At 46.8% G+C, this 70,977-nt stretch overlaps 5 protein-coding genes across 5 annotated transcripts; 4 read left to right on the top strand and 1 right to left on the bottom strand.

Moving 5' to 3' along the window:
• Positions 1-5,474: 5,474 nt before the first annotated feature.
• LOC109776742 (ribosome production factor 2 homolog) lies at positions 5,475-8,261 on the top strand. Its single transcript, XM_020335409.4, has 7 exons — positions 5,475-5,597; positions 5,819-5,976; positions 6,379-6,582; positions 6,973-7,218; positions 7,299-7,535; positions 7,702-7,767; positions 7,857-8,261. The coding sequence occupies exons 2-7, from the start codon at positions 5,902-5,904 to the stop codon at positions 7,968-7,970; spliced, it is 942 nt and encodes a 313-aa protein (XP_020190998.1). The 5' UTR covers positions 5,475-5,597; positions 5,819-5,901; the 3' UTR covers positions 7,971-8,261.
• A 1,967-nt stretch (positions 8,262-10,228) lies between these two features.
• LOC109776739 (GDSL esterase/lipase At5g45910-like) lies at positions 10,229-15,157 on the top strand. The gene is made up of 5 exons (XM_020335407.4): positions 10,229-10,719; positions 10,827-11,048; positions 11,152-11,300; positions 13,549-13,822; positions 13,918-15,157. Exons 1-5 carry the CDS (start codon positions 10,470-10,472, stop codon positions 14,145-14,147), a joined length of 1,125 nt encoding a protein of 374 aa, XP_020190996.1. The 5' UTR covers positions 10,229-10,469; the 3' UTR covers positions 14,148-15,157.
• A 5,010-nt stretch (positions 15,158-20,167) lies between these two features.
• On the top strand, positions 20,168-22,086 carry LOC109776738 (GDSL esterase/lipase At5g45910). Its single transcript, XM_020335406.3, has 5 exons — positions 20,168-20,438; positions 20,578-20,796; positions 20,869-21,011; positions 21,164-21,440; positions 21,544-22,086. The coding sequence occupies exons 1-5, from the start codon at positions 20,198-20,200 to the stop codon at positions 21,771-21,773; spliced, it is 1,110 nt and encodes a 369-aa protein (XP_020190995.1). The 5' UTR covers positions 20,168-20,197; the 3' UTR covers positions 21,774-22,086.
• A 253-nt stretch (positions 22,087-22,339) lies between these two features.
• LOC109776740 (trimethyltridecatetraene synthase) lies at positions 22,340-25,076 on the bottom strand. Its single transcript, XM_020335408.4, has 2 exons — positions 23,884-25,076; positions 22,340-23,161 (listed from the first exon to the last, which is right to left on the bottom strand). Exons 1-2 carry the CDS (start codon positions 24,805-24,807, stop codon positions 22,538-22,540), a joined length of 1,548 nt encoding a protein of 515 aa, XP_020190997.1. The 5' UTR covers positions 24,808-25,076; the 3' UTR covers positions 22,340-22,537.
• Positions 25,077-43,095: 18,019 nt separating this feature from the next.
• Positions 43,096-45,494, top strand: LOC109739623 (trimethyltridecatetraene synthase). The gene is made up of 2 exons (XM_020298695.3): positions 43,096-44,123; positions 44,643-45,494. Exons 1-2 carry the CDS (start codon positions 43,200-43,202, stop codon positions 45,264-45,266), a joined length of 1,548 nt encoding a protein of 515 aa, XP_020154284.1. The 5' UTR covers positions 43,096-43,199; the 3' UTR covers positions 45,267-45,494.
• The last annotated feature ends 25,483 nt before the right edge of the window (positions 45,495-70,977 follow it).

The following is a 70,977-nucleotide window of genomic DNA, read 5'->3' on the forward strand; positions in this document are numbered from 1 at the left end:
ATGAAGAAACTCCATAAGGATGGACTTTTGGAATCACTTGATTATCAATCATTGGATACTTGCTAACCATGCCTCATGGGCAAGTTGACTAAAACTCAGTTCTCCGGAACAATGGAGCGAGCTAATAACTTATTGGAAATAATACATACCGGTGTATGCGATCCGATGAGTGTTGAAGCACGCGGGTATCATTATTTTCTGACCTTCATAGATGATTTGAGTAGATATGGGTATATCTACTTGATGAAACACAAGTCTGAAACATTTGAAAAGTTCAAAGAATTTTAGAGTGAAGTGGAGAATCATCGTAACAAGAAAATAAAGTTTCTTCGATCTGATCGCAGAGGCGAATATTTGAGTTACGAGTCTGGCCTTCATTTAAAACAATGTGGAATTGTTTCACAACTCACGCCACCTGGAACACCATAGCATAATGGTGTGTCCGAACGTCGTAACCGTACTTTATTAGATATGGTACGATCTATGATATCTCTTACCGATTTACCACTATCGTTTTGGGGATATGCATTAGAGACAGCCGCATTCACGTTAAATAGGGCACCATCTAAATCCGTTGAGATGACACCATATGAACTATGGTTTGGCAAGAAACCTAAGCTGTCGTTTCTTAAAGTTTGGGGTTGCGACACTTATGTCAAAAGGCTTCAGCCTAATAAACTCGAACCCAAATCGGAGAAGTGCGTCTTCATAGGATACCCTAAGGAAACAATTGGGTACACCTTCTACCACAGATCCGAAGGCAAGATCTATGTTGCTAAGAATGGATCCTTTCTAGAGAAGGAGTTTGTCTCGAAAGAAGTGAGTCGGAGGAAAGTAGAACTTGATGAGGTAGTTGTACCTTCTCTCTAATTGGAAAGTAGCTCATCACAGAAAACCGTTCCCGTGATGCCTACACCAACTAGAGAGGAAGCTAATGATGATGATCATGAAACTTCAGATCAAGTTACTACTGAACTTTGTACGTCAACCAGAGCATGATCCGCACCAGAGTGGTACAGTAATCCTGTTCTGGAAGTCATGTTACTAGACCAAGGCGAACCTATGAACTATGAAGAAGCTATGATGAGCCCAGATTCCGACAGATGGCTTGAGGCCATGAAATCTGCGATAGGATCCATGTATGAGGACAAAGTGTGGACTTTGGTGGACTTGCCCGATGATCGGCAAGACATAAAGAATAAATGGATCTTCAAGAAGAAGACTAACGCTGATGGTAATGTTACTGTCTACAAAGCTCGACTTGTCGCAAAAGGTTTTCGACAAGTTCAAGGAGTTGACTACGATGAGACTTTCTCACCCGTAGCGATACTTAAGTCCGTCCGAATCATGTTATCAATTGCCACATTTTATGATTATGAAATCTGGCAAATGGATGTCAAAACTGCATTCCTTAATTGATATCTCAAAGAAGAGTTGTATATGATGCAACCAGAAGGTTTTGTCGATCCTAAAGGTGCTAACAAAGTATGCAAGCTCCAGCAATCCATCTATGGACTGGTGCAAGCATCTCGGAGTTGGAATATACTCTTTGATGAGGTGATCAAAGCATATGATTTTATACAGACTTATGGTGAAGCCTGTATTTACAAGAAAGTGAGTGGGAGCTCTGTAGCATTTTTGATGTTATATGTGGATGACATATTGTTGATTGGAAATGATATAGAATTTCTGGATAGCATAAAAGGATACTTGAAAACAAGTTTTTTCAATGAAAGATCTCGGTGAAGCTACTTATATATTGAGCATCAAGGTCTATAAGGATAGATCAAAACGCTTAATAAGACTTTCACAAAGCACATACCTTGACAAAGTTTTGAAAAAGTTCAAAAATGGGTCAGTCAAAGAAAGGGTTCTTATCTGTGTTGCAAGGTATGAAGTTGAGTAAGACTCAAAACCCGACCATGCCAGAAGATAGAGAGAGAATGAAAGACATTCCCTATGCCTCAGCCATATGTTCTATAAAGTATGCCATGCTGTGTACCAGACCTATTGTGTACCTTGCCATGAGTTTGGCAAAGGGGTACAATAGTGATCCAGGAGTAGATCACTGGACATCGGTCAAAATTTATCCTTAGTTGCCTAAGAGGGCTAAGGAAATATTTCTCGGTTATGGAGGTGATAAAGAGTTTGTCGTAAAGGGTTACGCCGATGCAAGCTTTGACCCCAATTCGGATGACACCAATTCGGATGCTGGATACATATTGATAGTGGGAGCAATTAGCTAGAGTGGCACCATGCAGAGCATTGTAGACATAGAAATTTGCAAATATACATACGGATCTGAATGTGACATACACGTTGACTAAACTTCTCTCACAAGCAAAACATGATCACACCTTAGTACTCTTTGGGTGTTAATCACATGGCGATGTGAACTGATTATTGACTCTAGTAAACCCTTTGGGTGTTGGTCACATGGCGATGTGAACTATGGGTGTTAATCACATGACGATGTTAACTATTGGTGTTAAATCACATGGCGATGTGAACTAGATTATTGACTCTAGTGCAAGTGGGAGACCGAAGGAAATATGCCCTAGAGGCAATAATAAAGTTGTTATTTTATATTTCCTTATTCATGACAAAGGTTTATTATTCATGCTAGAATTGTATTAATCGGAAACTTAAATACATGTGTGAATACATAAACAAACATCATGTCCCTAGTAAGCCTCTACTAGACTAGCTCGTTGATAAAAATGGTTAAGGTTTCCTAACCATGGACATGAGTTGTCATCTGATAACGGGATCACATCATTAGGAGAATGATGTGATGGACAAGACCCATCCGTTATCTTAGCATAATGATTGTTCCGTTTTAGTGCTATTGCTTTCTTCATGTCAAATACATATTCCTTCGACTATGAGATTATGCAACTCCCGGATACCGGAGGAATACCTTGTGTGCTATCAAACCTCACAACGTAACTGGGTGATCATAAAGATGCTCTACAGGTATCTCCGAAGGTGTTTGTTGAGTTGGCATAGATCAAGATTAGGATTTGTCACTCCGAGTATTAGAGAGGTATCTCTGGGCCCTCTCGGTAATACACATCATAAGCTTGCAAGCAAATGACTGAGGAGTTGGTCGCGAGGTGATGTATTACGGAACGAGTAAAGAGACTTGCCGGTAACGAGATTGAACTAGGTATGAAGATACTGACGATCGAATCTCGGGCAAGTAACATACCGACGGACAAAGGGAATTAGGTATGTTGTCATAACGGTTCGATCGATAAAGATCTTCGTAGAATATGTAGGAGCCAATATGGACATCTAGGTTCCGCTATTGTTTATTGACCGGAGAGGTGTCTCGGTCATGTCTACATAGTTCTCGAACCCGTAGGGTCTGCACGCTTAACGTTCGTTGACGATATAGTATTATATGAGTTATGTGATTTGGTGACCGAATGTTGTTCAGAGTCCCGGATGAGATCACAGACATGATGAGGAGTCTCGAAATGGTCGAGAGGTAAATATTGATATATAGGATGATGGTATTCGGACACCGGAAGTGTTTCGGGGGGTGCCGGGTACTTATCGGGTCACCAGAAGGGGTTCCTGGCTCCCCCGGCAAAAGATATGGATCTTATGGGCCAAGAGAGGGAACGCACCAGCCACAAGGGGTTGGTGCGCCCCCCATAGCAGGCCGGCCTAGGAGGAGAAGGAGAGAGGGGAAGGGAAAGGAAAGTGTGGAGTAGGACTCCCCCTTCCTTCCTTCTCCCCCCCTCTTTCCTTCCCCCTCGGTTATATATGGCAGGGGCGGGGGGCGGCTTGGGAGGGATTCCTCCTACTTGGGCGCCTCCTATGGCTGCTCCTCCCTCCCTCCCACACACACACACACACACACACACACACACATATATATATATATGTGGGAGGGGGGCGCCTAGCACACCCTAGACAATTGCCTAGCCGTGTGCGGCGCTCCCCTCCACCGTTTACACCCCCGGTCATATTTTCGTAGTGCTTAGGCGAAGCCCTGCGGAGATAACTTCACCATCACTGTCACCATGCCGTCGTGCCGCCAGAACTCATCTACTACCCCGCGTTCCTGCTGGATGAAGAAGGCCGAGGACGTCACCGAGCTGAATGTGTGCAGAACGCGGAGGTGCCGCGTGTTCGATACTAGATCGGTTGGAGCGCGAAGAAAGTTCGACTACATCAACCGTGTTGTAAAATGCTTCCACTTACGGTCTACGAGGGTACGTAGACACACTCTCCCCCTCTCGTTGCTATGCATCTCCTTGATAGATCTTGCATGTGTGTAGAAGTATTTTTGTTTTCCATGCAACGTTTCCTAACATGAATATCATCTGGTGTGTTTAATTATGCATCCAATTTGTTCAGTCTCGTTAAAATTCTTTCAAAATGTGACCGAACAGATGCGGACAACTTTGGATGACCGGCTCCCGTATCCGTATGCGTGGACTAGTCACCCTGGACAAATACGGTGTCCAGGTTGTGGGTCAGCGTTTTAGATGACCTAACCATCCAACCACAGGTTGATTTTTTTAGGGTCACCACCACACTTTATTTAAACGTCAATAACTTCTCGTACAAAGAGAATATCCGGAGTGATGGATAACCAAATATAACGGCCCCAACTAAAGAAATTGTGGCCCTAGCAAGACCATTTCCTTCAGAGTTAGATTCTCTTGCTTCATGGATTACTTCAGAAACTTGAAACCGTAACATTCTCCGCTTGATGTCTCCAATTGGTCACTGATTTTCCCAATAATACATTCTTCAGATGGTTGACAGTAGCCACACAATCCATGGCTATCAAGACACTCCTAAGATGGAGATCATCCGCTAAAGAGAGAGCCTCGCAACAAGCGTGTGCTTTCAGCCACTCAAGATCAACTAGTCCATCAAAAACAATGACTAAGGCGCCAAGATATCTACCCTGATCATCGTGGCATATTGCCGCACTTGCGCCCCGATTACTGTTCTTTTTTTCCCGCGAATACGCAAACTGTGTATCTTTTCATTGATAGAAGGAGAGTATAAGCATGTGGTTACAACGCTTACAAGGCCATCTGCACAAGAGACATGGTAAAAAAGCGTAGGAGCAGACTAGATCGAAGGGGTTGCTCAGCGTTGAAACTGCTCTTTTTTTGAGGGGTTGTTCTTTGAAACTGTTGCATCCAGTTTTTATTTTTTTTATTTTTTATTTAGATGCGCTGCATCCAGGTTAACCTTTGCAACTCCTGTCGGGCCCTTTAGCCATTTCCTGCTCGCGCTATGCCTTTTTAATGTGTGCAGATCTGTTGGGTCGGCCCAATTACGCTGCTAGTGAGAATGGAAGCGCTGTCGCGAGCAAGCCATTGACGGCCCAATCTTTGTTTTTTCTTTTGAGTGGTGGGTATCTTTGCTGAGGCCCAGACCCTAGAGAGGCCGTGAAGCGGCCCGCTGGCCTGCTGCACAAGACATCAGCTGCATCGGTCGCTCGCGTCGCTCCCCCTAAACCACCCCTGAAAACCCTCAGACGAACGAAAGACCTAGCGCTCCTCTCCCTTCGTCTCTCGCGACTGGCGGCGGCGGTCGAACGAGGCCACCCGACGGCGGCAGAGGTCAGCCTCCCACCTTCCTCTCTCCCCCCAGCCTCTCCTCCCTCTTCTCTCCCATCTCGTGTGCCGCGCGGCGCCAGCGCTCGGACGCGCGTCCGGCTGCGGCGTACGGATTCGCCAGGGATGCTGCTGGCCGCTGGGCGCAGCGATTTTTGTGCTGGTCGATTTTTCAGCCCTTCTCCTGTCATCTTCTTCGCACTGATCTGTAATTTTTGTTTGAGCAGCGAGTAGGTGCTTTCCAAGCTTCGCCAGAGGTGTAAACCCTTCGCTAGAGGCCTCAGTCCCTTTCCCGCGCGGCTTGAGCAAGATGAGCAAGATGGCGATCAGGGTTCCCAAGTCCATGCGCGCCAAGCGTGAGCTCCTCAAGCACGCGCCCAAGCTCGTAAGCTTCTGCTCCCTTCCATCCTTTATGCAGCTGTTGCGAATGTGCCTTCAGTCCACAGTACCAGAAGAACACCATCCCCGTTTATAATTATTACAAATATGCAACCATACAGTAAGCGCAAATCATTGTTGTGATATGTATAGGTACAACGAAGTGTAGATAGTTTCTTATGCAGTATTTGAGCGTTAGTCTTCGTGACTCTGGCCAAGCGTAGGCTGGCATCTTCCAGCAATTTCCCAAATTAGTTTCAGAGTAGTGTGCTGTATTTTTCTTATAGGAATCGAGTTACACACAAAAGGAATGGCCACATTTTCTGTCACATGTTCTATGCTCTGTACAGATAACAACATGTAAATCTTAATTTAGTTGCTTAACCACATGTTCTACTGCTTGATCTAGGTTGAGAATGGCAAGAAGATGCTTATTCTTCATGGTACAAAGACCAGCGCAGTTTTGAACTCTGTGCTGGCAGATCTTTTCCACCTGAAGCGTGATCATGCTGTCAAGTACACCAAGAAGAACGACAGCATCAGGCCATTTGAGAGCGGGGGTGAAACTTCCCTGGAGTTCTTCTCCCTTAAATCTGACTGCAGCCTCTTAGTGGTAAGTCGTATTATGCTGCCTTGATTTGTTATGTACTCCCTCCGTCCCAAAATTCTTGTCTTACATTAGTCTAGATACGGATGTATCTAATACTAAAAGGTGACTTGATACATCCGTATTTAGACAAATCTAAGACAAGAATTTTGGGACGGAGGGAGTAGTTCTTGGGAATGGGCAATTGTTATTCATTTGAGAAAATAAATTTCAATAGATGATTTTCCCAGAAGTAAAATTGCTTTATAATGAGCTAGATGGTGACTTTCTAAGCACCAGTATGAAACCTATCTGAAACTCTTTCCATGTCTGATATAATGATTTTTTTTCATTTTCCTTTGCATACTAAACTTTATTCTCCATTATTTTTAACTGTAACTACTTATGTGTTTGCAGTATGGTTCTCATTCAAAGAAGAGGCCCAACAATCTTGTTCTGGGAAGGACTTACGATCACCACATATATGACCTCGTTGAAGTGGGAGTTGAGAACTACAAATCCATAGAATCCTATGCATATGATAAAAAGTTGGCACCTAAACTTGGGACAAAGCCTTTCTTTGCTTTCATTGGGGAGCACTTTGAGAGTGTTGAAGGACTGAAGCATTTGAAGGAAATGCTGCTTGATCATTTCAAAGGAGAGGTGTGCATCTTTATAGATAAGTTGGCGTGTAGGATATATATGGGTAATTCTTGAGCTTAATTAGTTTATTTTTGATACAGGTGGTAGAGAATCTGAACCTTGCTGGTGTAGATCGGATATTCGTGTGCACAGCAATTTCTCCTACTACCGTCTACATGATGCACTGCGCTCTCCGTCTAAAAAGGTCAGGCACATCTATTCCTAGAATGGAGCTGGTTGAAGTTGGGCCTTCAGTGGACCTGGTACTTAGGCGGCACCGACAAGCAGCTGAAAGTTTACAGAAAGAAGCTATGAAGGCTCCTGGTCATGCTAAGAAGGTAATTCCAATGGAACAGCTGTCTTTTCCTCATCAGACTTTGTTATCTTGATGGTTAGGTTGCTAACTGGTGCCATTAGCCCTAAACAACCATATTTTCTGTCCTAATTTCTCACTGAGAACTTGTATGTCAGTATGTATTCACAACTACATTAACATGTTTGCAGGTGAAAAATGTCACCAATAATCCAGTTGAAGGCAAGCAGGGCAGGATCTACATTCCAGACCAGGAGGTTTGTGTCTAATTTCTTTCATCAGCAGTTGAAGTTCGAATTTAACCAATCTTCATACTAATCTGATTCATGTTTTTTTTGTCGGAAAGGTCTCAAAATTGACCGTAACAAGCAACATAAAGGGTCTGAAGCGGGAGCGCCGTGACGCCAAGAAAAACAAGGAGCACTCGAAGAAGCAAAAGGTGGCCGAAAACCCTGAGTGACCACTGGAGAAGGCTAGTATCTGTAACCGGTCAGTTTAAGGACTTTCGGTCGATAGGTTCAGTGGTAAATAGTCCAGTACCATCTTTTAAGGCTATCAAACCTGTGTACGGACTTAGGCATCAGTATCGAGGCAGCCTCTCTATCAGACATAAGCATGAAATTTTGGAGCAACATATGCTACAAGTATTTTTTTTACTGTTGTTATTCGCCCCTGATATTAGCCAATCAGAGACGACTGTTGTGATGACATGGTTAAGTTTGGTTATCATGGACATTATGCCTTTTCTGAATCCGCAGATCCTGCATTTTCGTAACCTTTTCTTCAAGGCCCTGTAAATCTGCAGCTTCTGCTGTACTGGAAATGTGGTAGGCAAGAGTGCTGAGTGCAGCTTCTTCCTACAACTTGTAGCTTTTGCTTAGGGCTGGCTCAGCTGATCATCCGTCAAGACCTGTAGCTGTGAAAATGTTGCTTGCCTCAATGGCCCGTGCTGAGAAAATACCCCATGAAACAATTTATCCCCGACGGCTATGAACTCCTTACGAATTATGAAAGCTTTGTAAGGATTGCAGTACTCTTTTCACAGCCGAACCTTATGTTGCCGAACCTTGAAATTGGCCTTCCCTTGATCTGGCGCCTCCCTGCCGTGTTGGCGTCCGGCGGGCGTCGGTGGTGTCGGAGATGGCCGCTGGACTCGGTCGGCGGGGTCCGGCGGAGGTTGCTTTGTTAGGCACAGGGTGGTGGTGCTCGCCCTTCCCCCGCGGTGCTGCCGTCCGCTTTGGCTGTGTGGTGCTGCCTTCTGGCAGCGCTGCGCGTGGGCGGCGTGCCTGCCGGCCTCGGATTGGCTCGGTTCTGGTGGGGAGCGGCGGGGGCATGTTGGATCTTGCCGGATCTGGCTTGCGGTGGCCTGGATCTGGTCATGTGTGGCGGCGGGGCTGCAGTGGCCCTTCTCTGTGGTGGTGCAGAGAGTAGTGCCCCACGATCAAAATCGATGCTGTATTGGAGGTGGTCTGCTCACTTGGGCGAAAGTCCTGCTCCTGTCGGGCGCTGCGAACTTCCTTGGAGGCGGCGCTGTCATGGTGGCTGCCCCTTGGAAAAAAACTCCGGGGAAACCCATGTTCCAGGTTCGTCTGGGGCGGACGATGGCGGCGCATTTTTGCGTCGCGTCCCTTCTTGAAGGCATCATCTGGGTTCAGCTCGATTGGTCTCTGTGGTGGCTGCTCGTTGCGGTTTGATGGTGGCGGTGGTGCGGCCGGCTTGGGGTCGACGGTGGTGTGTGCTCTGTTGGCGAGGAGGTGGTGCTCTGTCTGCGAGATCTTGGCTCAACCATGCGTCGGAATGGGTCTGATTTTCATCCGAAGCCGGGTTAGCGGGGGCGTTATCCTACTCAATGGATCACCCCGTTCCCATACGACACCTCTACCTCTGCGGGGTATTGTTGGGTGGCGACGAGACGACCAACGTTCAAGGCTCTTATCCTTGCTTAGTCAGATGAAGATGTAAGTTGAGGTCCTTCTCCTTGTTGGTTGTGCTGATGAGATTTGTTATGACGGTCGGTGGGTGGTGGTGCGTCCAGCTTCAGATCATCGGAAGGCCTTCTTCTGTGCCTTTTCCTCGGCGGGTCTTCCGGAGGTTCCTCTGGATGTGTTTGTGTGTTTTCGATTATATCTCTTCTCTTGTTTTCCCCCGTGTACTCTGATTCACTTGAACCAATCTTGTATGGAGCCCCGAGGCTTCTAGTCCCCACCCCCCCCCCCCCCCCCCCCCCCCCCGCGTTTGACCATTCAAAAAAAAAACCTTGAAATTGGCTACTTGCCCACTCACTGTTTTCATCTGAACAGTTCGCCAGTCCCTCTGTTGCCGAACCTCTATGGCCCGTTGCCACTCCTCATCTTTTGGCCCCAGGAACTAACTCGTTGCATCTGAACAGTTCGCCAGTACCTTCTGTTGCCGAACCTTGAAATTGGCTACTTGCCCACTCACTGAAGCCTGTCTTAAAATAGTACTGTACGATTTGCCCCTTCAGATCTCGCTCAGTTGTACATCACCAAGGTTACTGGGTGACCACTTACTGAAGCCATATGCGAAGTCTTAACTAAAACTGATTAGCTAGCAATCGAAATATACTAGCGCCACGCAATCAAGTTGTCAAGTTGGCACGATCAAACATTTCTTTATCATAACCATTAATGCCAAACAATCGCTCTCCTACTCTTAATCTTAGAGACCTGCCAGTGGAGGTCAAGTAAGTGCACTTGAAATATTCTCATCTCAATTTTGAATCAGTGCTATCTGTCAACACCAATAAGTAATAGCTCTCCACGACCTCAAACAATGCATAATCAATCTAGCATTCGTTTTGTTTTTACGCGCTGAAAGCAAGCTGCCATTCGTTGACAAGATGCACAACTCTCTTCTTCTGGCATAGCAGCTGGGCAGCGCCCATTATAACTAGTCCTCGTGTGACTTGGGTTCTCCACCATTCCAACCTCCAGCAACCATGAAGCTCATTCTCGCGCTCTCCATTCTCTTCCTCTCCTGCATCCATGGCGTGAGCTCCGACTCACGCTTCTTCACCGCCATGTATTCCCTCGGGGACTCCTACATCGACGCGGGCAACTTTCTGATCATGGCCGCTGCGATGGTGCCGGCTGTGCCCGTCGTGCATGACAAGCTTCCTTACGGGATGACCTTCTTTGGCCACCCCACAGGCCGCCTCAGCGACGGCAGAAACACCATCGATTTCATCGGTAAGTCGTTGAGCCATCTGATCCATTGTACTCCTTAATTTATCGTTTTGATATGATTTGACTCTTAAAGCATTGAATGAACTCATTGAAGTTTGAGTGCATTGTAGCCCAGGAGTTTGGTCTCCCCCTTCTTGGACCCTCCCTGCTGAATGACTCGGACGCCTCCAAAGGCGTAAACTTCGCTGTCGGCGGCGCACCGGCGATCGACGTCGACTACTTCGAGAAGAACAACATAGTTCAGTTTAAGCTTCTGAACAATTCTCTGAGCGTGCAGCTGGGTTGGTTCGAGCAACTCAGGCCAGCGATTTGCAACAAGACCGAGACCTCAGGTCAGTGACTCGCTCTCCGGTCTATATTATATATTATGGACTTTATGGTGTAATTACTTACTGTCTACGTACAAGTCAAATGCTGAGCAACTTGTTAATACAGGGTGCGAAGGTTGCTTCAGTAAGTCTCTCTTCTTCGTTGGGGAGTTTGGAGTGAACGATTACAACTTCCTATGGTTTGCCGGCAAGACTGAGGACGAAGTGATGTCGCATGTACCTACAGTTGTCCAAAACATTGCCACGGCCGTGGAGGTATATTTGAGAGCCGTTTTTGCTTTGTACAACACATCGGATTTTCTGAGACCCGTTTTTTGCTTTGTACTACAACACAACAGATTTTCTGAGAGCCGTTTGTTTACTATGTAATCTAACTAGTAGGGTGATCTCTAACATTAGAAGGCAAGAGTTGACTTTGGCCTTCAAAGGGTTCGTATTGTCTTTGCACATCACATCTCAAATTAGTTTCTTTATCTCGAGATGCACACCCTGGGATGATCTCTAACCTCTTACTCCCTCCGTTCCAAAATAGATGACCGAACTTTGTACTAATTTCGTATTAAAGTTAGTATAAAGTTGGGTACCGAGGCTTTCCTCGGGTCTCTAGCTAGGTGGCCAGCTGTAAGTCAGGTAGCCGTAGGAGTGCTGGTACAAGTAGTGGACGGTGGGCCGTTGCGTCACGGCATGTAATCACCTGTAAGACATTGGTGGCAGGGGCTCTTTACCCCCTCTCCTTCTCTAATATATGATACACACGCTCGTGCATATCCTCAAAAAGAGAAAGTTGGGTCATCTATTTTGAAACGAAGGGAGTAGAAGGTAAGGGTTGACTATGACCTATCAGAGCTATAACTTATTGATTAGACGCACACCTCACATTAGGGTGGTCTCTAACATTAGAAGGAGTATATTGTCTTTGCACATCACATCTCAGAGCTATAACTTATTGATTAGACGCACACCTCACATCAGTTAGAAGTAGTCAAATGGGCCAATTGATTTTTTTCAAGGCAGGGAACTAATTAGAATTGTTGTTATCCTTCGCACAAGATTGGCATAAGCACAATAGGGTACACTTATGTTTGGTAAGAAAAAAGGTTCATGATTTAGTGTTTTGAAATAGAATATGGATTTAACATATAAATTCAAAGGATTATTGTTTAAAATGGAATATAGTTTCAGAGTTAAATGTGACACAATTATCTCCTTTTTCTAGAAGGAAAAAGTACATTTTGGTCCTTGGACCTTGGGCAAGTTTAACTTTGGTTCCTAAACTTTAAAACCGAAAAAAAACCTTAATTTCAACACAAGATATGTTTATTCCTTTACTCCACTAAAAGAAATTTGTTCGATGACGCAGTGATTGTTTTGCCCACGTGGCAACCCAGTCAACACAAATACAAATAATAAACACAAAAAATATAGAATAAATCATGTTTGGAAGAATGTGAAGATTTATGATGAAATACCGATTCTTAGAAAAAAATATATACCTGTATGTGCTTTTTAAATCAGAAAAATACGATCTAAGTCTAGGAAAACACCAGAAAACTATGTATTTTAAAAAGAAGTAGGAAAACCAGAAGTATTGTAGAAAAATTCAGAAATACTGCTTGAGCATTCACCATATTTCATGATTCTCCATTAATGTTCCTCAAATTTTTATTTTTTTCTTTTCTTTTTCTAATGTTTTATTTTAAAATTGGGAAATTTCGCATAATTTGTCTTAAAATTCTAGTTTTCTTCCAAGGTATTCCTAATTCCAAATCAATTATCCCTTTCTTGATTTCTAATTACTTATTATTTGTTCTGAATGGGTTACATGCGCGAAAACGAAACAAGCACCACATCATCCACCAAACCCTTTTCAGATAGGTGAGATACCACATATATCCAATTTTAAAAGCCGAGTGTAAAGTTTGTTGGGTTTTAGAGTTTTATAAGATTAAAACTGGATTTAAATAATAGTCAAGTGATTGAAAATGGACACTGAAGCTTGAATACAATACCACACCGCAGCATGCTATAAACTTCAGATTGTGTGGTTTAAATGTAGTCTAGAATACATATCTCACACTTAAGAAAAGCATCATGTATTGCAACTATTGAACTAACTTTGTGCAAGATTGGTACATCCACAAAATTCGATTGAGGACTGTTGGATATGGTTGTATGGAAGGATACACCCGCCTAATATTGTTCTCTTTGAGGTGTGTACCTTGATTAACTGTTGCTATCCTTACTAGAGGTCTAGATAGATTGACGGCTTAGATTGAAACCCGCTCTTACCTCTGGATTGGTAAGGACTGCACCCTGATGAAGATCTTCTATATCCATGCTGACAGACTTTCTTCCTGTTTCAAATAACCTGTAATGCATTCAGGCTCCGTACTGATCAGCACTGAATTTTGCATTTGAACCAGTGTTGTGCCCTGTTGGTTAGTTTGATTGATGATGAATAAAAAGCATGACTAAACCGTGTTGGTTCACCTTGGCACCACAGGGGCTCATCAAAGGAGGCGCGGTCTACGTGGTGGTGCCGGGGAACCCACCGCTGGGGTGCTCACCCACCATGCTGACGAGCCGCTCCGGCCCCAACACGACGGAGTACGACCCCATGGGCTGCCTCATCGACGTCAACCGCGTGGCCACGGTCCACAACTCCCGGCTCCGCGCCGCAGTCGTCTCTCTCAGGGGCAGGTACCCCCGTGCCACCATCATCTTGGCCGACTTCTACAGCCCCATCATCAAGATCCTCCGCAACCCCAGCCATTACGGTAAGGACTCTTTGGTTGCACTAGTATGTACTCCTATTGACCTTTGCTTTTTGCGGCGTGGCCAGCCACTGAGCTGCCTGGGAATTTTGCTGCAGGGGTGACCGAGGCGGACGCTCTCCGGGCTTGCTGCGGAGCCGGCGGCACGTACAACTGGAACGGCAGCGCCATCTGCGGCATGCCGGGGGCGACCGCATGCATTAACCCGTCGGCGTTCGTCAACTGGGATGGAGTTCACTACACGGAGGCCACCAACGGGTACATCGCCGACTGGTGGCTCCGCGGCCCTTTCGCCGACCCGCCTATAATGAGTGTTGTGCGCTACTAAAGTGGAGGAGAAACTTGAAAACCATTACAGGCGAGGCGACACGTGAATGCCTTAGTTTTTTTTTTTGAGGGATACGTGAACGCCTTAGCTAGTATCGCGGATGAAAGTAAATGTTGATGTCAACACTATGCTCATATTATTTGGATTGAAACGAGGTGCTGGGGCATCGAAACAGGGCCGAAGCAAACTTGCTAGTGATTTTTTTTTTTCTTGCGGGTATCTTGCTAGTGATTTTCAGCAGGCAATAACTACTTTTCCAAATCTACTCCAGTTCAAAATAAGAAATAATCTTCTATATGTACTAGTGATTCAAAAATAAGAGACGACTTAGGATAAAACCAGAATTTCGAATAATTTCGAACAGAAGAGTAGCTATACTAAATGTTTACTTTCACAAAAGAAGCCGCTAGTACATATTTATTACTTCCTCCAACCCATATTAATTGTCGTGTTGTCACGGCTTTAATACAACTTTAGTACTATAAAGTTGTATGTACTAAAACTGTGACAATTAATATGGATATGAAGGAATAGCAAATTCTATTGAGACTCCGGTTAAATAATAAATATTCATCCTCCCTCATGACCTCTAAATCTTTTGACATGCACAACAAAGATTTATTCGAACGATGTTATAGGATGTTCAGGCTAAATGACTTGCAAAAGACATTTTTTTTGGGCGTGTGGTGGCTAACATCGGGATATATAGTAAATACAAGTAAAACATAATGTACATGTTTTCCAGTTATTACTGAGCCCAAGTCGCAAAAACATTTGTCATACACTAGAAGTAACTATATATATGCTTACCTAGTGATACACTATACACTATTATTAAGTTATTTGTTAGTGTGTATGATGTTGGAAATCTCTAACATAATATTTAATGATAGTAGAAAAAAATATGAACACACACATACATTTTAAAACATGTAATTTATGAAGAATGTACAATTTAAATTTAAGAGAAAGAATTTTTTGATTGACATACATGACGATTTTGGAGCAATTCAGAGAGTAACAATATTTAGCAACATTATTATGTGGTTAACTATGATAGATAAGTAACAGAAAATTATGCTCACTAAAAATATATTATGTTTTTTCTGTTACAAAAACCACGATAGTACACGATTAGTTTAAATAAATATAAAAATTTAGCATAAAAATTATTTACATTCACACTGGGTCAAAAGGTTGACCGGAATAGCCCTCGAGTAAGATTGTCTCTCCGTCCTCGAGGAAGCCCAGGTCGACCTCCCCATCTTTGAGGAAGCCCGGGTCGACTTGCCCGTCGGAGGAACAAGCTCTTAGTCATGCCGTTTTGGCAGCTGCAACACATCAACGCCATGTTGGACTATGGCGTGCGCACGGTGATCCACCGACACAAGGAAACGACGACAAACGACTCATGTTTGCTAATCCACTGCGACCAAATCCAAATAAGAACCCGAGCACAAAAAGCGCGAAAGAATTGGATGATGACTATCTCTTGATGTTCTTTTATCTGGAGACACAACTGGTTGAAAATTTTGAACCAATAATTTGATCACTAATGCTTTCTTTGCATTATATGTTGCACTTGGGACACCACCTAGTTATATATGTCACTTTGTATGATGTTTGAAAACTTTGAAGCAAAGTTGATGATAACGTAGGTGCTTAATTAAGACCAAAGTTCGATATACTTGGTGATGTAGATACTGAAATCACTGACTATGAAGATAAACTGCTTAGCCTATTTTGCCACCATTGTTCATAGAGAAATAGAGGAAGTGAATACAAGCATTTAGTCATGCCTATCCAGACACTTTTTCTTACTCAACATAAATTTTAGTTGAACTTCTATGTTTTAGGTTGTATTATTCTGTCTGTTATGTCAGGAGATGACGCAGATTATTAGTGTTTGGTTATTGTTCATGAGCCTTTACAGATGTTGCTTTAGTTGGCTTAGCTCAATTGACGATTCAGCTAACTGAGATACTTGAATGTAAGATTAACCCAAGTTTGGCATGGCTATGGATACCACTCACCAAGGCGAGGGGATCGACCGAAGCTGATTGTGTGGGCAAGCACATGAGGTAGGAACATTTGTTTTGGCTGGAACTATGCATATGTTGCTAATTTTTGTAAGAAGTATGCAATTGCGCGACTCCCGGCCTCCTCTGTGGCGGTAAGCGGCAAACCGTCCCAACGATTCTTGATTTTAGCGGCATGGCTGGTCTTCGCGATGACGATGAGCAGACCTTGGCTACGATGTGCCGAAGGTTAGCAGAACTGGCGTCGTTGACCAAGCCCCTGCCTAGATTTCCTCTCGGATCCGACCTCGGGAATATGTGTGTGCGTGCGTCTCAGCTATGGGTGTCGGTGTCTCTGGTGGTTGCAAAGTGCGATGGCGTGGTACTAGTGCGACTGTTGGGCTGGTTGCGTGCGTGTTTGTGGCCTGTTGCCGGTTGGTAACATGTGAGGGTGGTCTCTCGGATCTAAGGCGTCTGCCTCAGCCATGGTGGACGGTGCTGCCCTGCGGCGGGTAGTGAGTGGATGGTGGGTGTTGGCGGCAGTATGTGGAGCATTTCGTCCTTCTTTCATGTCCGATTTGAAGGTGGTTGCCTCACCTAGCTACTTTGCCATTCGGATCTAGGACTTGCCGGTCCTAGCCGTGGGGTGGCATGTCTCTGGTGGTGGTTTGGATTTTGGGAGAAATCCCTGGCTCGTCGACGGCCACAACGACAACGACATCCGCGAATGTTGATCCCCTTCTTGGAGGCATTGTCAAGGACCCCTTCCTTCTCATCCCTTGGTTCCTAAGTGAAAACTCAATCCTTTCCGGACTTGGCGGCAGCGACGTGCGGTGTTGTCCCCTTCTTGGAAGCGCCGCTGTGGGATGAAGGGGTTGTGAGTGTGCTGGGCCATTGATGACAGGTATTCGGCGATACTTGGGACCTGCTCTGGCGATGCCTCCCTTTGATTTTCGCTCCTTCTGATGCGTCGTACCGATCACTTACGTCAACATGGACATCGGCGGTGTTGACCATGCGACGAGCTTGGCATGGTTAGGTGGTCACGCTTGGTTTCTGCCCCTTGGCGACCTTCCTGTCTGATTCTGTTTGAGCTCTAAGGCGAGCGGCTCTGCATGCTGACGGTGCGACGCTCTTCGAACCAAGGCGAGAGGGCAGGTGGGCCTCTTTAGCAGCGGAGATGGAAGTCAGCACGACTTGGTTCCCACCTCCTTCACTCTGCTCACTTCATGTTTCTCACTATATCTGTTCCATTGCTATGGCGACTTGGTGGATGAGGACCTTGACGATCAAGTTGAGCTCTTTTGTTTTATTTTTTGTTTGCTTGTTCTGCCGTGTGTCTTGTAAGCTGATCATGGAGGTTTCTCAAGGCGTCACTTATTTCACGCGGGCCCTCGGCCTTCTTTCTAAAGAAAATCTTAATTAACTAGTACTCAGAGGTGATACTCTAACATTAGCCACAGTACGCTCGTACTAGTTTGATGCTTTTATGATTACTTGTATTTCATCTTTTTTTCCTTCTGAGTTTGGACTTGGTTTGACGATGGATACTTATACTTTTTATACTATGTAATAAGGGCATCTCTACCGTCAACCCGCAAAAATCTTCCCGCATCCGTCCGCGGATAGGAGGGACCAGTCTGCGAACATGGATGCAGGAGGTCGACATCCAACGCTAGCCGCATATATTTCAAACTATTTTTCAGCAAACCGGATGAAATTCATGCAAACACGGTCGGAATTCGTATAAACATGACGGATTTCATACAAACACGGCGGACTTAACTACATTTAGAACAAAAAAGAGACCCGCCCCTAAACCTATCCTACGACGGCGGCGCCCAGCGTCCAAGCCCGTGTCGTCCTCCTCCCGCCGTCTCCGTGAGCATCGACGATAAGACCGATGAAGTGAAGGTGAGGTCTCCGGGAGGAAGAGTAAAACACGGGAGACGTACCGACCCACATGGGACAAAAGGCACCGCCGCCTCCCGTGGCCTACTCATCCTCGGAGGAGTCCGCACTCCGTCCGTCGCCGGTGGACGTGAGGTCCACGATGAAAATGGTGGCGCCGGCGCGTAGGAGGCGAAACTGGCGTTGTTCTCCTCCGCGATCACCTAAAATTGCGCCTCCGCGGCGGCCGCTTCCAGGCGAGCGGCGGCTTGAGCGCGGACGACATAGTAGATGGCACGCTGCTCCGCCATGAAGGTGGGGTTTGCCGCGGCCATGGCCGCCACGGCCTCCTCGCTCGTGCGCTCGCCATAGATCTGGCCCTCCACCAACCGGTGCCGCTCCAGGAGGAACATGTTGTACCGCTGTTCCTCCTGTCCCTGCTGGAACGCCGACAAAGGCGCTGGTGCAGGCTGCACCTCCGCCATGACGGCGTTGAACTGCGTCTGCGCCTGCTCCATGATGAAGCCGGCGTGCACAGGAGGCGCGAGAGACGGGGCGGAGTCGTCGGAGCCCGTCTCCATCGTGGTGTCGTCGTCGTCGGAGACCTCAGGCAAGCTGGCTGGCAAGCCAGCCTTGATCCGCGTGGCACGGCGGCTATGCCAGGCGGCGGCAAGGGCGGCCACCGCTTGCTTCATCTCCGGTGACAGACCGTCCGACAGTGCTTTCCCCTGGCGATTATGGCGGATGCAGTGCAAGGGAGGAGGATGTGGAGGAGCTGGTGTTATGGTGTGGAGTTAGCCGGGTGTGGTTGCCTTTGTATAGCGGATTTCGGTGAGGCGAGGCGTTCGGGTGCGTCAATGCGCGGCCCCAGAGTGCGTTTCTCGGCCGGCGAGCCCGCTTAATGGCGGCAGACGGACGGACAACGGCATTGAACGGACGCGGTAGATATCCGTCCCGTCGAGTCACGTGTCTCCGACATTGAATAGGCGCGGACACCGAGGACGCGTCGGGGCGACGCCATCGGTCAGCGTGCCGCTTTAATGGCGGAGGCAGTGAGAGGTTGTGTCCGCCCTGAGCCCCCTTCAATGTTAAGCGGCGCGCTCTACAGCGGCATGAATGCGGGCAGTTGGCGCTGGGCGGGAGCGCGCGGGGGAGGGGAGGGCTTTTCTGGGACAGGGCGGTCAGAAACGGGTTTCGGATCGGTCCAGACTCCCGCAAATCTCTCCACGTTTGTCTCCGATTTGCGAGAGAAATCGCGTTCGGACCGCTTCACGGACCGATACAGGTCGATGTTGAATGGCTTCCGCGGTCCGAACGGTTGCGGGAGATTTACAGGTCCACCTTAAAGATGGCCTAAAGCGCCCCTTATTAAAAAAACACTCACAGACTCGACCACCGGCCCTCACGAATGTGGCCAACATATTTTTTTTTTCTTCATCAATGGAACGTGCTTTGTTCCCATGGCCAGTAAGTGCTGCTGTTTGAAAGTTGAAACGCCTACTAGTTCATCGTGGTGGGGAACTTCTTCTGATCGCCAGGGTTTAACGCTTCCGCCGGAGGCGATATACAAGGAGCGCCATTAGATCGCCCACCCACCAACTGGAGTCGCGCGGGACTGATTCTCTCCGGTGCTTTGCTGCAATGGGCCCGGTGGTTCCTTTTGATATCTGTGCATCTCCACGAACCTCAAACTGTGTAATAAGCTTTGTAGCTCCGTCAAAAACTGCTTGATACCTAATTCCAACATGGCTGGCTGCTCAAGTCTGACCTGGAAACTAGTCTACCCGGTATGATTCGTTGCTTCGTTTCGATAGAATGCATTGGGGAACCCCTATGTTTTTAAAAAAAGCACATAAAGGAGAACACAAGTCTGTGTTCACGTCTACTCAATCTTAATTAATAACTATAGTAACATTAGCAACCGTATTAGCTCGTACAGTACCAGTTTAGGAGCTCTTGTCTTAATTAGAAATACAATAACTCCACAACTGCAAACCCTATTCAGAAAACGACAGCACGCCACTCGGCTGACTAACAAAGCAAGACCATTTCCTTTTCGAGAATGGCAGCTGGGGCTGCCTCTCACTATAATTAGCCCTCGAGGGCCCTTGATATTTCTCCAGCATTCAAGTTTTAGCAGCCATGGGACTCGCTCTCGCGCTCTCCTTTCTCCTCTGCTTCTGTCTCCATGGCCTGAGCTCGGGCTCGCCCTACTTCACCTCATTGTTCACCCTTGGAGACTCCTACATCGATGCCGGCAACTTCGTGATCATGGCTCCTCCGGCGGTGCCCGTGTGGCACGACAGACCTCCCTACGGCATGACCTTCTTCGGGCGCCCCACGGGCCGCCTCAGCGACGGGCGAGTCACCGTCGATTTCATCGGTAAGTTGAGCCATCTTGTTCGTTGCATCAACGGAATGATTTTCTCAGAGTTAGACTTGATGGGATCTGATTATCTGGACATGCTGCATGCATCCTTTTTTGGAGTCTGAGTACACGTCCTGTTTTGGTTTGGTACCAGCCGAGCAGTTTGGTCTCCCTCTTCTTCGAGCTTCCCTGCTAAACAGGTCGGACAACGTCTCCAGAGGCATCAATTTTGCCGTCGGGGGCGCGACGGCGATCGACGTCGACTTCTATGAGAGGAGCAAATTGGTTCAGTTCAAGCTTATAAACAATTCTCTGAACGTGCAGTTGGACTGGTTCGAGGAACTCAGGCCAACGATTTGCAACAAGACCGTAGGTATGTGGCATGCCCTCCAGTCTAGCCATTGCACCCTGCCAGTTACATACTGAAAAACTGCTTGATAACAAGGTGAATGCTTCAGTAAAGCCCTCTTCTTCGTTGGGGAGTTTGGAGTGAATGACTACAACTTCCTGTGGAATGCCGGGAAGACTGAACACGAAGTGAGATCCTATGTACCCAAAGTTGTGAAAAATATTGCCGTGGCCGTGGAGGTACATTATTGTGCAACTTGTTCAGCTTGGATTTAAATGTTTTGTACACAACACACGTACTCCCTCCGTAAAGAAATATAAGTTGCCTTGTAACAACGTTAAGACGTGACACCACGCTAAACCATTGCCGTGCGTTTGCTTTGGTACCACAGAGGCTCATCAAAGGAGGTGCAGTTTACGTGGTCGTACCGGGGAATCCGCCGAACGGGTGCTCACCCACCATGCTGACGACCCGCTCGAGCCTCAACAAGACGATAATGTACGACCGCATCGGCTGCCTAAGCGACATCAACCGCGTGGCCAAGTACCACAACTCCATGCTCCACGCGGCGATTCGCGTTCTCAGGGGCAAGTACTCGCATGCCAGGATCATCTACGCCGACTTCTACGGCCCGATCATCACAATCCTCGAAAACCCAAGCCGATTCGGTAAGGACCAGAAAGTTTGCAGGGATTCTGTGTCCGTGTTGCTGACCCTTGCTTGCTACTGTGGAGTCACTGAGTTTTCTTCAAAAACTCGATCAATATGCAGGAGTCACCGGCGACGACGCTCTACGGGCTTGCTGCGGAGGCGGCGGGGCATACAACTGGAATGCCAGTGCTGTCTGCGGCATGCCGGGGGTGACGGCCTGCAAGAATCCCTCGGCGTTCGTGAACTGGGATGGGATTCACTACACGGAGGCTACATACCGCTTCATCGCCGAAGGATGGCTCCACGGTCCTTTTGCCGATCCGCCAATACTAAGTGCTCTTCGCTACTAGAGAAAAGACTTAATCGAAACCATTATAGACAACAGAAGGAGTTCATGAATATGTTAACATCATATTTTAGAAGGAATTAATGGTGGTGGTGATGAGAGTCATAGAGGATCGACGATGACGTCGTGGAGGCTCGGTGGTGCCACGGGAGAGAGGGTAAGTCTAGTGTTCGAACGACAAGTAGTTATGTTTTCTTACAGTGGATTGTTGAGAATGTCATTAATCGGAGGCGGTTTCACACCAAAAACCACCTTAGTAACACATGTATGTGATTTCTCTGAGGAAACCATCTTGAATATAATAGGTTTTCAGTCGATTTCTCGGACAAGAGATTTGTTCGAGTCAGTTGCCATATAGAACTAGCATAGGTGCCATAATGAGTATCGGCTGAAATTTCGTCTGTCAAAAACTGACTCAAAAGACTAAGATTTGTAGATTGAAAGGGGGCAATTCTCATTTGAACCTAAATCATGCCAACCACAACTACCCAAGTCGACACACCTGAAATGATCAACAACCTAGCAGCATTAACAGAACTTTAAATAAGGCGAGACTTTGATAAAGACATCTTCAAAGAGGAAAAAATCCCATTATTTCACTTATTGAATTAGCAATTACCAAACATTTTTATACACCCTTCCTTGCACATCTCGATCACTTTAGTTACACCGCAAACCATACAATACTAGAAAAAGATTATAGAAAAAATAAAACAACACAAGTAGTAATAATTACTCAACACACGAGAGCACACATGTATCAAATATTCAAGCCTCAACGTAGAGGTGAGCTGGGAGCTTGGGCTCCATGACAGCCTCCAGCGGGAACTTGCGTGGCGTGGACAGTCCGAAGATCTCCTCCATGCTCAGCTCCACGCCATCAGGGAGCCTCCACGTGAACCCGTGCAGGAGGTTCGCTAGGCTTACCTGGATCACCTTCAACCCAAGACTATACCCGGGGCACATCCTGCGTCCCGACCCGAATGGAAGCAACTCATAATCCTGCCCCTTGACATCGAGCCTGCTGCCGAGGAACCGCTCCGGCATGAACTCCTCCGGCGCTTCCCACAACTCTGGGTCGCGACCAATAGACCAGACCATGACTAGCACCCGTGTGCCGGCAGGAATGTCGTAGCCATTGATGGACGTGTCCTCACGGGAAAGGCGGGGTACAAGCATCGGCGCTACTGGATGCAACCGCATGGTTTCTTTGACGATGGCATCCACATAGGGAAGGCTCGGCATGTCCTTTTCGGTGACCCATCGGCCTCGCCCCACCACACGGTCCAACTCCTCAGTGGCTTTGGCAAGCACCTCTGGCTTCTTCAGGAGCTCTGAGAGGGCCCATTCCACTGTCACCGCCGAGCTCTCCGTGCCGCCAGCAATGAGGTCCTACAGGTGCACGTTTCAAAATGGTGCCGATTAGTGTGAGAACTCGAAATTTATTGTGATGTGCAAATGAGTCTTATACTGCACACAGTTACAGAATCAGTTGCGAGTATTGTGACCAAGTAATGAATGGCAATGTCACGATTGAATTTGAGGGTGTTGCCCACTGGAATGTAAAGTTCATTTCTCTACCGTGTTTGGTGGAACTTGTCTACACATGGTGGGACGTGCCTATCAACAATCCCATTATTTTCCCCAGAGTTCAGATAATGGATATTATTAGAGTCTGACTCGCTTAGACCGATAGCAACAGGACATAATATGCTTGCTGGCTTTTCTGCTTAGAACGACGATACTTGTTTTTGTTTTCAGTGCAGGCAACCAACAACGTTTGTGTACGAAACCTAGTCTCAAAGCACATACTCTCATCATTTTTAGTTTGCATATAAAATTTGGTCAAAGTCAAGTTTTATTAACTTTGACTAATATTATAAAAAAAAATCAAGATTCACAATATGAATCAATATTGTTAGATGCATCATGAAATTAATTTTCAAACCATATAGTTTTAGTATTTTAGATGTTGATATTTTTTTCTGTAAAGTTGATCAAACTTTACAAAGGTTGACTTTGATCAAATCTTATATGCAGACTAAAAAAATGGAGGGAGTACTAAATTGTTTTTGTAGGAGCAAGCAGGGGATAAACATAATTAATTCACTCACCTGAGTGAAAGCCTTGACGCCCTCTCTGTTGAGCTTGACCTCGAGACCGGGATCGCTGGCGAACTGCAGCAGCACGTCCACCATGTCCTTGACCACGAAGCTCTCCCCCTCGTGCCCACGCCGCTCGCTGTGCTCGTCCACGACGTGCTCCAGGAACCGGTCGAACATCTTGCTCAGCTTCTTCATCCTCTTGATGTACCCCTGCAGGTCCATCCAGTCGAGCCACGGGATGGAGTCGCCGATGTTGAGCACGCCGTTGAGCAGGAACAGCTCGTCGATCATCCACTTGAACTCCTCAGGCGTCGTGATCACCGCCCCTGCCTCGTCCCTCACCTCCTTCTCCAGGTACTTCTTGCCCATCACCATGCGCGTGATCACGTTCAGGCTCACCGTGGACAGGTAGTCCTTGAGCACCACCACGCGGCCGGCACCGGCGCCGCCGCGGTACAGGTCGCCGAGGAGGGCGAGCACCTCCTCCCTGCGGATGTACTCGTACGACTCGAGGCGCTTGGCGCTGAAGAGCTCGGTGAGGCACATCTTGCGGGCCTGGCGCCAGTAGGCGCCGTAGGGGGACCAGGTGATGTCGCTGTAGTTGTAGGTGGTGTACCTGCCGGCGGCGGTCTTGGGGCGGTCGGTGAACACCACGTCGTGGGTCTTGAGGAAGAACTTGGCCATCTCCACGGAGGAGCCGACAACGACGGGGAAGGACCCGAACTGGAGTTGCATGAGCGGGCCGTACTTCTTGGACAGCGCGTGGATGGAGCGGTGCGGGAGCGTGCCGATGAGGTTGAGGTTGCCGATGATCGGCCACGGCTTGGGGCCCGGCGGGAGGTTGTACTGGCGGCGGCGGCGGAGGACGGCCTTGAGGAAGAGCACCGTGGCGAGCACCACGCCGAGGAAGGACGCTAGCTGAGGAAGCTCCATTGGGATCGAACCTGACCGGGCAGGTACGCTGATGATGATGCAAGTGCTGTGGCTGAGTGATGCCTTCAAGCTTGAGCTGGGTGTTGAGGTCGTGGTGGTGCTGCCTACTTATAGATGGCGAGGTGGAACTGGAAGAGCGCGTGCGTCGTCGTGCGAAGTGGAGGTGGGAAAGCACCAGGAAATCTGAAGAAGACTTTGGAAAACTTGACTGACGAAGAACATTTCGTGTGAGACACTCAGACACATGCTCAGCGTTACCTGACGAGGTGGAATCGGAAGAAATGTAAGTATGTCACTAAAGGGTGTAATCAAACGGCGTGGGATCACCAGATAATGACTAGTGTGATTTAGCTGCTAAACATGCATGTGATAGAGCAACTCTACCCAAGAAAAAAAAACTGGTTTTTCTCTCTAACCGGCATCTAGCCAAAGCCCAAGAAAACTTAAAGGAGTAAAAAATAGAGGTAAATACATCAGTAGTGTCTGAACTTGCCATGGATGTTCACTTTAGTGCCTAAAGTTGAAAAATATGCCGAACTAGTTCTAAAACTTGGCTGACTCGTGCAAATACGGTGCTAATCTCATCTGTATTAGACGGGTAGTGTGCTGATGTGGCCCCGTATTTGTTGACATGGCATGGGGCCACTTGTAGTGGCGAAGCAAGATTATTTTAATAATATATGTGCCTTTATGACAAGTGGTCCTGTATGTCAGTCAGAACAAATAGAAAATTGAAATTAAAAATAGTGCCCGGTTAGAGACGAGCACATGACCTGCAGGTTGAAGAGAGCATACGCCGACCACTGCACCACACACGGTATGATCGCACCTTTGGCCATTACATATTAATGAATGCTAAACAAAAGGGATTCTGGTGCTTAAATGCGCTGCATCCAGTGGGCCATTTAGGACATGTTATTTTTTCAGAGAGAAATGTAAAAGGTCTGTAAATTATATTCATAATAATAAATTTTAGATTCAAATATTCGTGTGTTATTAATAATTACCTCATCTATGGATTGTATTCACTAAACATTTAAAAATGTATTTAACGAACATTCTTAAATATAATCCATGATTGTACACTTTAAAAGTGTGTACTTACTAAACATTTTTAAACACTCATGGCTTATATTTAAACTATTGTTTTCTAAATAATAAGTGAATATTTCTAAAAATTAAAGGAACATTTGTTAGTAAGTTATTTTATTACATGCCTCTATATATTTATTGTGTCTCCACATAAATATTTGTGTACCATGAGGTTATTATTTATGTACCAAAAATATTCGAAAATATTTATAACCCACAACATGACATGGGGCCTGTTTTTTAAAATTTAGCAATACGTGCACACGAATATTTTTATGCCACAAGGTAATTATTGATGACACAAATATTTGTATATCAGGAAGTAATTATTAATAATACACAAATATTTGAATCTGACTTTATTATTATGAATTACAATTTACAGACTTTTAACATTTTTTTAAAAAGTTAATCTGTACCAAATGGGCACCCTATGCAGCCTATTTAAACACCAAAAGTCATGCTATCATACATAAAGCAGTGCACGCCTTAATTTGCAATTTTGCTTCTTCGGTGTAGTGGTCAGCGCGTGAATAATCAAAGAGCAGGTCGCTGTTCGACTCCAAATGAGCATAATTTTATGTTTCCATTTTTTTCTTCTATACTGACAGGTGGGGTGCCATGTCAGCACATATATGTTTAGCACCGTATTTGCATGCGCTAGCCAAGTTTTAGAACCAATTCAATGTATTTTTCAAGTTCAGACACTAAACTGAACATGCATGACAAGTTCAAGCACCATCGGTGTAATTACCTCTAAAAAATATACAGTTTGTCTAACTCACATCTAGATGTTTTCTAAGGATGTCACATCTAACCTTTCACAAATAACCCAGCAACAAGGAATAAAAAAAAACTGAGACAAAAAAAAAGACCACAAACATAGTGAACATCAGGTTAGATGTGACATAACTATGGCACATCTAGATGTGTCCTAAACAGACCCAAAAATATATACTGCAAGCAGCGCGTGACCCTTAAATTTACTCCTCCTCGTGGCCGCGGAGTAAAAAAAAATCCAACCTCGCCTCTCCACTGGCCCTCCACCCGATCCCCGCCGCCCAACCTCACCCGCACCCACTCCAACGCTGGCCCGCCGCCGATATGACCTGACCCCCACCGCCCACGCACAACGTGGATCCGCGGCGCCACGAGCGTTCTCGAGGTCGCGGAACTACTTCCTCCCGTGCAACATCTTCTTCCTCTCACGGCCGCTTGCCCGGCTTCCCCGATCTTCCGCCGCCGCCGCCACAGAGGCAATGCATCGGCGTGCGGCAGCAGAATTGGAGAACGTGGGTGGTCGAGATAACCGATCGGCACACCGACAAGAAGATCTGGATTTGCTTCTTCCATTTAGCCGAGCAGGCGGCGCGGGCCTACATGTCATCACTAGTAGAAAACATGGCTTTGGTTCGGGCCTGGCCAGCCCATTAGTCCCGGTTCTTCACGAACCGGGACCCATGGGGGGCATTAGACCCGGTTCGTGAGCCCAGGTGGCCGGTGGGGGCCTCGTGGGCATTGGTCCCGGTTCGTCTGGATCTATTTGTTCTGGTTCTAGGCACGAACCGGGACCAATGGGCCGCGCTCCTGGCCCACAGCCATTGGTATCGGTTCGTGCCTAGAACTGGTACAGAAGGGGGGGGGGTAGTTCCGGTTCCTGCCACGAACCGGGACAAATAAGTTGCCTATATATATACCCCATCGCCGCAGCAGAGCACTCCACAGTGCTCTGTTTTTTGCTGGCCGGCGAGGGGGAGGGCATTGGGTGCTCTAGCTCACCTCCTATGCACACGAGGTGTTCGATGAAATGCCTAAGCCACACTAGTTAAGCTTTCTCCTCTCGAAGCTCGACCTCGGAGCTCCATTTTTCCCGAGATTTGTCTAGGTTTAGCGGTCCGTCACACCCCATCCCCGTTTTCACCGCCGTCGATCGCCCGCGCCGATCTCGTCGCCGGCACCACCGTGGTGAGCCTCTTGTTCTTATCTTCTTTCTGATTTTCTTACTTTAGATAAATACTTGTCTGATTTTCTTACTTTAGATAGATACTTGTCTGATTTTCTTACTTTTGACACACATAATTATATATAATGCACGCAGATGAACCGGCAATGGATGTACGGTGACAGACACACCTCCGAGTACATTAAGAGCGTGCATAATTTTCTCGATGTGGCTGAGGCAAACAAGCAGAATGGTTTTATGTGTTGTCCATGCCCTAAATGTGGGAATACGAAGTCTTACTCTGACCGGAAAATCCTTCACACCCAGGGTTTCATGCCACACTATAATGTTTGGATGAGGCACGGAGAAATAGGGGTTATGATGGAAGACGGCAAAGAAGAAGAGGACGATGACAACTATGTGCCCCCTGAATACGGTGATGCTGCAATGGGGGGAGCTGGTGAAGATCAAGAGGAACTAGAGGATGTGCCCGATGATGCTGCTAAAGATCAAGAGGAACCAGACGATATACCCGATGATGATGATCTCCGTCGGGTCATTGTCGATGCAAGGACGCAATGCGAAAGTCAAAAGGAGAAGCTGAAGTTCGATCGCATGTTAGAGGATCACAAAAAAGGGTTGTACCCCAATTGCGAAGATGGCAACACAAAGCTCGGTACCGTACTGGAATTGCTGCAGTGGAAGGCAGAGAATGCTGTGCCTGACAAAGGATTTGAGAAGCTACTGAAAATATTGAAGAGGAAGCTTCCAAAGGATAACGAATTGCCCGACAGTACGTACGCAACAAAGAAGGTCGTATGCCCTCTAGGATTGGAGGTGCAGAAGATACATGCATGCCCTACTTGTTGGAAATATGCCCTAGAGGCAATAATAAATTGGTTATTATTATATTTCCTTGTTCATGATAATCGTTTATTATCCATGCTAGAATTGTATTGATAGGAAACTCAGATACATGTGTGGATACATAGACAACACCATGTCCCTATTAAGCCTCTAGTTGACTAGCTCGTTGATCAATAGATGGTTATGGTTTCCTGACCATGGACATTGGATGTCGTTGATAACGGGATCACATCATTAGGAGAATGATGTGATGGACAAGACCCAATCCTAAGCCTAGCACAAGATCGTGTAGTTCGTTTGCTAAGAGCTTTTCTAATGTCAAGTATCATTTCCTTAGACCATGAGATTGTGCAACTCCCGGACACCGTAGGAATGCTTTGGGTGTACCAAACGTCACAACGTAACTGGGTGGCTATAAAGGTGCACTACAGGTATCTCCGAAAGTGTCTGTTGGGTTGGCACGAATCGAGACTGGGATTTGTCACTCCGTGTAAACGGAGAGGTATCTCTGGGCCCACTCGGTAGGAATCATCATAATGTGCACAATGTGACCAAGGAGTTGATCAAAGGATGATGTGTTACTGAACGAGTAAAGAGACTTGCCGGTAACGAGATTGAACAAGGTATCGGGATACCGACGATCGAATCTCGGGCAAGTAACATACCGGTTGACAAAGGGAATTGTATACGGGATTGATTGAATCCTCGACATCGTGGTTCATCCGATGAGATCATCGAGGAGCATGTGGGAGCCAACATGGGTATCCAGATCCCGCTGTTGGTTATTGACCGGAGAGTCGTCTCGGTCATGTCTGCGTGTCTCCCGAACCCGTAGGGTCTACACACTTAAGGTTCGGTGACGCTAGGGTTGTAGAGATATTAGTATGCGGTAACCCGAAAGTTGTTCGGAGTCCCGGATGAGATCCCGGACGTCACGAGGAGTTCCGGAATGGTCCGTAGGTAAACATTTATATATGGGAAGTCTTATTTTGGTCGCCGGAAAAGTTTTGCGCATTATCGGTATTGTACCGGGAGTGCCGAAAGGGGTCCGGGGGTCCACCAAGGGGGTCCACCAGCCCCGGGGGGCCACATGGGCTGTAGGGGTGTGCGCCTTGGCCTATATGGGCCAAGGGCACCGGCCCCAAGAGGCCCATGCGCCAAGAGATAAGGGAAAGGGAGAGTCCTAAAGGGGGAAGGCACCTCCGAGGTGCCTTGGGGAGGATGGACTCCTCCCTGGCCGCACCCTTCCTTGGAAGAAGGGCCAAGGCTGCGCCCTCCCTCTCCCTTGGCCCTATATATAGTGGGGGGGAGGGAGGGCAGCAACACCTAAGCCCTGGCGCCTCCCTCTCCCTCCCGTGACACATCTCCCTCCTCCCGCAGCGCTTGGCGAAGCCCTGTTGGAATCCCGCTACTTCCACCACCACGCCGTCGTGCTGCTGGATCTCCATCAACCTCTCCTTCCCCCTTGCTGGATCAAGAAGGAGGAGACGTCGCTGCTCCGTACGTGTGTTGAACGCGGAGGTGCCGTCCGTTTGGCGCTAGGATCATCGGTGATTTGGATCACGACGAGTACGACTCCATCAACCCCGTCCTCTTGAACGCTTCCGCTCGCGATCTACAAGGGTATGTAGATGCACTCCTTCCCTCTCGTTGCTAGTAAACTCCATAGATTGATCTTGGTGATGCGTAGAAAATTTTGAATTTCTGCTACGATCCCCAACACTAATGACTGCATCCTCTACCGTGGTGCGTACGAGGATTTGAACGCATGCCCGGTATGCGGTGCATCGCGGTATAAGATCAGACGAGATGACCCTGGTGATGTTGACGGCGAGCCCCGCAGGAAGAGGGTTCCTGCGAAGGTGATGTGGTATGCTCCTATAATACCACGGTTGAAACGACTGTTCAGAAACAAAGAGCATGCCAAGTTGATGCGATGGCACAGTGAGGACCGTAAGAAAGATGGGAAGTTGAGACCACCCGCTGACGGGTCGCAGTGGAGAAAAATCGAGAGAGAGTACTTGGCTGAGTTTGCACGTGACGCAAGAAACGTATGGTTTGGTTTAAGCGCGGATGGCATTAATCCTTTCGGGGAGCAGAGCAGCAATCACAGCACCTGGCCCGTGACTCTATGTATGTATAACCTTCCTCCTTGGATGTGCATGAAGCGGAAGTTCATTATGATGCCAGTTCTCATCCAAGGCCCTAAGCAACCCGGCAACGACATTGATGTGTACCTAAGGCCATTAGTTGAAGAACTTTTACAGCTGTGGAATGGAAACGGTGTATGTACATGGGATGAGCACAAACAAGAGGAATTTAACCTGCACGCGTTGCTGTTTGTAACCATCAACGATTGGCCCGCTCTCAGTAACCTTTCAGGACAGACAAACAAGGGATACCACGCATGCACGCACTGTTTAGCTGACACCGAAAGTATATACCTAGACAAATGCAGGAAGAATGTGTATCTGGGCCATCGTCGATTTCCTCCGACCAACCATCAATGTCGAAAGAAAGGCAAGCATTTCAAAGGCGAGGCAGATCACCGGAAGAAGCCCGCCATGCGTACCGGTGATCACGTACTTGCTATGGTCAATGATTTACACGTAATCTTTGGAAAGGGTCCCGGCGGAGTAGCTGTTCCGAAGATGCTGAGGGACGTGCACCCATGTGGAAGAAGAAATCTATATTTTGGGACCTACCCTACTGGAAAGACCTAGAGGTCCGCTCTTCGATCGACATGATGCACGTGACAAAGAACCTTTGGGTGAACCTGCTAGGCTTCTTGGGCGTGTATGGGAAGACAAAAGATACAACTGAGGCACGGGAGGACCTGCAACGTTTGCACGAAAAAGAAGGCATGCCTCCAAAGCAGTATGAAGGTCATGCCAGCTACGCTCTTACCAAAGAAGAGAAGGAAATCTTCTTTGAATGCCTGCTTAGTATGAAGGTCCCGAATGGCTTCTCGTCGAATATAAAGGGAATAATAAATATGCCAGAGAAAAAGTTCCAGAACCTAAAGTCTCATGACTGCCACGTGATTATGACGCAACTGCTTCCGGTTGCATTGAGGGGGCTTCTACCGGAAAACGTCCGATTAGCCATTGTGAAGTTATGTGCATTCCTCAATGCAATCTCTCAGAAGGTGATCGATCCAGAAATCATACCAAGGCTAAGGAGTGATGTGGTGCAATGTCTTGTCAGTTTTGAGCTGGTGTTCCCACCATCCTTCTTCAATATCATGACGCACGTCCTAGTTCATCTAGTTGACGAGATTGTCATTCTGGGCCCCGTATTTCTACACAATATGTACCCCTTTGAGAGGTTAATGGGAGTCCTAAAGAAATATGTCCGTAACCGCGCTAGGCTAGAAGGAAGCATCTCCATGGGCCATCAAACAGAGGATGTCATTGGGTTTTGTGTTGACTTCATTCCTGGCCTTAAGAAGATAGGTCTTCCTAAATCGCGGTATGAGGGGAGACTGACTGGAAAAGGCACGCTTGGAGGGGACTCAATAATATGCAGGGACGTATATTCTTGGTCTCAAGCACACTACACAATTCTACAGAACTCTACCTTGGTGACCCCGTATGTCGATGAACACAAGAACAGTCTGCGCTCCAAACACCCGGAGCAGTGCGACGACTGGATTACATGTGAACACATCAGGACTTTCAGCAGTTGGTTGGAAACACGTCTCAGAGGTGACAACACTGTTTGTGATGAGCTGTACTCGTTGTCCAGGGGACCATCTTCGACTGTATTGACTTACAAAGGATACGAGATAAATGGGAATACATTTTACACGATCGCCCAAGATCAAAAGAGCACCAACCAAAACAGCGTTGTCCGCTCTGATGCAGCAACCGAGAGGGGAAAGGACACATATTATGGTTACATAGTGGACATATGGGAACTTGACTACGGACATGATTTCAAGGTCCCTTTGTTTAAGTGCAAATGGGTCAATCAGTCAGGAGGCGGGGTACAGGTAGACCCACAGTACGGAATGACAACAGTGGATCTGAACAATCTTGGGTACACTGACGAACCGTTCGTCCTAGCCAATGATGTGGCACAGGTTATCTATGTGAAGGACATGTCTACCAAACCGAGAAAAAAAAGATAAGAAAGCGAATACATCATACGATGAGCCAAAGTGCCACATAGTTCTTTCAGGAAAAAGGGACATCGTGGGAGTGGAGGGCAAGTCAGACATGTCCGAAGATTATGAAAAGTTTCATGAAATTCCTCCCTTCAAAGTCAAGGCTGACCCAAGCATCCTGATAAATGATGATGATTATCCATGGTTACGGCGCAATAAGGAAAGGACACAAGCGAAGAAAAATTGAAGACTTTCTCTCCACAACTATTATGATGATACCATGCCAACTTTCAACCTTTTCGTAGTTCATTTGAAATGCCTGTTGTAACTGACGTGTTTCCGTATGAAATCCTGATACTTCAAAAGAGATTGTCCGTTTTGTACACGAAGTGCATCCAGTTTTTGCCGTAACCCTCTCAACTTTCTTGCACATGCTATGTGGATGAAATGATGATACCATGCCAACTTGCAACCTTTTTAGAGTTCATTTGAAATGCTTTTCAATTTTAGGGTCTTATAGCTCAAAATAATCAGTAAATGCATGAAAAATAACAAATGAAGTCAGAAAATGTTAAAAATTTATGATGTGTCTTTGAATGGTGCATTTTGAACACACAAAAAGTCAGGAGTTCAAATAAGTTTAAAAAAATGAAATCCCTTTGTAACAGACGAGTTTCTGTATGAAATCCTGATACTTCGAAAGAGATTGTCCGTTTTGTACACGAAGTGCATCCAGTTTTTGCCGTAACCCTCTCAATTATAAACAAAATAATATAACTTTAATAAAATATATAAGTAGAAACAAAATAAAATAAAATAAAATAAACTTTAATAACATAAATAAAATTTATGAAACTAAAATTATCAAAGTATTTTCTGTTCAAAACATTATAAGCAACCTCTAGTATTATTGAAACTAAAATTATATAAAATTGATGCAACTAAAATTATCGAAGTATTTTCTGTTCAAAATCATTAAAAGCAAAAAGAATTTTCGTAAAGAACTTTTTTGTTAGAAACTTTAATTAATAACAATAAGAATTATCATAAAGTAAAATAAATAAGTAACCAGAAACAAAATAAAATAAAATAAATAAGTTTTTTGTTGTAAGTAGAAACAAAACAAAATAAATAAAGCAAAAAAGAAAACAAAAAAAAAGGGAAAAAAATATGCCACCTACTGGGCCACCAAGGCCTGAATACGACTACAAACCCATCCATGAGCCAGGATTCAGGCCCGCAGAAGGCCCATCAGGCATAGCAGTGACAATTAGTCTCGTAAGCCTGTAATGGAGAGGAGCTCGAGAGGGGGGCGGCAGTGGGGCTTATAAACCACGGCGCGCCCCTCTCAGCTAGCGAGGTGGGACTAAACTTTCGACACGGGCGCAGCAGCACAAGGCCTTTGGTCCCGGTTGGTGGCACCAACCGAGACTAAAGGGGTGCATTGGTACCGGTTCATGGCACTAACCGGTACCAGTTCCCCCCTTTAGTCCCGGTTGGTGCCACCGACCGGGACTAAAGGTCGCATTCGTCCCGGTTGCTGTCACGAACCGGGACCAATGCTTCGTCTATATAACTAGCACTTGTGAAATTTTTCATTCAGTTCGTCTTCCCCGCCCCGACAACGCCGCCAGGCTGCCCCTTTGCGCCTCACCGTCGCCGTCGTCGCCCCTGCCTCCGACGCCGTCCCGCGCCGCCGAGACGCCGTCGTCGCCCCGCGCCCCCTGCCTCCTCGTCGCCCGTTGCCGCGCCCCTCACTGTCGCCGTCGCCGCCCCCTGCCTCCTCGTCGCCCGTCGCCGCGCCCCTCACCGTCGCCCCCGTGCCCTGCCTCCTCGTCGATCGCCGCCCCCTTGCGCAGTGAGCTCATATGAATTTTCCTAATTTAGATGTGTAGTTATTAATTGAGTTGTTGTAATTGGTTCATAAATGAATATGCAAAAGTTAGAATTTTTTTCTGTTCATAGATTTTTTGGTGATATTATTGTTGAATATGCAAATGCTTGTGTGTTCATATGCAAAGAATATGTCAATTTTTTCATAGAATTTTTATGTTATTTTATGTTGTAATTTTGTTCATAGAATTTTTATGATTTTTTTCTGTTGTAATTTTGTTCATAGAATTTTTATGATTTTTTTTGTTCATAGAATTTTCTTTGTCAATTTATGTATATGTTCATATTGTGTAGGAATCTGAAAATTGTGTATGATCAAAGTCATTTATGTATATGTTCATATTTAGAAGAAAAAGGAGGAGAGAAAAAAGGAAAATAAGAAGAGGAAGAAGGAGAAGGAGAAGGAGAAGAAGAATAATAAGAAGAGGAGAGGAAGAAGAGGAGAAATAAATAAGAAGATGAAAAAGAAGAAAAAAAGACTATTTCTTCTTCTTCTTCTCCTCTATTCCTTCTTCTTCTCCTCTTTTTTCTTTTTTTCTTCGATCTCCTCCTCTATTCCTTTCTTCTTCTCCTCTTTTTTTTCTTCTTCTTCCTCTTCTTATTTTTTATCGGGTATGTCGTTGTCGATATACCCCCTCCCCGATAACTTTTAGTAAGTACTACTTAGAAAGTGTTTAATAGAATTAGTTAGAAAAATAATAGAACTAGTTAAACTAGTTTATTTTTAGTAAGTACTACTTTATTCTATTTATAGTAAGTACTTAGTAGTTGAACTAGTTGATTTAATAAAACTACTATAGAAGTAGTTTATTTTTAGCAAGAAAATTAATAGAACTAGTTTATTTTTTTAGTTAAAGCAATTATTCCCGCATTGACGTCGACGATGCCAATCCCGCATCCTCGTCGTCGACTCGGCGGAGGAGGCCGGCTTGATCAGAGGGGCCATGTCCAGGACTGAGCTCCGCCGGGCTGGTTTTGGGAGGTGCTACCTTCCGGGGGGCGTAGGTTGGTGAGGAGCCAGCCCGTCGTTGACCCGATCCTTGTTTGGTTGCGGTCGCGCGGGCCAGTGACGGTGCCGAGACTTCCGGGCACCGCAGAGGTGGTACGTCACCGTGTCAGCGAGGAGGACGAGCACGTACGTCGCTACATGGTTGCGTTGAAGGGCAGGTTCGACAATACCTGGCAGGTTCGACAATACCTGGCAGGTTCTTCAGGGATCTCACTGGAGCTATGATCCTGTGATGGTTCCTTCTCTTTGGGTGTCCACCGCCCGCGCCGATACCCGTCGGGCGCTACGGTTCTAGCTGTACTAGCGATGCTATATGTATGATAGTATTCGAGGTGTATTAGTGATAATATTCGACGATGTACGGACGCATGGAGATGATGTAGTTTTGCTTATAATTAAATGCATCCTAATTTGAATACTACTTTATTTTGTGATTTGATTTTGCTTATTAAATGCTCAAATTGGAAAACTACTCCTACTTTGAATGCTAAAATTGGAAAGCACTATGCAAGGCGTATGCATATGATTAGTTGATAGCTTATAGGGTTTTTGTTTCCGCAGAAATCTAGGAGCCCCCCTCCATCATCCAAGCCGTCGTCCCCGTCACCGACCCCCTCCAACCTCGAGGTGAGACCAGCCACGAACTGGTTTTAGAAAGATAATTAAACGATATTTCGGGTTGACTTTAAGTCTGTTGAGTCTCCACCATATATGAGAGGACGAAGAATCCCGACTGTTGTCGTGGGGGTAGCTTCTCCTTCGTTCCCGTGTGCTAGACAATTTGGTGTAATGCACTCGGGAACGAAAGGAGGAGCTACCATCACCGACGGTCGCAAATGTCAGAGAGGAATCAGTGAGGGAGAGTTCCACCATATATATATGAGAGGACGAAGAATCCCGACTGTTGTCGTGGGGGTCGCTTCTCCTTCATTCTCGTGTGCTAGACATTTTGGTGTAATGCACTCGGGGATGAAAAGAGGAGCGACCATCACCAACGGTCGAATGTATACACCACGTGAGCTGAGAGTTTTCAAGAAAAGACTCAACAGACCGATAGTCAACCCGTGATGAATAATAATGATCTAACTTAGGTTTTTTAGTACATATATTTAATTGTAGACGTTTAATATTTGAATTATGAACATAGGAAATGTCGTACTCGGACGACGAAAGTCTCCCGGGGGAGTGCGACGGGTGCCACGACGACCGAGGTCTGTGCGACAGGCCTCACCTGGACGAAGATCGGCGCTTCAGTATTAAGCTGGAGGAGACCTTCGATGTTGAAACGGTACGCAACGACGACAAGTGTTATTTTTTTTCGTAATTAAGCACGACTTCAGCTATTTCAACATGTACTTTTCATCTTTTATAATTCGACTAGCTTATCCCATGCCATGCAAGACGCTACGTCTTGGAGAGGATGGGTTTTGAAGACCATGAAAATATGGAAACAAAGAAAATTCACCTAAGGACCCATCATGATATAGATTTTGAAGTAAATCTGTATAATTCTGAGAGCGTAACCCATTTTGGTTGCAAAAATTGGGAAGCATTTTGCAAGATGTATGGTTTTGATGAGGGTATGCTTGTCACCATGGATCTTGGTGATCCTGACATCGAGCAAGACAATATGGACATTTGGGTCCTTGTTGATACGCCTCCAATTCTACCGCAATATGAGTTTCTCAAACATAGTTATTAGCTAATTTATATTGTTCATTTCAAAATAGTTGACAGCTTATTTTGATTGTTCAAACAATGTGCGGAACATGGTAGACATAACCTACTACACCGATGGCTCTGCGTTAACTTATAAGGAGAAAACTCATCTGGTCGGATTTTGTACTGATCTTGAGAATTACAATATCTATTGTAAAACTCCTCCACATTATGGTCAATACGTGCCACTAGTGCACGTGTTGAACTACGGTAACTACTATAGAGATACCCTGGTAAGATTTCTTACTATTACGACATCCGTGCATCTTTTGCATACTTCTAAAAGTAGTACATCATTGCTAACTATGAAGCTATTACTATGTTTTTCAACAGATAATCCCAGAGGATTGTGTGCCTCGTCTGATGTATCAGAGTGGTCGCCTTGATGTTTTGAACATACATCCAGGTCATCCTACGAATCTGAACTGTCCATACCGGATTTCTAAAAGAAGTGAAGACATGAAAATCAAGGAATGAAAAAAATGTATGGACAGTCGTAAGGAGGTTCTTGGAAGCAAAAGGAAGCGAAGCGCAAGAATTGGAGACAGGATGATCTCCATTCTTCATAATGGAGAGTCAGGGTCTATATTATTTTATGATATTTTACCTTAAAGAGTGTATTTAGGTCCTACCTAATACTGATGATCATGTGCCTAGAACAATTAAGTAGGGTTGGTTCGATGACTATGAGGATGATGATCGTATGACTTGTTATTAATAACGAGTAGAAGTTGTATGATGATGATTAGTAGGACTTGTTATTATGATGATGCATGATGCGGGCATTAAGAGTTATTATATATCAGTGAGTGAAATAAACATGGATTGGAATAAAGTGAAGGCAACAAGCATGTGGTGCATGTCGAAAGTCGTACTAATCCAAACTTGATCAAGTTAGGATTAATATTACTTTCGACATGCACCACATGTTGCCTTCACTTTAATCTAAGCCATGTTTAGGCATAGCAGTAGCGTTGGTAAACCAAGCACGGAAATAAGAGAGGACACTTCTCTTTGTTAGCTAGCTTACACACCCTAAATTACCCCCTAAACCCTCCCCCCTTTCAAAAAAAAACCTCAGCCCCTGAAATGCTGACGCGTGGATGTCTTTTGGTCCCGGTTGGTGTCATCAACCGGGACCAAAGGCCCTCCTGCCTGGGCTGGCCCCAGCGGCCACGTGGAGGCCCATCTGTCCCGGTTCGTGTAAGAACCGGGACTAAAGGCCTAGGGCATTAGTAACGACCTTTTAGTCCCCGTTCCTAAACCGAGACAAAAGGACCTTACGAACCGGGACAATAGGCTCTTTTTCTACTAGTGCATGTCAGTACGAAGGCCAACGGAACTTCGCTTTTGGTGAGAAGCCGCGGCTGGAGCCCGTAGACCCGTCGATGGTCTCCGCACGGGAGACGAGGGAGGAACGGAAGGTCGGGGAGCGCATCACAGCGAGTAGTAAGTTTCGGTTAGTTTAGTCTAAATTTTCTTCTAGTTCATATTAATTTCTATGTAAATTATTCCGAATCGGCACCAAACTGTGTTTAAGTAAGCTTTATGTACTTATTTGAACCCAATTTGTGTTTGTGTGCATTGAATTTGTGTTTTTGCCGTTCAAGTTTGTTTTACACCGCTAAATATTGGTGATCAATTAGAAACAACTAATTTTTAGAGGAGCAAAAGTACTAGTATAAAGTATACTCGGCCGTTTACTCCACTAAACTTTAGCGGGTCCGCTAAAGTTGCTCTTAGATTGCAAACTAGAGGCTCAAACAAACCGACGCATGTGGCGTGCATATTTATTTATTTTCTCTGTCTTGTATAAGAAAGGCTGTCATTATACATATCTACACTGTTTCTGTATTCTACCTATTTCTAGAATGCAGCATGTTTCTTGCTTGATTCTATTTATCCGTCTCTATCAGTGAGCAAGCACAGCAGACAGGGAAGTGTGTGGGGCAAAATAGAAAGATATATCTGATACCGATGGCCAAATCGGAGTGAGGCTCTCTGTACAAGGCAGGCAACAGGAGTCGGCCATGAAAACGATAGATGAGGCCATCACGGTCCACACGTCCACCAGCACACGTTTTACTCAACATCTTCCCGGCTCAAGCATCCGTAACGCAGATAATTTTTTGTAAACACAACACAATCACTCACGTACACTACACTTATCCCTACAAACGCACTTGCAGATAAAATTCTTGATGCTTAGATCTTGTTGAAAGTTCACATTATTCAGCCAGCGCAATCGTGCGTGGGTAACGGTGGGGCGTCGATCGGGGAGACGCGCCTTTCCGGTCTGAATATTTCATCGCAATTAGCAGCAAACCACAGGGAAAAACCATGGACGTGGCGTGAGCTAGCGAAGACTAATCTTGGCGACTTGACTGACCCGGAGCCTGATTGGCAGACTCAGAGCAGGTGAAGATCGAGATCCTGACGGAACATCGCACTGGCACTAGTGGTTAGCATAATACTATCACTAAGAAAATGCCGCTCAATGTCGGGTTCGTGTACGTGTGGACCTCTCCAATGGTGTATGCGCACAGGTCGCGTGGGGAGTTGCTCGGACGGCAGTGGGAAATACACGGTGCGGTGGACTGACCACCACGACCACGGACTGACCTCGAGCTGTCCATTTCGGGAAAGAGACGGTGCTCTCCTTTCCATTTTCCGAGTATTTTCATTCTGTGGAGGCAGACCTCCAGCCGGTCGTCTGTCACTTCTTCACGGGGGTCCCATCGTGCGAGCTTGACTGTGCTGCCAAATAAAGTAGGTTTCTACAGGGGGAAGAAGTTTTTCATTCGACACTCACTCTGTAAACTAATATAGAAGCCTTTAGATCACTATTTTAGTGATCACTATTCTACACGGGAGTATTTTTCATGCCCCAACGTAAATAGGACTTCAAACTTTCAGTTTTCTGATTGTCACTGGATACTGTACACGCACCTGCCGTTCCAAGTTGCTTTAAGATTCATGCTACATATTTTGAATTTTGACGAATTTCATCTCGTTTCATAGTACTACTACATGATGCTTCGAACCATCAACACCGACCGGCCACCACCAACTCAGGTCCCTCGAGCCGGTATGAACTACTAGAACGATCCCCCGAGAGGAGTGAGGTGCCTTCATCGATCACCATACGACCCCCTAGACAATTAGAGGTTTCCGACCGGTGTTGCTCCTAGCAAAGAAGCGGCTAGACTGCCTCAACGTCGCCTTCGAAAAAGAGGTGGTGCCCAAAGGGATCGTTGTCGTCTGCATAGGCCACAACCAGAAGCAAGGACTTAGCTCAATATTGTACCACTGCCCTCTTGTGTGATCCAATACCGGCTAGACCGCCGCCACTTTCTCCGTCTTGACGGTCGATAGCCCCACGGACATAACATACGTTGTGGTACCTTTAGACCTGGGCACGGGGTCCAAACCAAGCCAAGCAAAACAAGAACCCCCAACGAGCTCCGAGCCAACCCCGCCACTCCACCGCTGGCAGCCCCACCATAGGGACAATTGTAATGCCACATAACCTCCTCCATGCCAAAGCCGTTGATCTAGCAATCATGGTCCACCTTGGGCCCAAATGTGGCCCGCTCAAGCACAAGCCAACACCAGCACGGTCGTGCACCTAACCTTTTTTGGCCTGGCTGCTAACACCGCACGATCGAACCTGAGAACAAGAGGCGCGGCGCACGCGAGGCGGCGAGCCACCGATGGATGAACACCTCGCCGCCGCCATCCTCTGGAGCACCATGGGCTTCCCGTCAGCTTTCTAGGCTGCAGGGAAGGCAGGAAGGTGCGGTGAGGGGTGGCCGAAAAAGGTTAACAGTGGCCACCCCTGTGGGAGTGACATGGGGGAGGCCGGGAGGGGATTTGTCTGCACTGTCCAGTGTTTGGTACCACCCTATTGCCTCTCTCCTCTCGTGCTTGTCATTGTTCCTTTTCACCATCTCCCAAGCGTTCTAGCAAGAGGGGATTTGTGGCATGCACCCCCTTTTTTTGGCTTTCAATTTTCATTGTTTTGAACCAAAAGTCTAAATTAAATTTCGTTTACATATATTCGTGTTTCTTGTGACGAGGGCTTTGGAATAAGACTTGTTTTGAATTCATGGACGAGTTTTCAAAACTTTGCTAACTTTCAGCTGTTGAAACTTTATACGACGAACGAACAGCAAAAACCATAAGTTTCAGAAATTAAAAGTTAAAAATCGATGCGCCCACTCATGAAATCCAACAACTTTATGGACCGCAAGGCAAATGTGCAGCTGGGCAGGTGTATGCCGTGACCGCGCAAATTTCGGCGTTCTATCACAGAGATAAACCGCCCCATTCGTGTATGTGTGGCAGTGTGGGTGTCTGGCCGCCCCGGGGAGGTCTGCCACGAAAGATCGGCGCCGGAAATGAAGTGTTCCTTTCTCGAAACGGACAGCTCCGCGGTCAGTCGTCCACCATGGTCCGTCTCCACGTCCGCCGTGCGGCGTGTTCCTCACGGCTGCCCGAGCAATTCCCCTCGCGACCTGCGTGTGGACGCCATCGGAGAGGTCCGTCAGGTCCACACGTACGGTCGGTCCCGACATCGAAGCGGCAATTTCTTATCCTAGCCACTTCTTCCTTCAGTGCGATTTCGCGTCAGGAACGAATAGGATATGCCCACCTGCTCCGGACTTGCTAATCAGGGTCAAGTCACGCCACGAAGATTTGGTCTTTGCTAGCTCGGGTAGTCGGGTTCCGTGAGGTTTGCTGGTAGTTGCGGTGTACTAGCTCAGACTTGACAGACGCATCTCCCCGGTTTTACAGCTAGCTTAATCGGATCCTTTGATCAGCGTCCGGTGAAATGTACTTATGCGATTGTGCATTGAGAAACAAAAGGCTGGATGCAAGAAGTGGCCGGCATCTGGTAATGGTATGATGGGCAGATGAACGTGTGTGCAGTGGCGTCTGAACCATGATGGGCTTGATGTATCGTTCTCCGTGTGGCCATCAGCGTCAGAGATCTTGTGTCCGCGCCATTAAACTTGTCGGATTTGGCCCCGTTTCATGCCTGATGTGCTGTGCGTGCTCACCCAAAGAGATGCATACGCATGTACCACGTACAACGACCAAAATACTCCCTCTATTCATTTTTATAAGGCTTTATAGATGTTTCAGACAGTGTGCAAAACAACATAATTTTACTTGTCTGAAACGACTTGTAAAAGTGAACGGATGGAGTACCAAATATTTGTCAGAGCATCCATAGCCTATTTTTTTTAACATGGATGTCCATACACTTTAGGTCTGGGCGAAATGGAAATAATTGAATACAATCAAGCAAAAAAAGGCTGGACTCCTAGAATAAACTGAATGCAGAAAGGGCATGGATCTGCTTAAAGATAGCCTTTCCTAGACAAAAACATAGCCAAATTCAATTTGTGCGTGCATGTTTAGTTGCTAAATTACATTAGTCATGATCCCATGATCCCGCGTTGTATGTATACACCGTCTACAGTGAAGTCTGTTGCTGAGCAGCAGTAAACTCTCACCACGTTTTCTCCACGAAATGGACGTCAGCATCAGTGTCTTCGTCAAGTTTTCCAAGTCTTTTTCGATTCCTCCCTACTTTCCCACCACGCGCTCCTTCCACCTCGCCACGACGCCATCTATAAGTAGGCCGCACGCAGTCTGAGGAAGCACCACAACGAGCTCAACAGCCAGCTCAAGCTTGAACACATCACTCAGCCACACCCACCTGCATCGAGCTGATCACCCGGCCCGCGATCCCAATGGAGCTTCCTCAACTTGCGTCCTTCCTCGGCGTGGTGCTCGCCACGGTGCTCTTCTTCAAGCTTGTCTTCCGCCGCCGCCGCCAGTACAACCTCCCGCCGGGCCCCAAGCCGTGGCCGATCATCGGCAACCTCAACCTCATCGGCACGCTCCCGCACCGCTCCATCCACGCGCTGTCCAAGAAGTACGGCCCGCTCATGCAACTCCAGTTCGGCTCCTTCCCGGTGGTCGTCGGCTCCTCCGTGGAGATGGCCAAGTTCTTCCTCAAGACCCACGACGTGGTGTTCACCGACCGCCCCAAGACCGCCGCCGGCAGGTACACCACCTACAACTACAGCGACATCACCTGGTCCCCCTACGGCGCCTACTGGCGCCAGGCCCGCAAGATGTGCCTCACCGAGCTCTTCAGCGCCAAGCGCCTCGAGTCGTACGAGTACATCCGCAGGGAGGAGGTGCTCGCCCTCCTCGGCGACCTCTACCGCGGCGGCGCCGGTGCCAGCCGCGTGGTGGTGCTCAAGGACTACCTGTCCACGGTGAGCCTGAACGTGATCACGCGCATGGTGATGGGCAAGAAGTACCTGGAGAAGGAGGTGAGGGACGAGGCAGGGGCGGTGATCACGACGCCCGACGAGTTCAAGTGGATGATCGACGAGCTGTTCCTGCTCAACGGTGTGCTCAACATCGGCGACTCCATCCCGTGGCTGGACTGGATGGACCTGCAGGGGTACATCAAGAGGATGAAGAAGCTGAGCAAGATGTTCGACCGGTTCCTGGAGCACGTCGTCGACGAGCACAGCGAGCGCCGTCGCCGCCAGGGGGAGAGCTTCGTGGTGAAGGACATGGTGGACGTGCTGCTGCAGTTCGCCAGCGATCCCGGTCTCGAGGTCAAGCTCAACAGAGAGGGCGTCAAGGCTTTCACTCAGGTGAATGCTACTGCTATTGCTTTCCTTCCCTGCACTCAATTTAATTACTGCATATTTATCCCCTGCTTGCTCCTACAACAACAATTCATGTGCTTTGAGACTAGGTTCGTACACAAATGTAGTTGGTTGCCTGCACTGAAAGCAAAACAAGTATCATCGTTCTAAGCAGAAAAGCCAGCAAGTATATTATGTCCTGTTGCTATCGTCTGTTCTATCGGTCTAAGCGAGTCAGACTTTAATAGTTCCATTATCTGAACTCTGGGGCAAATAATGGGATTGTTGATAGGCACGTCTCACCAGGTGTCAACTGTAGAGAAGTTCCACCAAATACAATAGAGAAATGAACTTTTCATATCAGTGGCAATACCCCAAATTGGACCGTGACATTGCAATTCATTTAGATTGTGCAAGCAGTTGAACTGATTTTAATTAACTATGTACAGCATCACTCATTTACACATCACCAATAAGTCCTACATTTCACACTAATCAACACCATTTTGAAACGTGCTCGTGTAGGACCTCATTGCTGGCGGCACGGAGAGCTCCGCGGTGACAGTGGAATGGGCCCTCTCAGAGCTCCTGAAGAAGCCAGAGGTGCTCGCGAAAGCCACCGAGGAATTGGACCGTGTGGTGGGGCGAGGCCGATGGGTCACCGAAAAGGACATGTCGAGCCTTCCCTATGTGGATGCCATCGTCAAAGAGACCATGCGGTTGCACCCGGTAGCGCCGATGCTTGTACCCCGCCTTTCACGCGAGGACACGTCTATCAACGGCTACGACATCCCCGCCGGCACACGGGTGCTAGTCATGGTCTGGTCTATTGGCCGTGACCCGGAGTTGTGGGAAGCGCCGGAGGAGTTCATGCCAGAACGCTTCTTCGGTAGCAGGCTCGACGTCAAGGGGCAGGATTATGAGTTGCTTCCATTCGGGTCGGGACGCAGGATGTGCCCGGGGTATAGTCTTGGGCTGAAGGTGATCCAAGTAAGTCTGGCGAACCTCCTGCACGGGTTCACGTGGAGGCTCCCTGATGGCGTGGAGCTGAGCATGGAGGAGATCTTTGGACTGTCAACACCACGCAAGTACCCACTGGAGGCCGTCGTGGAGCCCAAGCTCCCGGCTCACCTCTACGCCGAGGCTTGAATATTTGATATTGTGCCCTCGTGTGTTGAGTAATTATTACTACTTGTGATGTTTTTTTGTTTTTTTTTCTAGTATTATATATTTGATACATGTGTGCCCTCGTGTGTTGAGTAATTATTATTACTTGTGTTGTTATATTATGCATCGTAGATCTGTAAAGAAAAGTGTAAAAGATGGTCGACAATTGCTAATTTAGCAAGTGAAATAATGGAAATTTTCCTCTTTAAAGACGTCTCTATCAAAGCCTCGCCTCCTTTAAAGTTTTGTTAATGCTTCTAGGTTGTGAATATCCATTTCTGAGCATGTACTCATATGCACCGGATGAACAGTAAATTCAAAGAAAATACAAAAACAAATTCAAACAAATCCGGGGTTTTTTTCATGGAAGATGCTTCTGTGCGTGAGGTCCACTTCAAATTTCAGCTCATTTGAACATTTGAGTAGCTCTGAGCAAAAGACACGTATTGGGTCAGAACAGCACCTGAACAGTAAACTGTTTCACAAACCTCAAATTTGTCTTTTTTGCCGAGAGATGTTAGAATTAATGGGCTAGGCCCATAGCAATTTCTGAAATCTCAAAGCCCATGTGTAAAATGGCAAGTGGTGGTGCTAAGTTTAGTCCCACCTTGGAAGTTGAAGAAGAGTTGGACCTCTTTATATAGTGGGTTCTCTCCACCACTCTAAGTGGTGTGTGAGAAGAGAAAGGGAAAACCACACGCGCGCGCTCGCTCGCCTCATGCGACATGCGCGTGAATGGTCCGCCGAAATCCGGTCCGTCTCCTTGCAGGAGCGCAGCTTCCTTTTGCCGTTTTATTTTTATGTCTTGGCAGACAAGTTTTTGATTTCTTGTCCGGTAAGTATACGAATTAGAAACCGAGTCGGTTTGGGATTGTGGTCGCGACACAATACCGCCTCTGGTCCTAATATATATACAGCTACCGGCTGCGGCCAGAGACACACCGAAAAACACCTAGGGTTTTGCCTCATCTCACAACTTGCGCCGCCATCGTAGTCTACTCCATCCCAAACGCCGGCGTGCATCGACGCGTGGGAGAGCAGGTCTCCGGAACCGTTCGTCTTTGCGATCCTGCACCGGGAGAGGACGAATTAGGTTTTTTGGAAGCGCTGTGCGCGACTGCTCAAATTCGTCATCACGGGTCGTCTTCCGTCCAAGTCGGGCGGTGCTACTCATCGTCGTATTCATCGCCGTCAGCAGCAGATCGTTGCCAACATCGTCATCAACCCTGTCGCACCCATAATAGCTAACGATCAGTACGTCCAACATCCTCTGTTCATGTCTGTTTCTACAGCTATTGTTAGGTGTTTGCTGATGTTATGCATGTCTTGCTGTTCTTCTAGTTTGCTAGATTTTTGCATGCTAGTATCTCTTCTAGTCATGAATTATTTACTGGAATTAATCATGAACTTGCCTAATATTCCAACAATCCAAAAACCTAAATATAGGCAATTTCCTGAGTTAACTATGGCTGGATTCGCTGATGCACTGAGGCCGGATAAGTTTACCGGTGTGCACTTTAAGAGGTGGCAGGTGAAGACCACGCTCTGGCTTACTGCTCTGAAAGTTTTCCATGCTAGTGTTGGTGCTCCAGAGGGAATGACCGACGAAGATCGGAGAAAATTCCAGGAAGCCAATACTATGTTTGTGGGATGCATTCTGAGTGTTCTTGCTGACCGTCTGTGTGATGTGTACATGCACATAAATGACGGAAAGATTCTGTGGGATGCACTGAATGCAAAATTCGGTGCAACAGATGCAGGCAGTGAACTGTACATCATGGAGAGTTTTCATGACTACAAGATGGTGAATAACCGTTCTGTGGTTGAACAAGCTCATGAGATACAGTGCATTGTGAAGGAACTTGAACTCCTTAAATGTGTTCTACCCGACAAATTCGTGGCTGGGTGCATGATTGCAAAGTTGCCTCCTTCATGGAGGAATTTCGCCACAACTCTGAAGCATAAGAGACAGGAGATATCAGTTGAAAATCTGATTGCATCTCTTGATGTTGAGGAAAAAGCTCGGGCTAAAGATACTACTGAAAAAGGAGGTGAGGTTCAGCCTACTGCTAACATGGTGCAGAGGTACCCACAGAACAAGAACAAAGGGAAGAACAAACCTGTTTTCAACAAGCCTACCAAGACTACTACCTTCAAGAAGAAGAAGTTCAACAAGGCTGAGCTAGAGTGCTACGCCTGTGGGAAGCCTGGACACTTTTCCAAGGAATGCCCTGAACGTGCAGACCGCAGAGGGAAAACAAGCTCCAAGACTGTCAACATGGTGACCGCTAGCAATACTGATGGGTATGGTAATTTACCTATTGTGCTTTCAGTATTTCAATCATCTTCGTGGTGGATTGATTCGGGTGCTAACGTTCATGTGTGTGCTGACATCTCCCTGTTTACTTCTTATCAGGTCGCAAGGGATTCTTCCGTCCTAATGGGGAATGGGTCACATGCTTCTGTTCGTGGCATTGGCACGGTGGATCTGAAGTTTACTTCGGGAAAGATCGTGCAACTAAGGAACGTGCAGCATGTCCCTACTATGAACAAGAATCTAGTTAGCGGCTCCCTTCTATGTCGAGATGGATTTAAGGTAGTTTTAGAGTCCAATAAAGTAATCGTGTCAAGATTTGGACAATTTATAGGAAAAGGCTATGAGTGCGGAGGCTTGTTCCGCTTTTCTCTTTCATATTTTTGCAATAAGTCAATAAACCAAATTTGTGCTAGTGTTAATGATGATGCAAGTATTTGGCACTCTCGTTTATGTCATATTAATTTTGGTTTAATGTCTCGGCTATCCAGTATGAGTTTAATTCCGAACTTCACAGTTGCCGAAGGTTCTAAGTGCCATAGTTGTGTGCAATCTAAGCAACCTCGAAAGCCTCATAAGGCTGCCGAGGAGAGAAACTTGGCACCTCTAGAACTCATACATTCTGATCTTTGTGAGATGAATGGTGTGTTGACAAAAGGTGGAAAGAGATATTTCATGACTTTGATTGATGATGCGACTAGATTTTGCTATGTTTATTTGTTGCAGACTAAAGATGAAGCATTAGACTACTTTAAAATCTATAAAGCTGAAGTTGAAAATCAACTAGAGAGAAAGATCAAGCGTCTTAGGTCCGATCATGGTGGAGAGTATTTTCCAAAAGTTTTTGATGAATTTTGTGAGGAACATGGTATTATTCATGAGAGGACGCCTCCCTATTCACCTCAATCAAATGGAGTGGCCGAGAGGAAAAACCGCACATTGAATGACTTGGTGAATGCCATGTTAGACATTGCTGGTTTATCTAAGGCATGGTGGGGGGAGGCTCTATTGACTTCATGTCATGTCCTGAATAGAGTTCCCAACAATAATAAAGAGAAAACCCCTTATGAGGAGTGGGTTGGGAGAAAACCATCACTTTCTTATTTGCGCACTTGGGGATGTTTGGCAAAGGTCAATATTCCTATTCCTAAGAAACGCAAACTTGGACCAAAGACAGTGGATTGTGTCTTTCTAGGGTATGCTCAACGGATCATTGCTTATAGGTTTTTAGTGGTAAAATCTGAAGTACCTGATATGCATGTTGATACTATAATGGAATCTCGTGATGCAACATTTTTTGAGAACATATTTCCTATGAAAGATATGCATAGCATTGCTAGATTTTCTTCTGAGATAATTCCTGAATCTAGTACAACTGATGAATATTTCGAACAATCACATGAGGAAGTCCTTGAGAAGGATAACAATGAAGTTCCTAGAAGGAACAAGAGACAAAGGATTGCAAAATCCTTTGGTGATGATTTCATTGTATATCTTGTGGACGACACACCCAAGACGATTGCAGAAGCATATGCATCTCCGGATGTAGATGATTGGAAAGAAGCTGTTCATAATGAGATGGACTCAATTCTTTCTAATGGAACTTGGGAACTAACTGATAGACCATATGGTTGTAAACCTGTGGGCTGTAAGTGGGTGTTCAAAAAGAAGCTAAAGCCTGATGGTACTATTGATAAGTACAAGGCGCGGCTAGTGGCCAAGGGCTACACTCAGAAAGAAGGCGAAGATTACTTTGACACCTATTCACCCGTTGCTAGAATGACCACCATTCGAGTGTTACTTTCCTTGGCTGCCTCTTATGGTCTTATCATTCATCAAATGGATGTAAAGACAACTTTTCTCAATGGAGAGTTGGAAGAGGAGATCTATATGGATCAGCCTGACGGGTTTGTGGTAAAGGGTGAAGAGAGAAAGGTGTGCAAGTTGTTAAAATCTTTGTATGGTCTGAAACAGGCACCTAAGCAATGGCATGAGAAGTTTGAAAGAACTCTGACTTCTGCAGGATTTGTCATTAACAAGGCTGATAGGTGTGTTTACTATCGCAATGGTGGGGGCAATAGTGTCATATTATGTTTGTATGTGGACGACATACTGATCTTTGGTACAAACATTAATGCAATTAATGAGGTCAAGTCTTTTCTATCAAAAAGTTTTGACATGAAAGATCTGGGAGAAGCCGATGTAATTCTAAACATCAAACTTATTAAGGATGAGAGTGGGATTACATTAACGCAATCTCACTATGTTGAGAAGGTCTTGAACCGATTCGGTTTTATGGATAGCAAGCCTTCTCCAACACCTTATGATCCCAGCGTGACACTCAGAAAGAACAAGAAAGAAACGAGAGATCAATTAAGATACTCTCAAATTGTCGGTTCACTCATGTACTTAGCTAGCGCTACAAGACCAGATATCTCTTTTGCTATGAGCAAACTGAGTAGGTTCATGTCCAACCCGGGTGATGATCATTGGCATGCACTAGAAAGGGTCTTGCGCTATCTGAGAGGTACTATGAGTTACAGAATTACTTATTCAGGGCATCCTGCTGTGCTAGAAGGATATAGTGATTCAAATTGGATCTCCGATGTTGATGTACTTTACGCAACAAGTGGGTATGTATTTACTCATGGTGGTGGCGCAGTGTCATGGAGGTCTTGCAAGCAAACCATATTGACGAGGTCAACTATGGAAGCAGAATTAACTGCTTTGGACACAGCTATTGTTGAGGCAGAATGGCTGCGTGAGCTCTTGATGGACTTGCCGGTTGTTGAAAAACCTATACCGGCTATTCTTATGAATTGTGATAACCAAACGGTTATCGCTAAAGTGAACAATTCTAAAGATAATGCAAAGTCATCAAGACACGTGAAAAGACGTTTGAAGTCTGTCAGGAAGTTGAGAAACTCCGGAGTAATAACTGTTACGTATATACAAACAGACAAAAACCTGGCAGATCCCTTTACAAAGGGACTATCACGAAATGTGATAGATATTGCATCGAGGGAGATGGGTATGAGACCCATAGATGTTACACCATAGTAGTAACCCAACCTTTGTGATCGGAGATCCCGTGAATTAGGATCTGGGAAGAACAAGCTATTGGTTAACTGAGGAGAGTAATAACTTACGATCGTCTCCAAGTGAAGATGCAAAACTCTCAGAGCTGTAAGGCTCAGATCTGTAAGGCAGGTTGGCAACATGCCTTAATGTGGTTCTATTGGCTATAATTAGCAAAGATGCTGTCCTACAGAGCAGTCTTGAAAGAACACACCTATATGAGTTCTGACTGTAAACGTCGCAGTCTATGAGATTTGGGTGATCTCTAGTAAGCTCACGAAGAGACCAGGGAGTATGACGTATAAGCTCCAAACCGCGGGGTAGCCTACTGGCGGTCAGGTACTGGTTAAGACTTTGAGTGAAACCTGTTCACACAAAACTAGCAATTCAAGGCATAGTCCATTGTCAAGTTGTGAATGGATGTAGCTTAAAGTTCTAGGCAGAAGTTCAACTTAACAGTCTCTGCTGAAACACTGGTATATTAAACAAGTGGTGAGAGAAGGCAAATCTCTAAATGGGTATTTGAGATCTGGTGGGGGATTGTTAGAATTAATGGGCTAGGCCCATAGAAATTTCTAAAATCTCAAAGCCCATGTGTATAATGGCAAGTGGTGGTGCTAAGTTTAGTCCCACCTTGGAAGTTGAAGAAGAGTTGGACCTCTTTATATAATGGGTTCTCTCCACCACTCTAAGTGGTGTGTGAGAAGAGAAAGGGAAAACCACACGCGCGCGCTCGCTCGCCTGGCCTGGCCTGGCCGGGCCGGGCCGGGCCGTGGCGTGGCGAGGCGAGGCGAGGCGAGGCGGCGCGTACATGCGACATGCGCGTGAATGGTCCGCCGAAATCCGGTCCGTCTCCTTGCAGGAGCGCAGCTTCCTTTTGCCGTTTTATTTTTATGTCTTGGCAGACAAGTTTTTGATTTCTTGTCCGGTAAGTATACGAATTAGAAACCGAGTCGGTTTGGGATTGTGGTCGCGACACAATACCGCCTCTGGTCCTAATATATATACAGCTACCGGCTGCGGCCAGAGACACACCGAAAAACACCTAGGGTTTTGCCTCATCTCACAACTTGCGCCGCCATCGTAGTCTACTCCATCCCAAACGCCGGCGTGCATCGGCGCGTGGGAGAGCAGGTCTCCGGAACCGTTCGTCTTTGCGATCCTGCACCGGGAGAGGACGAATTAGGTTTTTGGGAAGCGCTGTGCGCGACTGCTCAAATTCGTCATCACGGGTCATCTTCCGTCCAAGTCGGGCGGTGCTACTCATCGTCGTATTCATCGCCGTCAGCAGCAGATCGTTGCCAACATCGTCATCAACCCTGTCGCACCCATAATAGCTAACGATCAGTACGTCCAACATCCTCTGTTCATGTCTGTTTCTACAGCTATTGTTACGTGTTTGCTGCTGTTATGCATGTCTTGCTGTTCTTCTAGTTTGCTAGATTTTTGCATGCTAGTATCTCTTCTAGTCATGAATTATTTACTGGAATTAATCATGAACTTGCCTAATATTCCAACAAGAGATACTTAGATGTTCAAATAAGATCAAATTTGAAGCAGAGCTCACGCACAGAAGCATCTTCCATGCAAAAAGAAAATTGGATTTTTTTTTATTTTTCTAGTACTTTTTGGAATTTACTGGCACTGGTGCTCGCATTTTTCTAATTTATTTCAGGCCTTCTAGCGATGTGCGTTCAATGGGAGGAGACATTCCCATCGACTACGAAGACGTTTGTGATGACTTCATCAATCTCAAGAAGGTGTACCGGCTCAGTCTCTCGATGATGCTCATAGGGATAGGGTGTGCGTGCATGCGTACATAGGGGGTGAGTGTATGTATGTATGAGAGTCTGCATCTGCATCTTGTCAGAAAAAAATTACGACGAAAGATATTCCTGTCAATACTAATTAGGGCATGCATGGTGGTTCTATAGGACGACTGACTCGAATAAATCTCTCGGAAAAATATCAATTAAGAAAACTCTTATGCTAGAGCTGGTTTAGTGGGAGAAATTGCATGCATATATAACTGAGGTGGTTTCCTTATGAAAATGCATCTCATAACAACTCGGTATAAGAAAACATATATGTATATTGTTCGAACCCTAGCCTTATCCTATCCCCGTGACACCAATGAGATTCATGCCACCGCTGCCAATCTCCAGTGGATGTCGTCCGTGCCACAACTAATTTCTTTACATGTTAAATTGTGATCCAAATTATACTGTATTGTACTAGACGTAGTACAACTGGTGTGGGCCTTTGCGTTGACGTCGACGCGTACGAGTACAACTTGTTTACTTGTCCTTCAAGGACTCTCATGTATTGCGCTCATATATACCCATGTAGTCGCACCTAAGACAGTATGTCGTCTCGTGCTTGTAATACTCCTCCTCATAGTAATTGCGCCTTCGTGTGTCCGTGGTTTTCTCCCGCAAGAGTTTCCACGTAAAAATTTGTGTCTCTTTGTCTCGTTTATTTCTCGTTATTATCTAATAAATGGTATCAGAGCCAAATTTCAGATACGAGATTTGGGAGGGAGAGGATTAGGGCTGCGTTTCGTGCGCCGCGGCCGGTCGCCTAAATCGACTGGTTTTCGGCTGTAGCCTTTTCTTATCTGAGATCGAGACCAACAGAAGATTGATTTTTTATAAAGCCGTCGTACGCTGCTACAAAGTCGCCGCGTTGCGGAGACCAACAGGCGATCCATCGAGCCGCCGAGTCGTCGCCGCTGCTCCACGTCCACAAGTCGCAGGCTTCAAGTCCCGTAGGAATCAGGGGGTATTTGGTTCAGGGACTTTTTAGTCCCAGAGACTAGAAAAAGTCCTAAAAAAATCCCTAGGAACCAAACGGGAGGGACTTTTTCTACAGGGACTAGAAAAAGACTCTACTAGAGAGTCTTTTTTGATTAGTCCCTGGGACTAGAAAAAGTCGTAGGACTTCTGAACCAAACACCCCCTCAACAACTGTTGCTGCTACTTTTTTCCTGGCCTGAAGACTAATCAAATCCATAGCGATCGGTACTAGTAGTACAACAGCCAGCTACTAGTACTACGTCACGTGAAGGCATCTTCTCCAAATCAGATTTTTTGTCTTCTGTTGCTACGTGCACAAGAGGAAGCTACCAGGTGCTATTTACTCTGTTTCATTGCTCCACATATTAAATTCCGTCAAGATTTTTTTCTACCGGCTTGTACTACTTTGTGCACACAGATTAATCTACTCATGGCATCCATGAAGTACGATCTTCCGCTGCTGGACCATGACACAAGGTTTACCCTATGGCAAGTCAAGATGCGGGCGTTGTTGGCACAGTCCGACTATAACGAAGCACTGGATAGTTTTGGGAAGAACAGAATTCAGGACTGGACTGATGAGGAGAAAAGAATTGATTGTAAGGCTTTGTCACAAATTCAACTCCATTTGCATAATAATATTTTACAGGAAGTTTTGAGTGAGAAAACTGCCGCCGCTCTATGGTTAAAGCTGGAAGGGATTTGCATGACTAAAGATCTGACCAGCAAGATGCATTTGAAGCAAAAATTATTCCTGCACAGGTTACCCGAGGGAGGTAATGTTTTGAATCATATTTCTGAATTTAAAGAGATCATATCTGATCTAGCTGCAATGGAGATTAAGTATGAAGAGGAAGATACTGCTTTAATGTTACTTTGTTCACTGCCAAGTTCTTATACCAATTTTAGAGACGCCATATTATACAGTCGTGATACTCTCAGGCTTAATGAAGTTTATGAAGCTTTGAACTCTAAGGAGAAGATGAAATTAATGGTGCCTCATGATGGTTCGAGTTCATCCCAAGCCGAGGGATTATCTGTTCATGGCAGGATAAAGGAGAAGAACTCCAATAATGGAAACAGAGGCAAAAGTAAGAACGGCTACAGGGGTCGGTGTGTAACACCCCGGATGTAACTTTCCATATTTGTAACTCCAACTCTTGCCATTTTTCGGCTATGTGTTATGATATTCCCTCCGTGGTTGGGTTTCGTTTTTCGTTTTGCATTTTGTTCATGTCATGCATCTCATATCATGTCATCATGTGCATCGCATTTGCATACGTGTTCGTCTCACGCATCCGAGCATTTTCCCCGTTGTCCGTTTTGCAACCCGGCACTCCCACGCGCACCGGCGCGTCCCTCTTGTTTCTTTTCGTGAGCGGGTATTAAACGTTTTCGGAATGGACCGAGGTTTGCCAAGTGGCCTTGGTATACCACCGGTAGACCACCTGTCAAGTTTCGTTCCATTTGGAGGTCGTTTGATGCTCCAACGGTTAACCGGGTAACCGCAAAGTCCTTTTGTGTGTTGCAGCAAAACCCTCTCCTAACAGCCCAAAACCCCTCTAAGTCATCTCCATGCTCTCGGTCGTTCGATCACGATCATGTGGGCAAAAACCGCAGTCCATTTGGAGTCTCCTAGCCCCCTCTACCTATAAAAATACCTCCCCCTTCGAAATCCGGGTCAAAACCCTAGCAAAACCGCCCCCGCCGCCACCGGACACGTCCGCCGCCGCCGGACGTTTCAGCCGCCGCCGCCCGCAGCCAATCTCCGCGCGCCACGTGGCGGTCCCGTACGCCGCGCCGCCGCCGGCCCGTGAGCCCGCGTCTGGCCCGCGGAACCCGAGCCGCCGCCCGGCTCCACCCGCGTGCCTCCGCCTCCTCCTCCCTCGCCGCCTCGTCGACCCGCGCGGCCGCCTCCTCTTCGCCCGCCGGCGCCGCCGCCCGCACCCGCAGCCGCCCGCGCCGACGACCGCGCCCCGCCTGTTGGAAATATGCCCTAGAGGCAATAATAAAATGGTTATTATTATATTTCCTTGTTCATGATAATTGTCTATTGTTCATGCTATAATTGTGTTATCCGGAAATCGTAATACATGTGTGAATACATAGACCACAACATGTCCCTAGTGAGCCTCTAGTTGACTAGCTCGTTGATCAATAGATAGTCATGGTTTCCTGACTATGGACATTGGATGTCATTGATAACGGGATCACATCATTAGGAGAATGATGTGATGGACAAGACCTAATCCTAAGCATAGCACAAGATCATGTAGTTCGTTTGCTAGAGCTTTTCCAAATGTCAAGTATCATTTCCTTAGACCATGAGATTGTGCAACTCCCGGATACCGTAGGAGTGCTTTGGGTGTGCCAAACGTCACAACGTAACTGGGTGGCTATAAAGGTGCACTACGGGTATCTCCGAAAGTGTCTGTTGGGTTGGCACGAATCGAGACTGGGATTTGTCACTCCGTATGACGGAGAGGTATCTCTGGGCCCACTCGGTAATGCATCATCATAATGAGCTCAATGTGACCAAGTGTTTGGTCACGGGATCATGCATTACGGTACGAGTAAAGTGACTTGCCGGTAACGAGATTGAACAAGGTATTGGGATACCGACGATCGAATCTCGGGCAAGTAACGTACCGATTGACAAAGGGAATTGTATACGGGATTGATTGAATCCTCGACATCATGGTTCATCCGATGAGATCATCGTGGAACATGTGGGAGCCAACATGGGTATCCAGATCCCGCTGTTGGTTATTGACCGGAGAGTCGTCTCGGTCATGTCTGCATGTCTCCCGAACCCGTAGGGTCTACACACTTAAGGTTCGGTGACGCTAGGGTTGTAGAGATACTAGTATGCGGTAACCCGAAAGTTGTTCGGACTCCCGGATGAGATCCCAGACGTCATGAGGAGTTCCGGAATGGTCTGGAGGTGAAGAATTATATATAGGAAGTCCAGTTTTGGCCACCGGGAAGGTTTCGGGGGTCACCGGTATTGTACCGGGACCACCGGAAGGGTCCCGGGCACTACTGGAATCAGCTAATTTGCCATCTGCCAGCTCTTTGCCGTCTGCTAGCTGACGGCAAAGAAGCTCTTTGGCATCAGCTACCCAAAAGCAGACGGCAAAGAAATGGCAGACGGCAAAGAAGCTCTTTGCCATCTGCGAGCTCTTTGCCGTCTGCTAGCAGACGGCAAAGAATCTTTGCCGTCCGCTAGCAGACGGCAAAGAGAGAGGTGGCCCCCCGCCCCCCCGCCCGTTTGGAAAAAACTTAACGCCCCACCTCTTTGCCGTCTGCCAGTAGACGACAAAGAGGCAAAAAGGCGGACGGCAAAGATTGGCGGACGGCAAAGAGCCGATTACCTAACGGCCCGTACCCCCTGCCCGTTACTCTCTGTTCTCTCCCTCTCTCTCCTCCCCGACGCGCCCCGCCACCGTGCACATCCCACCCCACTGCCGCCGCCGCCCCCGCCCCCCGCCGCCGCCCCGTCGCTCCGCCACCCGCCGCCCCCCACCCCTCCGCCCCGTCGCCGCCCCGTCGCTCCGCCACCCGCCGCCCCCCATCCCTCCGCCCCGTCGCCCCCTCCGCCTCGTCGCCCCCCACCCGCCGCCCGGCGCCGCCTCGTCGCCCCCTCCGCCCCGTCGCCCCCCCACCCCTCCGCCCCGTCGCCCCCTCCGCGCCGTCGCCCCCCCACCCCTTCGCCCCGTCGCCCCCTCCGCCCCACCCCTCCGCCCGGCCAGCGCCACCCCGCCGCCCCTCCGTCGGCGAGCGCCCCTCCGACGCCCCTCCGTCGGCGAGCACCCCACCCCTGCCGCAGGTGAGCCCCACCCCTCTTCTCCTTTTTTCTGTTTTTTCTATTTTTTAGTTTAGATTACTTTTAGTTTAGTTTTAGATTTAGTTTAGTTTAGTTTTTTAGTTTTAGATTTTTTTTCTGTTTTTAGTTTAGATTACTTTTAGTTTAGTTTTAGTTTTGTTTTAGGTTACTTAGTGCTAGGTTTAAGAAGAGGAAAAAGGAGAAGAAGAAGAAGAAGAAGAAGAAGAAGAGGAGGAGGAGGAGGAGGAGGAGGAGAAGAAAGAAGAAGAAGAAGAAGAAGAAGAAGAAGAAGAAGAAGAAAGAGGAGAGGAGGAGGAGGAGGAGGAGGATGAGGAGGAGAAAGCTAGAGGAGAGGAGGAGAAACCACCGACACCCCGACCCCGACCACCGACACCCCGACACCTGACACCCCGACCACCGACACCCCGACCTCGACGACCGACACCCCCACCCCGACGCGACACCCCGACACGACACCCTGACCTCGACACGACACCCCGGCACGACACCCCGACACGACACGACACGACACCCCGACACGACACGACACGACACCCCGACACGACACGACACCCCGACCCCGACACGACACCCCGACACCGACACCCTGACACCACACCCACCCTTACCCCGACACCGACACGGCACCCCGACCCCGACCCGACACCCCGACCCCGAGACCCCGACCCCAACACGGCACCCCGACACCGACACGACACCCCGACCCCCGACACCTCCCGAAAAGGTGTTCTTTGGCCTTCGAGAAGCCGACGGGGTCATATATTTGTGAATTATTAGTTAGGTCATATATTTTTCGATTTTGTTATGAAAAACATCATATATAATTGTGTTGATCGGGTAGTTTTAAATGTGCAGTTGTTTCATCGCTGCAAGGTTTGGTGTTCGACGACCTCGCCGTGCGTTTGACGAGCTCTGCCCCTTCGTTCGTGGGTGAGCACAAATGACATGCCCTCCTCCCCCATTAATTATTTGATCTATTCCGATGAAACTTGATAGCTAGCTATATATGTGTCTTGAATCATCAGTATGCGTAACCAATATGTGTCTCCCGTTCGAAAGCGTCATAGTTATAAATATGCATGCATTTGCATATTTTAACCTTGATTCTTTCGAATTGTCCAACGCTATCCATGGACAGCCCGAGTATGTTTAGATTGGGTTCGTTTTCCCATATGCTTTGCTCCGGATCCGACGCATAAATTTCGTCAGTGCCTCCCCTGTTGTTCTCCGGGTACACATCCTCTCTGTTTATTGCAGAGACGTGTATCAGGAGAACAGCGGGGAGGTGCTGCCGAAATTTTGCGTAGGATCCGGAGCATAGCATGGGAAAATGAACCCAATCTAAACATACTCGGGTGGGATTAGGACCTATCATTACCTATTAGAGTGTAGGTTGCATGGACGTAATAAAATTGACAAAGTAGATCAACTGATGAATATATACATGGTGAATTATATATATATATTTGTTGTGTGTCTAGTAGCTCTGAAAGTCAAGATGAGTGATCGTGCGTGGATGTACACCGGTCACACTGGTCAGAACAAATGGAGCACTGAATGGTTCACAAAAACCAAGGGGTTTGTGCGAGCCGCATTTGCAAATGGCCAGAGGAAAACCTGGTGCCCCTGTTTACGGTGCGGCAATTGGGAAAAGAGGACAGAGGCTGAAATGGGCAAACAGCTGCAGAAGAGTGGTTTTACGCCCGATTATACGGTGTGGACATTTCATGGTGAGTCTTCCCAACGTGACCGAGCTGAGGTGGATCGTCGTCGCACCGACGAGCATGGTACCGGGATGGAAAACATGGTGCAAGACTTCGATGATGCTCGGGATTCGGACGAGGAGATGGAGGAATCTGCAAAGGCCTTCAATGAAATGTTGGAGTCTTCAAAACGTCCGCTCCATGAGCACACTGAGCTTTGTCAGCTGGATGCCATCTCACAAGTAATGGCTCTGAAGGCTCAGTTCAACTTGGGCAGAGAATGCTACGATGCAATGATGACAGTATTTGGACGCTTTCTACCCAAAGGCCATGTAATGCCTGCAAACCTGTACCAGTCGGACAAAATCCTCCGTGCACTGAAGATGCCCTATGATAAGATACATGCCTGTGAGAAAGGATGTGTCTTGTTTAGGCTTGACTATGCGGACTTGAACTATTGTCCCATTTGCAAGTCTTCCAGGTATGTTGTGGTAGACAACGGTATGGGTGAGAAGACACAGACCAAAATCCCCGTTAGTGTTCTTCGGTATATGCCAAACGTACCAAGACTTCAACGTCTTTTCATGGTCGAAGAGACGGCCAGACAGATGACATGGCACAAAACGGGCAAAAGAACCGAACTAGATGCAGATGGGAATCTGATGATTGTACACACATCGGATGGTGTTGCGTGGAAAAAGTTTGATGAATTACATGGTGACAAAGCGGCAGATCCGAGGCATCCTCGAGTCGGCATCAGCACGGATGGGTTCAGTGTGTTTGGTATGACGGCAGCCCAATACAGTTGTTGGCCCGTATTTGTCTTTCCACTCAATCTCCCCCCCGGACAGATTATGCAAAGAAAGAACATTTTCCTGACGTTGATAATTCCAGGGCCCAACTATCCGGGGGAAAATATGAATGTGTACATGCAACCGCTTAAGGACGAATTGCAAGAAGCCTGGGATAATGAGTTCAAGACATATGACGCCTATAGCAAACGGAACTTCATAATGCGTGTCTGGTACATGTACTCGACGCATGACTTGTCGGCGTATGCGCTATTCGTTGGCTGGTGTGTGCATGGAAGGTTCCCGTGCCCCACATGCAAGGGAGCTCTTGAGTTTCGTTGGCTTCAGGCCGGTCGCAAGTTTTCTTGCTTCGACATGCATAGACAGTTCCTGAATCCTCGCCATAAGTTCAGGAAAGACAAGAAGAACTTCATCAGAGGTAGAGTTGTCAAAAACTCTGCACCACCTGCATTGACAGGCCAACAGACCCTGGATCAGTTAAACGCTCTCGAGCCAGATCCAGAGCATCCAGGGTACTTCAAGGGGTATAATTCTAAGCACGCCTGGACTCACAAAACATGCTTATGGGATCTGCCTTACTTCAAAGACCTCCTTTGCCCACACAACATCGACGTGATGCACACTGAGAAGAATATCGCCGAGGCACTTTTTGGTACATTGTTCGGCATAGATGGGAAGTCAAAGGATAATACTAAGGCTAGAGTCGATCTGGAGGCGCTATGTGATAGGCCGTTACAAAACATGAAAGAACCGAAAGGAAAGCAGAACTGGACGAAGCCAAAGGCATGGTTCAATCTTGGAAGGCCAGCTATGAGGGAAATTATCTTGTGGGTGAAAATGCAGTTGATGTTCCCCGATGGGTATGCAGCGAATCTACAGAGGGGAGCCAGTCTTGATAAATTGAAGATATTTGGTCTCAAGAGTCATGATTGGCACATATGGATTGAGCGGGTAATGCCGGTGATGTTGCGTGGCTTCATCCCTGAGGATGAATGGCTAGTACTGGCAGAACTCAGCTATTTCTTCCGTGTTCTTTGTGCGAAAGAACTATCGCCTGGCATGCTAGAAGAAATGGAAGAGTTGGCGTCGGAGTTGATCTGCAAGTTAGAGAAGATCTTTCCACGGGGCTTCTTTAATCCAATGCAACATTTGATTTTGCATCTCCCGACCGAGGCAAGATTGGGGGGGCCCGTGCAAAATCGTTGGTGCTACCCAACTGAGAGGATGCAGAAGACGCTTCGACAAAAATGTAAAAATAAACGTAGAATTGAAGCATCGATGGCTGAGGCATTCATCACTGAGGAGGCGGCAAACTTCGTGACAGCACACTACGAAGCCAAAAATCGTCATTTGCATAATCCAAAGCCTCGGTACAATGCTGACGACCCTAAAAAGGGTGGATCCAACCTCAGCCTATTCAAAGGGAATCTCGCACCAGCCAGTGTTTCAAATCCAGTATCTTTGGATAACGAACAATGGCGGACCATTTCGTTGTATATCTTCAACAACCTGATAGAAGTGCGGCCGTACATCGAGTAAGTTCTCGGTACATAGTTTCGCAACTTCTATTTCCTTTGAACTGCTCTTATTCCTGGATATTTCATACAGTCGATACGTCGCCTTATTCTCGTATGCAGCGGTGATCCAAAAGGATTCTGTCGAAGAGTATGAGCTTCTCGCAAAGCAAGGAGGCGGCTATCCCGGTTTCATCTCTTGGTTCAAACAAACGGTAATTTCTATTAGACTTGTAGGCTAATTTGTAGGCGGCTATCCCGGTTTCATTCGCTAATTTGTGCGTAATGCAACAATCCTTTCATATTAAACTTGTAGGCTAATTCAGAGTCTATGGATGCCGAATTGAGACAAGTCGCTAATGGTTTTGACTATAAGGTCCGTTCATTTGACAAATACGACATCAACGGGTATCGCTTTCGTACCTATGGCAAAGAGCTATCTATGGCCGACCGAAAGTCTACAAATTGTTGTGTATCTGCTATCGGCGAAGGAGGTACCGAGTATTATGGGAGAGTTGAAGCAATTTATGAACTTCTATTCTATGGTGAAAACCCACCGAATGTCGTAGTCTTCAAATGTTATTGGTTTCAGCCGAAGGAGACTAGAAGGACTCATGAACATATAGGGCTAGTTGAAATCAACCAAAGCACCCATTTAGATGTTCCTGATGTCTATATTACGGCTCAACAGGCGACCCAAGTATTCTATCTACCGTGGGCCTGCCAAACTAATCCAAATCTGAAAGGTTGGGATGTCGTTTATGAAGTGCTGCCACGTGCTAGACTATCTCCCCCAAAGGAAGAGGATTATGAACCTCACATTAACCCAGACACATATGAAGGAGAATTCTTCCAAGAGACACGTCTTTCCAAAAAGCGTTTCAAGAACCGCTATACTTCACCCCAAAACATTGAAGTAGACAGCGACAGTGAATCCGACATCACCCCAGAGGAGGAACAAGAAGAGCCGGAACAAGAAGAGGTTACTGCTGCGGATGACCTGTCATTGCTTGACCGATTACGTCAAGGTGGCCTTCCACATGTTGATGCCACTGAACCCTATGAGCCCGTCATTGATTATAGTGATGATGATGATTATGCATTTATTGATGATACTGATCGAGATTATTAGTAGTGTCAGGTATTAAATTTTTTTATGTTGTACTTGATGATGATACACATATTATTATTCATGTCGGTCTTTTTTTTTATGTTGTACTAATTTTGTTTACTGTTTGTCATGGCAGGTGTTGAAAGATGGTGGGCGCTGGTCGGGAGCGCGCCAAGGCCCCTTCTTCGTCGGCGCGTGGTCTGAGGTCTTCCATTCCAGACGCACATCTCCGCCGAGCGTTGCTGGGCAGTATGGCCACACCGCCAGGCCCTTCTTCGTCGACCGCGGTGCCCAGCAGGGGACGAGGTAGGAAGAGAGGAGGTGGGGCACGTGGTCGCGGGAGAGGAGGTAGGGTGACTGCTACGGCGCCTTCCTCGCCGCCACCCCCAGCTGTTTCACCCGAGCACGTGACTGCTAGGGTGGACTCGTCCGAGGAGGAGGCTACACGGACTCTGGTCCACAAGCCTCCGGTCCACGGGTCTTGGGCCCACGAGCCTCGGGTCGACTGGCCTTCGGCCCACGAGAGTTCGGCCCATGAGACCCCGGAGGAGCACACGTCCGGATGGGGTACCTGGCCGGATCAGCCCGAGGAGCCGAGTGGCCATGCTGATGATGGCGGGGAGCCGACTGATCTTGAGGAGGAGGGGGGCACCGTCTACCAGCGTGGTGCTACACGGCTCCCGTCCGTGCCGGCGACCCGCGAGCAGAGGTGGTTGATTTTCCCTGATGGGGAGAGGTACGTAAGTGCATTTAATATTTTTGTACCTTCTGCATTCACGTTTCTTCAAATAACTAATGTGTTGGCCTTGTCATGCTGCAGGGGTTGGGACCACCATCATAGTGTCCGCCGGCCCAACTCCGTCCTTGGAGTTCTTTGCCGGCAAAACTTCCCGGGGTTTGTCACGTTGCCTGGTGAGGGTCGGCTTCCAGAGCTTGGATTGAGCTGGGAGCACTACGTGGCTGCCCCGGCCCCGCCGGATGAGATTATCGACGGTGTCGTGTGCGACACGAGGGCAGACATGGTGATCAGAAAGTTCTGGGTAATTTCTCCTTTACACATTTAAAAATCTTCAACTAGCTAGTTATTAATTGTACTAATCAATATTGTCTCATTTGATTGCAGACATTCTACAGGTGTGAGGAGGGATATGAGGAGGACGCGGCACATGTTATCGAGAACGTCTGCAAGCGCCTACTCCAGAACTTACGGCACGAGGCTCGGGTGCAGGCTGTTCGAGACTACTACGCCTTGCATGGTATCAAGAAGACCAAGCCGGTGTGCCGCGATAAGTTCCTGAGTAAGGAGCAGTACATGAAGGTAATTCTTAAGGCCTTCTACTTAAGTTCCTTCATTTAGTAATTCTTAGCCGTAGCGCTCAAGTTTCTATTTGCTAACTTAGGCACCTCCGAGATGGTGTGCGGATCGGATGGATTGTTGGGAGGTGTTGGTCGATGAGTGGTGCTCAAAAGAATGGCTAGCCCTCCACAACGAGGCCAAGGACAAACGTGCCCAAATGGAAGGTGTGCCACACCATCAAGGCAGCTCCAACTTATATCAGTTCGGGCGCAACTGGGTATGTGGTTTGCTTCATGATTCATGCAATTCATTCATCATGCTAGCTTGAGCCCTTTAATTACTAATTTACATTGTTTCTCTCTTTCAGGCACGCCACAATAAGGTGGATAAGGTGCTAGAGGTGTACGACCTGTATGCCATGGCCCACACTGCCTCTTTCAAGAAAGTCAAGGCTTTCTCTCAGTCTGACCTCGATGATGCAAACAACTTCACCAACATCTCCTCCCACAACAAGCTCGTGAGATATAGAGATGAGGGGAAGGCGAGGAAAGGGGAGGACTTTAACCCGAGCCAGGGTCCCATTGATCCAGAGCTGGTGATGATATCTGGTGGCGGGAGGTCCCATGGCTCCATAGCCATTGGAGATGGACTTATCCGTTGTCCTAGCACTCTCCCGGAGATCAAGGCGCGCCAGTCGAGCTCCGCTCCTGAGATAAGGCTTTGTGAACGGCCAGTGCAACTCGCCATCAAGGTTAGTGATACGTACTTAGTTATCTTTCTCCATTACATTGTGTGCGCTTCCATCAATGATTACAAATGGTCATGTGAGTGGTGTTGCAGGCTGCTATACAGAGTGAGAGAGATAGAACGGAGAAACTTCTGGCGGAGGCGGCGGAGAGGCAGCGGGAGTTGGAGGAGAGGACGACAAAGATGATGGAGGAGGAGAGGGCACGGAATGACATGCAGGCAAGGGCCATGTACGAGCTCCTTGTGGTAAGTTTCTTCTGCAGATTAGCCAAAACATTCATGTAGTGTTTGTCTCATTACTAACTAGTATGACTGAGTCGTCAAAACCAAATGTGCAGTCTGTGTGCGAGAAGACCGGTCAGACCGCTCCGCCGATGCCAGTGATTGCTCCTGGGACCACGGTGAGTTTAATTTGAATGGACATTACTTGCTAGTATTAACATTTGAGTGTCATCATGCTAACAAGACATTGGAAATGATCTTTGGTGCAGCGTAACTCCAGACAAGCATCGCACGATCCTTCTCCAGCTACCGACACGAGCCAGCCCGCTCCTACACCTCCTGGATCTTGGTAAGTTTATCTAGTGTTTTGCTTAACACATGCATAAAGACCTAGACTTAGCTTTATTTCCTCCAATGCTTACCATAATGACCTAGACTTAGCTTCTTCTCCTCCAAAATGACTTAATAAGCTTACTGACCTCCAAAACCATCCATTTTACCTAAGTTAGCTCTAAAACGATCTGTACTTAGCTTACTTATGTCAAAAATTGCATAATTAGCTTAGTTAGCTCATAAACGATCCATTTTACCTAAGTTAGCTCTAAAATGACCCATTTTACCTAGGTTAGCTTATAAATGATCCAGTTCATCCAAGTTAGCTAAAAAATGACCCATTTTACCTAGATTAGCTCCTAAATGATCCATTTTACCTACGTTAGCTTTAAAATGACCCATTTCACCTAGGTTAACTCCAAAATGACACATCTTACCTAGGTTATCTCATAAATGATCCATTTCAACTAATTTAGCTCATAAACGATCCATTTCACCAAGTTAGCTAAAAAACGATCCATTTCACCTAAATTAGCTCTTAAATGATCCATTTCACCTAAGTTAGCTCAAAAAGATCCATTTCAACTAAATTAGCTCATAAATGATCCATTTCACCTAAGTTAGCTCAAAAACGATCCATTTCAACTAAATTAGCTCATAAATGATCCGTTTCACCTAAGTGAGCTAAAAAAATGATCCATTTCACCTTAGTTACCTCAAAAACGATCCATTTGACCTTAATTAGCTCATAAACGACCCATTTCAACTAAGTTAGCTCATAAATGATCCATTTCACCTTAGCTAGCTCATAAACGACCCATTTCAACTTAGTTAGCTCATATATGATCCATTTCACGTAAGTTAGCTCATAAATGACATACTCTTCTTGTTCTAGTCTTCTTCTTGTTCTACTCTTCGTGTTCTAGTCTTCTTCTTGTTATACTCTTCTTGTTCTAGTCTTCTTATTCTAGTCACCTATTTCTAACTTTCTTATTTTTCATTTTGCAGATTTCATTCACTTGACGAAAGCTTGCATAGATGGAGTGCTCCTTATCCCTTTCTCTGTTTCTTTTGTATCGTTGAACTATGCATGTATCGTTGGATGAAACTATTGTAATATATATGGTTGGATGCCTCTATGTTGAACTTGCTATGTATGATGGAACGATGCATGGAACTTGGTAGTTGGATGGAACTATGCATGGAACTTGGTAGTTGGATGGAACATATGTGATGAAGTTATGTGATGGAACTATGTATGATGGAACTATGCATGTTGGATATCTTATATGTTTGCTCTGTAATTGCCTTGTGAAATATATCTATATATGTCATATATATTTTCTATGAAAATTGTTGGATTTAATAAAAAACAGAAAAAAGACCCAATATGGCAACGGGCTCTTTGTCGTCTGTCGCGGACGGCAAAGAAGACACATGGCATCCAGCTGTGCTTCCTGGGAGCTGACCCATTTGGTCAGTTTGCCTACAGTGGCAGACGGCAAAGAGTAAACGATTTTGCCGTCAGCGGCGGACGGCAAAGGCCTGCCATGTAGTGACGTGTAGATGACATCATATGGCGGACGGCAAAGACACTAGAAAGTTTGCCGTCAGCGGCAGACGGCAAAGGCACTAGAAAGGTTGCCGTCAGCAGCGAACGACAAAGGCCTGCCGTTAGCCACTTAACGGACCGACAGCGCAATTATTGCCGTCCGCTCTCTTTGCCGTCCGCGGCAGACGGCAAAGGGCCTTTGCCGTCAGCCGCCAGGAAGCAGACGGCAAAGTAGCTGTTTACCGTAGCCTACTTTGCCGGAGCCTTTTGCCGTCCGCCGTTCATGCCTTTGCCGTCCGCCGTGGCAGACGGCAAAATAGTTGATTCCTATAGTGGGGGGTCCATCGGGTGGGGCCACCTATCCCGGAGGGCCCCATGGGCTGAAGTGGGGAAGGGAACCAGCCCCTGGTGGGCTGGTGCGCCCCCCTTGGGCCTCCCCTGCGCCTAGGGTTGGAAACCCTAGGGGTGGGGGCACCCCACTTGACTTGGGGGGCAAGTCCCCCCTTGGCCGCCGCCCCCCCCCCTTGAGATGGGATCTCAGGGGGCCGGCACCCCCCCTGGACCCCTATATAAAGAGGGGGGAGGGAGGGCAGAAGCACCCAAGCCCCTGGCGCCTCCCTCTCCCTCCCGTGACACCTCTCCTTCTCGCTGTGCTTGGCGAAGCCCTGCCGAGATCCCCGCTACTTCCACCACCATGCCGTCGTGCTGCTGGATCTCCATCAACCTCTCCTTCCCCCTTGCTGGATCAAGAAGGAGGAGACGTCTTCCCAATCGTACGTGTGTTGAACGCGGAGGTGCCGTCCGTTCGGCGCTCGGTCATCGGTGATTTGGATCACGACGAGTACGACTCCATCAACCCCGTTCACTTGAACGCTTCCGCTCACGATCTACAAGGGTATGTAGATGCACTCCTCTCTCTCGTTGCTAGATGACTCCATAGATTGATCTTGGTGATGCGTAGAAATTTTTTAATTTCTGCAACGATCCCCAACAGTGGCATCATGAGCTAGGTCTATGCATAGTTTCTATGCACGAGTAGAACACAAACTTGTTGTGGGCGTAGATGTTGTCAATTCTCTTGCCACTACTAGTCTTATCTTGTTTCAGCGGCATCGTGTGATGAAGCGGCCCGGACCGACCTTACACGTACGCTTACGTGAGACAGGTTCCACTGACTGAGATGCACTAGTTGCATAAGGTGGTTAGCGGGTGTCTGTCTCTCCCACTTTAGTCGGAACGGATTCGATGAAAAGGGTCCTTATGAAGGGTAAATAGAAATTGGCATATCACGTTGTGGTTTTGGCGTAGGTAAGAAACGTTCTTGCTAAGAAACCTATAGCAGCCACGTAAAAACTTGCAACAACAATTAGAGGACGTCTAACTTGTTTTTGCAGCATATGCCTTGTGATGTGATATGGCCAAAAGGATGTGATGAATGAAATATATCTGATGTATGAGATTGATCATGTTCTTGTAATAGGAATCACGACTTGCATGTCGATGAGTATGACAACCGGCAGGAGCGATAGGAGTTGTCTTTATTTTTTGTATGATCTGCGTGTCATTGAATAACGCCATGTAAATTACTTTACTTTATTGCTAAACACGTTAGCCATAGAAGTAGAAGTAATCGTTGGCGTGACAACTTCATGAAGACACGATGATGGAGATCATGATGATGGAGATCATGGTGTCATGCCGGTGACGAAGATGATCATGGCGCCCCGAAGATGGAGATCAAAGGAGCAAAATGATATTGGCCATATCATGTCACTATTTGATTGCATGTGATGTTTATCATGTTTTACATCTTATTTCCTTAGAACGACGGTAGCTCAAATAAGATGATCCCTCGCAATAATTTCAAGAAAGTGTTCCCCCTAACTGTGCACCGTTGCGAAGGTTCGTTGTTTCGAAGCACCACGTGATGATCGGGTGTGATAGATTCTAACGTTCGAATACAACGGGTGTAAGCCAGATTTACACACGCAATACACTTAGGTTGACTTGACGAGCCTAGCATGTACAGACATGGCCTCGGAACACGGAAGACCGAAAGGTCGAGCATGAGTCGTATAGAAGATACGATCAACATGAAGATGTTCATCGATGTTGACTAGTCCGTCTCACGTGATGATCGGACACGGCCTAGTTGACTCGGATCATGTTTCACTTAGATGACTAGAGGGATGTCTATCTGAGTGGGAGTTCATTGAATAATTTGATTAGATGAACTTAATTATCATGAACTTAGTCTAAAATCTTTACAATATGTCTTGTAGATCAAATGGCCCACGCTAATGTTGCCCTCAACTTCAACACGTTCCTAGAGAAAACCAAGCTGAAAGATGATGGCAGCAACTATACGGACTGGGTCCGGAACCTGAGGATCATCCTCATAGCTGCCAAGAAAGATTATGTCCTAGAAGCACCGCTAGGTGAAGCACCCATCCCAGAGAACCAAGACGTTATAAACGCTTGGCAGCAGCGTGCTGATGATTACTCCCTCGTTCAGTGCGGCATGCTTTACAGCTTAGAACCGGGGCTCCAAAAGCGTTTTGAGCAACAGGAGCATATGAGATGTTCGAAGAGCTGAAAATGGTTTTCCAAGCTCACGCCCGGGTCGAGAGATATGAAGTCTCCGACAAGTTCTTCAGTTGTAAGATGGAGGAAAATAGTTCTGTCAGTGAGCACATACTCAAAATGTCTGGGTTACACAACCGCTTGTCTCAGCTGGGAGTTAATCTCCCGGATGACGCGGTCATTGACAGAATCCTTCAGTCGCTTCCACCGAGCTACAAGGACTTTGTGATGAACTTCAATATGCAGGGGATGGAAAAGACCATTCCTGAGGTATATTCAATGCTGAAATCAGCGGAGGTGGAGATCAAAAAGGAACATCAAGTGTTGATGGTGAATAAAACCACTAAGTTCAAGAAAGGCAAGGGTAAGAAGAACTTCAAGAAGGACGACAAGGGAGTTGCCGCGCCCGGTAAGCCAGTTGCCGGGAAGAAGACAAAGAATGGACCCAAGCCTGAGACTGAGTGCTTTTATTGCAAGGGAAACGGTCACTGGAAGCGGAACTGCCCCAAGTACTTAGCGGATAAGAAGGCCGGCAATAGCAAAGGTATATGTGATATACATGTTATTGATGTGTACCTAACCAGCGCTCGTAGTAGCTCCTGGGTATTTGATACCGGTGCCGTTGCTCATATTTGTAACTCAAAGCAGGAGCTGCGGAATAAGCGGAGACTGACGAAGGACGAGGTGACGATGCGCGTCGGGAATGGTTCCAAGGTCGATGTGATCGCCGTCGGCACGCTACCTCTACATTTACCTACGGGATTAGTTTTAAACCTCAATAATTGTTATTTAGTGCCAGCTTTGAGCATGAACATTGTGTCTGGATCTCGTTTGATGCGAGATGGCTACTCATTTAAATCAGAGAATAATGGTTGTTCTATTTATAGGAGAGATATGTTTTATGGTCATGCCCCGCTGGTCAATGGTTTATTCTTAATGTATTGCGAACGTGATGTTACACATATCCATAGTGTGAATGCCAAGAAATGTAAGGTTGACAATGATAGTCCCACATACTTGTGGCACTGCCGCCTTGGTCACATTGGTGTCAAACGCATGAAGAAACTCCATGCAGATGGACTTTTGGAGTCTCTTGATTATGAATCATTTGGCACGTGCGAACCATGCCTCATGGGCAAAATGACCAAGACTCCGTTCTCCGGAACAATGGAGCGAGCAACCAACTTATTGGAAATCATACATACTGATGTGTGCGGTCCAATGAGCGTTGAGGCTCGCGGTGGCTATCGTTATGTTCTCACCCTCACTGATGACTTGAGTAGATATGGGTATGACTACTTAATGAAACACAAGTCTGAGACCTTTGAAAAGTTCAAGGAATTTCAGAGTGAGGTTGAGAATCAACGTGACAGGAAAATGAAGTTCTTACGATCAGATCGTGGAGGGGAATATTTGAGTCACGAATTTGGCACACACTTAAGGAAATGTGGAATTGTTTCACAACTCACGCCGCCTGGAACACCTCAGTGTAATGGTGTGTTCGAACGTCGTAATCGCACTCTATTGGATATGGTGCGATCTATGATGTCTCTTACCGATCTACCGCTATCATTCTGGGGTTATGCTTTAGAGACTGCCGCATTCACTTTAAATAGGGCTCCGTCGAAATCCGTTGTGACGACACCGTATGAATTATGGTTTGGAAAGAAACCTAAGCTGTCGTTTTTTAAAGTTTGGAGATGCGATGCTTATGTCAAGAAACTTCAACCTGAAAAGCTCGAACCCAAGTCGAAAAAATGCGTCTTCATAGGATACCCTAAGGAA

This window comes from Aegilops tauschii, chromosome 5, assembly GCF_002575655.3.
Source record: "Aegilops tauschii subsp. strangulata cultivar AL8/78 chromosome 5, Aet v6.0, whole genome shotgun sequence".
Taxonomy (NCBI): domain Eukaryota; kingdom Viridiplantae; phylum Streptophyta; class Magnoliopsida; order Poales; family Poaceae; genus Aegilops; species Aegilops tauschii.

Coding starts and splice junctions, on each gene's coding strand:
- LOC109739623 (XM_020298695.3), top strand. CDS start 43,200: ATGGAGCTTCCTCAACTTGCGTCCTTCCTCGGCGTGGTGCTCGCCACG. Junction 44,124..44,642: donor GCGTCAAGGCTTTCACTCAG/GTGAATGCTACT, acceptor GTGCTCGTGTAG/GACCTCATTGCTGGCGGCAC.
- LOC109776739 (XM_020335407.4), top strand. CDS start 10,470: ATGAAGCTCATTCTCGCGCTCTCCATTCTCTTCCTCTCCTGCATCCAT. Junction 11,049..11,151: donor CAACAAGACCGAGACCTCAG/GTCAGTGACTCG, acceptor TTGTTAATACAG/GGTGCGAAGGTTGCTTCAGT. Junction 11,301..13,548: donor ACATTGCCACGGCCGTGGAG/GTATATTTGAGA, acceptor TTGGCACCACAG/GGGCTCATCAAAGGAGGCGC.
- LOC109776738 (XM_020335406.3), top strand. CDS start 20,198: ATGGGACTCGCTCTCGCGCTCTCCTTTCTCCTCTGCTTCTGTCTCCAT. Junction 20,797..20,868: donor GATTTGCAACAAGACCGTAG/GTATGTGGCATG, acceptor CTTGATAACAAG/GTGAATGCTTCAGTAAAGCC. Junction 21,012..21,163: donor ATATTGCCGTGGCCGTGGAG/GTACATTATTGT, acceptor TTGGTACCACAG/AGGCTCATCAAAGGAGGTGC.
- LOC109776740 (XM_020335408.4), bottom strand. CDS start 24,807: ATGGAGCTTCCTCAGCTAGCGTCCTTCCTCGGCGTGGTGCTCGCCACG. Junction 23,162..23,883: donor GCGTCAAGGCTTTCACTCAG/GTGAGTGAATTA, acceptor GTGCACCTGTAG/GACCTCATTGCTGGCGGCAC.
- LOC109776742 (XM_020335409.4), top strand. CDS start 5,902: ATGAGCAAGATGGCGATCAGGGTTCCCAAGTCCATGCGCGCCAAGCGT. Junction 6,583..6,972: donor CTGACTGCAGCCTCTTAGTG/GTAAGTCGTATT, acceptor ATGTGTTTGCAG/TATGGTTCTCATTCAAAGAA. Junction 7,768..7,856: donor TCTACATTCCAGACCAGGAG/GTTTGTGTCTAA, acceptor TTTGTCGGAAAG/GTCTCAAAATTGACCGTAAC.